At 40.0% G+C, this 72,089-nt stretch overlaps 1 protein-coding gene across 1 annotated transcript; it reads right to left on the bottom strand.

Moving 5' to 3' along the window:
- Positions 1 to 16,912: 16,912 nt before the first annotated feature.
- KCNK5 (potassium two pore domain channel subfamily K member 5) lies at positions 16,913 to 52,154 on the bottom strand. Its single transcript, XM_027745819.2, has 5 exons — positions 51,789 to 52,154; positions 25,677 to 25,788; positions 24,246 to 24,412; positions 22,971 to 23,139; positions 16,913 to 22,135 (listed from the first exon to the last, which is right to left on the bottom strand). Exons 1-5 carry the CDS (start codon positions 51,972 to 51,974, stop codon positions 21,321 to 21,323), a joined length of 1,449 nt encoding a protein of 482 aa, XP_027601620.1. The 5' UTR covers positions 51,975 to 52,154; the 3' UTR covers positions 16,913 to 21,320.
- Between the last annotated feature and the right edge of the window lie 19,935 nt (positions 52,155 to 72,089).

Raw genomic sequence — 72,089 nt, forward strand, 5'->3', positions numbered from 1 at the left:
AAAAAAAAGTAGTTTTTACCTGTTTGCCAGTGGAATTTGGTTTCTGTTTCTTATACTGAGGCCTCAGGGAGTTGTGGTCCTTGTCACATGCGGCATTTTATGACAGGAAAGTGATGTTTCAGTACCAAAAGTCACCACCACAAAGATCCTGGCAGTGCAGTCACACTTGATATTTACTTAAATCAACTATTTTTTTAATAGAAAATTAGACCCATTTTTGCAGCAAGCTGTTTAGATTTGGGGGCACATCAAATTGAAAGACAAAAGTCAGCTGCAGGTCTATTTAAATGTGTATTTGTTTACTGAACTAAGCATACATTGGAGAAAGCTGGTGAAACAATATTTCTATAGAAAAGTGCAATCTGATTTATGAATTCTCCATACTTCAAAAACTTCAGTGTGCTGCAAAATTAGGTTGAAAACGTGATAGTATTGCAGAATTATCAAAAGGAGATAGAGCTGGAATGAGGACAGCTGCTTACTTAAGCAGCTGTGAAGGAAAAAGATACAGCGTGGGATGAGGATGATAAACAAGTTAGTTGGTTCTTCTTCCTAAAATCCACAGTGTTTCATTTTCAACACAAGGCACTGACACTCACATACCTGCTAAGGTACGCAGACTAGCTTAGAGAGCCATTGGTAGCAAATACCAATGCATCAGCTTATGTTCAGGTTTCCCTTGCAATCACAGTGGCTGGAAACTAACTTTTTAATAAATGAAGGTAGATCTGAACAGATTTTATACCAAAGGTGAATGCCATACTTCAGGGTCACAGAAGTCATGCAGCATGCGCAGGTCTGACATGAGAAGTCTGGCTGATTCCTCTCCAAGCCTTTTGGGAATTACTGCCTTCCACATTGGGAAAGCTGAGCTCAGGATCTAGGAGGAGAGATGGATCACCAGAGCAATGGACCTCAGCAGAGTGTCTGTACATCAGTGGCATGAGGTACTGCAGGTAAAGTAGTTCCTCTCACCCCTCTGGTGAGAGTCCCTGTTTGTAGGGTGTCTGCAGAGCTCTTAGGAAAGACAAATGTGCAGAACCTTTCTTCAGTGCTCAGTCTGTGTCCCCAGACCCAGCTGTGGTCCCAAGTATTGTTACTCTGGGTTAGGGCTTTTCAGCACCCCCTAGACAAGGCACAGCACTGCAGTTCTTTGGTAACACAGCTCCAGTTAATCCCTCACGCAATGTAACGTATATCAGAATAAAACACAGTTCTTTGCTATTACTTTGCCTGCATCAAGAGTTTTGCAGGTGTAGTTACTGTGGCTTCCCCTCCTGTCTTCCTAATAAAGACACAAACCAAATTTTTTTCAGATGAAATCAACTCTTGCTTTTAATTGCCATTCTGCATCTTGTGGGGCTGTTTCCTGAAATATATAAGGTTTGGTTTTGTTCCCCTAGAGAAGCTCAGGAAATTTCAGCTACATTCTGAATTAAATCTGACCTAAAATGTGATGTCAGCTCTCACACACTGAAGTGTGTTAAAAATATGAAAACACGGTATGAATCATGAAGAACCAAGTGACTCTGGTTCTGAGATTATGATTCTAGCCAGAAAAAATGAGAGTCAGCAAACTAAGGACTCAAAATGATGCTTTGGCTTTGATGCATTTTCAAGGTACCTTGAAAAGGAAGAAGAAATAACTAAATGCACCAATTGATTAGAGTATGGCAAGGAGATACAGTATAGTTTATTGCTATTGATAAAATAGCAATAGTATCAATAGCAATAGTACCAACAGTTTATTGCTACAATAGAATGTTCCTTGTTGAATTTCCTGCAATGAAAAAGGAGTCTTTATTTGACGAAACCTAACTACTCCTGTGCACAGTGGAGTGGAACAAATAAACTAGTTATGGAGAAGATAAAGGACATCAGCTTGTTTAGTCTAGCAAAATAAGGACAAGTTAGTGGCATGGGGATACAGTTACTGTAAGTAAATACATTGGGCCATAACACTAGGAAAGGAAGAGAATACTTAAGCTAAAGGATGTTAACTTACTAAAAATAGGTAAGAACTGGTCAGGAACACATCTGTGCAGAAAATCAGATTTCCAGACCCCAGAGGAAGGAGAATTTGGAACAGCCTTCTTCTAGGGTCAAAATCCCTCACTAGTTTTAAAAGGAAACTGGATGTGTTTGTACAAACGGTACCTGTGATGCCCATGGAATATGCCTGATTGCATAGAAGATTCTCTCTGCTCTGACATTTCTATGTTTAGCCCTTTCTTCCAGATGCAGCATTAAACAAAATTCAGAAAGTATGCAGGTGAGATATGCACCTTGGGATGCCTTTGCTGTACAATTACAGGGCAGTAAGTCCACCTCTTGCGCATCTGTCAGTGGGAGTTGAAACACGTCCTTTCTCAAGCTCAGAATTTTTATTAGTCGAACTAAACTAAAACAAATTTTCAACAAGTGAAAAAAGTTACTTGTTTCTCCCCACGTTGTATTTTAGTTATTTGTTTCTCTTTATGCTGTATTTTGTTCTCAAAGGAAAGAAGCCAGGAGTGTACTCCCTTGGTAGGAAATTTATTGTTTTGGAAATTACCTTACTGAGTTGCTCCAAGACGGTATAGTTTTACATCGGTCAATTACAAAGATTAAGTTATTAATATTTTTTATAGGAGCATAAGCAATCCCCCCTAGTATGCTTAGGTAGCAATAAGTGAGAAAAAAAAAATACCTAATTTAATGGGTATTGGTGAATCTGAAGGGCAGAAGAGTAAATGGGGAATCAGGCCTGCCAAATTTTTGCTACCTCAGACTACTGAGGTAAACTGCCTCTTGTGTTTTTCTGCTGCCAGCATGATTCCTCAGGCATCAGCTCCAGTGAGATTATTAGCCTGAACAAGGTATCCCTTCAGCAGAATTAAGTCATAGTCTCCAAACATTCAGACATTATGACTCAGGTCTCATAGAGGCACAAGTTCTATCTTTAAAAGGCCTTTGATTTGTTAAGTATGTGTGTGTCTAATCTGATAAAACTTTAAATGCTGTTTTACCAGTCTTTTGCATAAAAGATCAGGACAGATTAGGATATGTCTAATCCTTAGTGTGAAATTCTGACAATGCTGCAGGCAGTGGGAGCTCTTTGAATGACTTCAATAGACCAGATGCTTCTTTCGCTTTCTTCTTGGGAAGTCTTGCAACTGGTGAATAAAAGTCTTCTTGGTGAATTACAGAGGAGAATTAGTTCTCTTCCTTTGTAATTTAAGAAATTAGTGACCAAAGGATCAGTTTGAAAGAAATTTTTACCTATTACAAAAACTGGGGGAAAATGCAGTTTCTCAACTGTTATTAAATTAAATTATCTAAGATATCATTTCTTAGATCCTATGGAAGCAGGGTACATTTGGAGTTTATTAAGACAAGAAAGCAAGCAATCCAGGATATGTTTCTTTGATAAATAAGATGATATTTTAACTAATTTTTATATGTCTATTGAACTACCTTCCTTTATTGGCCAATGGGCTGCCTCTCCCATGAAAGCTCTGTTAATTAATGCAAGTTCACCGAAAGCCTCAGATCTATTCTGTAGCCAAGCTTGATGGTAATGTGAATATTCACATCCCAAAACAGTGCTTCTCTTCTGCTTCTTCTATCCTGTAGAGGAGACAGTACCAAATAAACATCTCCATACAGTGGGATCTTGAAAGAAATATCTTCAGGTTGAAAAGGGTGGGACACCAGAAGCTGGAGATAAAGATCAATGTAAAGTAAGCAGCCTGAGCACCTGCATTTGTTCACCAGTGGCAGTATGGGACATTTCTGAAGGTCTTCACAAGCAAGAGGAAGATATGGCCTTTGGGGTAACTGGATGAAATATCTCAGATATTTATACTTGTCTTTTTAGTTCAGACAAGCAATCACTTCTAAAGGACACAAAGGCTGTAATGGTTTGATTTTTATAGTAAATCAGTTCCACAAATCCCTGATGATCCAAATGAAAACTAGTGACAGAAAAGAAACAGCTTTTGAAAGTTATGCCAAGGTCTCAATAGCTCTTTGAGGTATATGACCTTACTGTGAGCCACCAGAGCATTAGGGCATCCAAGGGCAAAGCCACATGGGAATGATGTCTTGGATGCAAAGTTAAACATGATGACTGCCAAAACGTGTTCCAAAGACCAGTATCTGCTACTACAAAGATTTATGCAGTTTTAAAGGAGGATGTGGAATGCAAAGTATTTTCACTAGGTGCTGGTAGGATCTGGTGAAGTCCTGGTCACATCTGTCTTAGACATAAATTTGGCTGGGAAGATTATGGGATGGGTTTGTTACTGCGAAGTGAGGTGTCGATAGATAGTTTCAAGGTAAATATATGGGAGTAAGTCATCAGCAGGACAAAGACAACCTCCCAGGTGGAACAGAGGAAAAAAAAACAAGTTGATTTAGTGCTGGGTCAGGATCCAATGGCAATTCTGAGCCTCTCTCTCTGGCTCAGGGTGATGGACCATCACAATGGCAGATTCTGCTGGCAAAGACCAAAGCAGAAAGCTCCTTTTGAAGATCTTGCTACCTTTGAGGTGTTGAGAGATGTTTAGTTGTTTTTGAGCTTCTGAGATTGCAAAAAGCAGAAGTAGAAGAAAAAGGTGGAGGGGAATTCCATCTTAAATGTGGAGGCTGGAGACTGATCAAAATGGATTGCAGAAAAGCATATTAGGAGCTGCCTGAGAGAAACTGAGGAATTGCTAAGGAGAATAGAACACCAATAGCACTGTAATACAGGTTTTGGCAAGGCAAAATGTCTGATCATGGCCCATGGTATGCACATATATGCACAGTAATGTGCACATTGATAATATCTCAAAAAATAATCCAAGTTTTCTAATTGCTGTTTTAAGATATGATTAAAAGAATTTATTTTGATAAATTTGATTTAAACACATACAATTAAAGTACAAATGACATCACAAGTTTTAAATTACAGTTGCCATTTGAACATTTCTTCTCCAATAAAAGAATTGTTCTCTATTTATTTGTACCATTGCTGGAGGTAGGTGTACATCACTAGTTGTAATGATGGACACAGAAACTGAGGGAAGAGAGCAATTATTTTCTGAAAATTATTATTTCTATGTAGTTACATATTTATTTTCAATACTTTGAATTTTTTTTAAAAAATAATGATATTGACCAGCATTAGCTTATTTTAGCGTTAGCCATCTGACTACTGCAAACTTCATTATATTAGCATGTTCTTCTGTGAGTCTTTTCATAGTGTATTTTATCAGGAATCAGAATCTATTGGACTTTACAACTGGTCGGATATGAAAGATCCCTCCAAACCTTACAAGACATGAACTTGTTGTGGATGTCCCATCCCTGGCAGTGTTCAAGGCCAGACTGGATGGGGCATTGAGCAACCTGGTCTAGTGGGAGGTGTCCCTGCCTATGGTAGAGGTGGATTGGAACTAAATAATCTTTAAGGTCCTTTCCAACGCAAACCATTCTATGCTTCTATAAACAGCTCAGCCTGAATACTGAAACTATGGTCTACATTTTCAGTAGCATTTCTGTACTGACTCAATTTATCCAGTAATCTGTTGCCAAGCTAAAGTGTCCACATATCTGCAAGGAATACAATACTTTTTCTACTTTGCCCCAGATTTCTATATACTGTTTTGCAGCTACTACCTCCTTCCGTGAAGCTGACTTTCCAGCAGGTTGCAGTGCAATGTTTCAAGCCTATACTGTGTTCAAACACTGTGTGACCCTTCATAATTGAAAGTGCCACCTGGGATTACCTGCCTGCTTGCACATCCATGGTAAATTTTCTTAGACCACTCTTAAACCTGTTCTCTGAGCTTACAAACCAACTGGAGTGTGTTATAATTAGAAATGAAGGAAAGAAACACTATGAACAGCAATTGGCAAAGCTCCTTCTTATTTTCTAGACTGGTTTGTCCATAAATAACCTGAAATCAGATACCACTTTAATAAATGACAGATTTTTCACTTGCAAACATCAGGACAGAGTGAGCAGAAGGAGTTGCCGTGCCCTGTCTCACCAGGCCATTACTGCTAGAGGAGCTGTAGGAAGCTGCTCAAGCAGCATTCGCACAGGTTTGCTCCCCACCCCACGAGCATGGGCCCACCACTGACTGCATGGAGTCTCTGTGTACCTGCTCCTCCTGCCCCGTGATTTTGACTACCTGAAGACGTGAAACTGCTGCCTGATGTGTTCCTGCGTTTCTACAGGATGCCAGTAGAGGGCAAGGATGACTTTAAGCTTGATGTGAGAAATCGCACATGTTGCCCTGAAGAGCAGAAAAATTGCATGAGTTAAGGGAAAAGGCAAAAATGAATGGTAGTACGGGAAAAAGAGATGCGCCAGGACCGCTTTCTTAGCTCTTTGTCCTGCCCTGTGAGTGCAAGTTTCCGTGCGGCACAGCAAAGCGCCGTGAGCCACGGGGTGAGCCCCACGCTGCAGCGGGAGCACTGCAGGACTCGAGCACAGGGACCTGTCTGTCCTCAGCGGGACAGATGTGCCCGTGCCTGGCTGAGGTGCTGTCATTGCCATCATGCCTAGGAAAGGGACAGGCCTGACTTCTGCACCTGTTGTGAACAGAGGCTGCTCTGTTACACTGGTCCAACTCTCACTTCTTCATCAGCTTTCTCTCTGTCTTTCCGGAACAGCTGTTTAACATGGGCTACAAGAAGACTCTCCCACTGGTATCATGTGGAACCTCGTGGCAGCTGAATATTTCTGACTTCTTTACCAGGAAAGCTTAAAACAAGAGTAAAAAAGGTTTTTTTTGCGCAATTCTTTGGAAATGGAATTAGCTATAATATAAACAATCCTTAAAGGTCTTGCAATCCAAATAACCCAAGACATTAAGACTAAGAAATGTAGGTTTTATTTAGATCCTTTCCCTGAGCTGAACAGAACATGACTTATGGCAATAAGTATTTCAGATAATCTCTAATATACCTTAGTAAAGCAGCTTTTTTTTTTCCTTTTCGCTGCAATGTCTTCTCTACAAGCAAGTCCTAGGTGACTGAGAACATTATTTATTCTTCTACTCCAGAAACAGAAATAGTGTAACATTTTGTAAATTTGAAGGAGTCTGTCTCAAAAGAGAAAAAAAGAAAAAAAAAAAAAAAAAAAAAAGGAAAAAAGAACAAAAGGAAAAAAGGAAAGGAAAGGAAAGGAAAGGAAAGGAAAGGAAAGGAAAGGAAAGGAAAGGAAAGGAAAGGAAAGGAAAGGAAAGGAAAGGTTCGGAAAGGAAAGGAAAGGAAAGGTTCGGAAAGGAAAGGTTCGGAAAGGAAAGGAAAGGAAAGGAAAGGAAAGGAAAGGAAAGGAAAGGAAAGGAAAGGTTCGGAAAGGAAAGGAAAGGAAAGGAAAGGAAAGGAAAGGAAAGGAAAGGAAAGGAAAGGAAAGGAAAGGAAAGGAAAGGAAAGGAAAGGAAAGGAAAGGAAAGGAAAGGAAAGGAAAGGAAAGGAAAGGAAAGGAAAGGAAAGGAAAGGAAAGGCAAGGAAAGGAAAGGAAAGGAAAGGAAAGGAAAGGAAAGGAAAGGAAAGGAAAGGAAAGGAAAGGAAAGGAAAGGAAAGGAAAGGAAAGGAAAGGAAAGGAAAGGAAAGGAAAGGAAAGGAAAGGAAAGGAAAGAAGAAGCCTGAAAAACCCCAATGATAAAAATGGAAGTGAAGTAAATAAGCTTCTTGCTCTTTTTCCTGAGAGAACTCTTTTCATAAAACTCCTCATTCAGAGGTTTTGCCAGTTCTCTCACCCATGAAGTGTTCCTCTGAGATACCAGCTTTTTAGCTGTGACTGTGCAAAGCATCTCTGCTGCTCTGGAGGGCAAAGACTTTCACAGAATTTCTTAGTTCTTTTTTTTCTATCACTTCTATTAAGCAGTGAGGTAAATGAATAGACTTGTTACACAGAAATGAAAGGCCACTGAATTTAGAATCCAGAGGACTACAATCAAGAGATAACCTCTATAACTTTACATGCATGACAACTGATATACTGTACGACCACTTCATCCAGGTAACAGAAATCCATACATGCGGCTGAAAAACAATGGAAGATAAATAAGGAGTGAGAGGAAAAGCTAGGCAAGGAGGACACACTGTTTAAGGAGAAGCTGCTTGAAAAAAAAAATCATTGCTTCTTTCAAGTAGAAAAACAGATGAAATACACTGGCCTAGACATAGTAAACTACCTTAACACCATTATATCCAAACACCCAACACTGGAAAGGAGAGCCAGACAATGAACTAGTAGATCCCATACTGCATCATTCTCCAATGACCTTGACAACTAAGGAAGCTCAGGAAATAGAAATTATATAGAGTCTCCTTGTCTTTTTATTATTTACCTGGGTTCATTCTTTTTTATGTTGGTACATTCTAGCTATGTTAGAGCAGCCAGTTAATCTTGGTAAGTGGAAGAGAGTATGTTATTTCTAAGATGTGCATGAAGTATTGCATCTGACTTACAGCAGAGATTCGTTATGCTGAGTAACCCTAACTACACAATACAGGGATAATTTAGGGAGTGATAAAAACAGATTAGACCTCTTAGAGTGGACACAAACCACAAAAATGTAAAGCTGAAAGGGACTTCAAGACATAACTGAATATGCCCTTCTGTACTGGGGGTCTGTAAATGCAGCAACATTATCCCTGACAGTTGTTTGCATAAACCGTTCTCAAATCCTCCAACAGTTTGAAATCCACAAGTTTATTGCTCTTACAGTTGGAAAGCATTGCTAGCACCAGGCTCTGCCTTGTTTATTGCAATGTTGACAGATTTTTTGTTTTCTCAAGGCCTATGAGGAACAGTTTAGCGTCCCCTTAGCACTCTTCAGCAGTCTTTTATCCATCATAAAACTTACATGTACTAGCTGTTTTGTTTTCTTTTTTAGTCTGAATAAACCCATTTTCAGCCTTTTCTAACGGCTTTCTCAAAAGTCATGCTTTCTTAAAACATTTTCTTGTTGCTGTGATACCGACTACTCTCAGCCTACTTACAGCTTCCTTAAAATCTAATGATCTGAGCCCATGCTAGAGTCCATATTAGCCCCACCATCCTAGAGAGTGGAATAATACCTCCTACCTCTCACACATGCTAGTTTTGCTTATACATCCCAGGATAATACTCATCCTTTTGGAAGCCATCATATGTGTTTGGTGGGGGATCCTTTATTACACCTCCCAGATCCTTTTATGCAGTAGTAATTCTGATGCTATTGCAGATATTTTGATTTTAATTATCTTTAAAGTGTTTGGGATGACTTTCTTGAGGTAAGAGAATGGGATTTTAAGAATTTCCTGATATGGGCTCTATTCTGGTACATGCTGGTTTCTTTTCTCATGAATTCTGTTTTTAGTTTCTTCCTATTTTGCTGCCCAGAGGCCTCTGCACCCAGTACAGCCAAAAATTAAAACTAAGATGAGAACAGGAACTAATTATTTCTACTTGCTAATGGAAATATAAAATGAGTATGAAATTAAACTTAAGAGAGTTACACGTTGTGCATAAGAAAAATTATACTACCTGAGAAAAAAAGCAAACCTGCTAAGGGAGGTGGTGGAAACAGTGCCAGTAGATCTCACCAAAGCTACTACTAGACCTCATTGTCAGCACACAGTCATATGGGTTTGCTTACTGCAAGGAGTTATAGGTTATGGAGGAAAAAGGTCTGCTCACACTCTTTGGCCTTCCAAGGTCGTAAATAGCATTGAACAGCTAAGAGAAAATGAACCTTGCATCAGAGATTCTCTGAGGGAGACCTGCCCAGGTTCTGGTCTGATCCTGAGGGAAACAGTGTCACTGACTCCTTGTGAGAAGATGAGTGAATGCAGAACAGCAATAAGACATAGTTTGGAACAACAGGGAACAGGGTTATTACTCCAGTAATGGTCAGATGCCTTCCTGGAGAGTCTTCTTCATAAGAGAAGATTGTATGCTTCTCATGACGCACATGCACATCACTTTTTGTTTAAATGTCATATAAGGAAGACATTTAGTATGAAGATATAGGCTTAGCTATTTGAGGATCACTGTGATGATTCAATGGAAGAGAGGAAACACTTCTCTCTTGTGAAGTGATGACAATTCCTGCTTCCCCAAAGTCCTTTTCCAGCAGGAGACATATGGCAGCACATGCCCTGCCCTCCTCTCTTGTGGTCTCCTGTTAAGAGAACATGTCACACCCCAATGCACAGCGGTACGTCGGGGCCTTCAGTTCCAACAAGTATTACAAGAGACAATGTTCTAAAGCTCTTGCATCCACCCAAACTCATGTTCTTACCCTTCCCACCTCAAATATTAGCCAGCCCTAAACATAAGCCAAAGCAAAGGTTTGTTTAGCAGGACGTGAACGTAGAAGAATCTTCCTAATCCATAGCTAGCAAGGTTTCTTATTCCCCCTCATGCAGAGCACCTACTGTGTAATGCTCTGGCATGAGCTCCATTGCCCCCTTCTTTACGAAGTTCTAGATGATGACTGTCCTCTCCTAGTCCTGTTTCTCATTCCTAGGGTTTCATTTTTGTGTACAATTACTTTGGTGCTGCCAGACATCCCTGATACTTGAAGACTCCTCTACCTTAGTTCGAGACTAATCAGTCAAGAGCTATGCAAATTATGTAAATACCTCTGATAATTCTGCCTGGGGCCAGTGGCAGATGTTATTCATGGTCTATTCTTCTGTGCCTGTAACCAGCTGATTGTCCCTGTCTAAAATGTTCCCTTTACACTCCCTGGCACCATAACACACTAGAATTCAACTATGGAATGTGGTACCAACTATATCCATGCTATGAGCTTGTGCTCTCATGCATTACTAACTTTCTATAGACTCCTTCATAGCACACGTGACTCCTTCATAATCTCTTGGTGGTGGCTTCTGCACAGATGTGGTGTGAGACCCCGTTCCTGCTCCTGCCCCTCTCATTGGCGTTCTGAGGCCACTTATATTCAAGTGTTATGAAATACACAAAGAGTTTCTGACACTGATCTATGATATTTTTAAAGTTACAGTTTTGGCATTTATTGGGAATAACTGTAACTGGGAAAGTAGCACATATGGATTTCTCTAGTGCTTAAAAAGATTCCACTGTGGGAGTTTTCTGTACCCTAAAGACTCAATATGTAGGTCGTCTAGGTTATATTGGTTGCCATCTGGCTCTCAGTCCCACTCTTTGTTTTCAGTCTCCAGGCCATTATGTCTTTAGTAAATAATCAAACATATTTTGTTCTATTCAATTTCTTTTCTTCTGTTGAATTGTTGATTAGGAGCCAAAGGTTTATTTAAACAGGTGATAACTTTGCTGCTTACTTGGTGCAATGAGAACGTGGTTTTAGGTCACATCTACAAGACAAAGGTAGTCATGTCAAGAGGTCTGAACACACAGCAACAAACTAAACTGTTCCTAAGGCTTTGGGTGCCTTCTGGAGGGTTCCAGACTAGATAGAACTAAGCTTTATTCTCCCAGTTCAGAAGCTGGAACAGTAGGGACAACTGTGATTATAAAGTGGGACCGGGGAGTGTAGAAGTAGTGGTAAAAAGGAACTGGAGTGGGAAGAAGGGGAGGAGGAACAATATGGAGCTGGAAAAGGTGTAACTACAATTCACAATAGGCATAGCCTTTTTCAAAACCTATTTTGAATTCCAGCCTTACTATCAAGCCTCTTAAGAGTATTTCAAGAGGCTTACCTAGTCCACTTTGTTGCCCCACAGTGAAGCTCTACCCTTGCCTTTACCAAACGACATCTGTGCAAATCTTAATCCACAGTAGATATAAATAGCATGGCTGAAAGCGTGCAAAAGCTTGACATTTTTCACAGAAGGAAGCCATGACCGCTCAGCTGGGTGCCTTGGTTCTGTCTCCTTTAGCTGAAGCAGTTCAGACGGACGCTCTTTGAGTGGGAGAAGCCAAATCTATCTTCTGGCTGTCAGCCTGAGATGCCAAGAGGCTGCTGTGTCCTGCCCACAGGCAGCCATGATGTTCCTAGGGAGCCACGGGAACTGGAATGGGACAGATGTTACGTAGCTGAGGAAAGGGAACATTAAGACATATAAACAAGGAGAAAAGCAGCGAGAGCCAGAAGATGTAGACAAAAGGGGTGGAAGTGGCATCCTTCCTTGAAAAATTAGTTGGGTCATAACTGCATAGCTCTGAGTAGAATGTGTGTTTGAAACCAGTCACAGTTCTCCCCATCCTGAGTCTTGTTGTTGTTACTTTGAAGAATGGTGATTTTACAGTAAATAAACTGTGTTAACCCCAAAGTCTTTTCCTCCCTCTCTGTGCCAGAGGAAGCTAAGTTTATCCCAAGAGTTTCCAAAACCACATAGCACTTGTAGGCACAGTAATATGTGGGGTCAGAAGCTTTTAAATAAAAGCCAGATAGAGCTTCAGTCCATCTCCACCTCAGTTTTTATTTTCATTGCATTCTCTGAAAGAAGCCTGTCTCAAGCCCACACATTTTAAAAGGTAGCCAATTCTTTCCTGCAGATTTTGCAGCTTTCAGCTGTTATGCCTCCATTATATTATACTTTGCATCTACTGATAAACATCATAGAATTAAACTCCCACAGAGACATCAATAGCACTTGGCCAGACAGCATCTCCAGAAAACTACTTGAAATTATTTGCCAGAAAACTAATTTCCTAGTGTTTTAGAGCAAATCTCCTCACAAATAACAGGTTCCTCAGCTACTGTAGTTTTGGGTCTCTGATTTCTTCCTGTACTTGATACAAATTTTATCTCTTGAATTTTTTCTCGGTTCAGAACCATCTTCCTTTAATTTTGCCTGAGTGACATGTTGGGGTACTAGAGTTAGGGCTAAATGTCAGGCTCTCTTCTCAGTGTAAAGCAGCTGTAAAGGATGGAGAGCTTGCACCACAAAACTACAGAAAACTTGAAGGTTAAGGTTTTAAAATAGGTATTTGCTTTACTTTCTTGCCTTTATCTGGTCCCTGTCACACATCTCAGAGTGTAGTCTGATATTTGACATTAGTGAATTTCACTTTCTGAAGAAATGCAGCACAGAAAAAAATCTTAAAGCCTGAGCCTTCTTCACTGTATGAAAGAAAGCCCCCATTGCAAGCCTTTCACACTTTAAGCCACCCATTTTCTATCATTTATAAAAAACTAAGAGCCACAAAACCAGCCAAAGAGTGCAGTGTCCCCCTCAGATGTCCAAGGCATGTTTCTTACTCCCGCTTATGCATTCATTTCCCATTCTAATCTGCAATTAAAAAGCAGGCCAATTAGCTTACTACTTTTCCTTCCTTTCCAGCCGTGCCAGAGATGGAGTTGGCAAAAATCCCAGGCTGAGAGGAATAGAATATATCAAAAGAGGTTGTCTGCATCTGAAGTCTTGGTTTGTTCCTTTACTCTTTGCTATCTGCCAACGTACAACCGATAAGCCACAAATATGAAGGTTGCCAGAGAAGGACAACAGAGCTTTAAGAATAAACATTTATCCTCTAGTTTCAGAAGATTGTGACTTCTATTTCAATGTTAATATGGATTTATTTCATGTTGGCATGCACATATTTTGCAGTTCTGCCCAGCAACCAGCAGTATGTAGGAACAAGTGCTCCTCTGCACCCAGTTTATTTTGGTTGGTATGGATAGCGCCCAACCCACAAATAAACACAGGAGAGGATTTTTGTCTCTGATCTTAGCAGCATTAGTAATTATGATACTTCCTTATACACCCAAAAATTTAACTACATAAACAAAAATGTTATCAACAAGTGTCCAAAGCCAAAAGTCCACAGAACAGTGCAAATCTGTCGACAGGCCTTGAACGGGATTTTTTTCGGTTTTGGTCATTCATACAGAGTGTATTAATTCTCCTTACAATTAAAAAGCATATTACTGTGCCACAGACAACTTTTATATTCAAATAAGATTAAAAGTATGTCAAAGTACTTGTTTTTTTCTTGAGTTAATAATGTGTAGTCTAATTTGAAAACACAAGTGCTTTTGTTTAGCATATTTAGGAGAGTAGCCAAAAGAATGTTATTAAAGGTTAGCATGGGAAATTTCAAAGAATGTCTGTGGGAAAAATATTAACTTGTACTTCAGATATTTTGTGTTTTAACTTCCTCACCCCAATTTCAGAATTCTTATTTTCAGGTTTTTTGTACTGCTTTCTTTCTCATTCACAGTCCCACTCCAGTAAGGAGAAAAGGATGTGTTTTCCACAGCTTCCTCCATGTAAGAAACAACATAACCCTCAAAATATGAAGAGTGAGTTATCATCATCTTTCTTTTACTCTTTCCTATGAGCAGCAAGGAGTGACAATAGGGAGAGAACTTCTGGCATCCTATAAAAAAATACCTAAAAATAGAAAACCACAACTCTTTGAATTCACAGTTGTTTCAGTTCAACTTGTAAAATCCAACTGATTATTAAAACATTTCCATCAGAACATTTCTCATATGTCAATATATTTTTCATATATGCACTGATTTTTTTTAACCGGAAGGAGTTCTGGTTATGGGCTGTACTTGGAAGCTTGGCCATCAGAGGAAGCCCTCCCAGCTACAACACGCTACCTGGCTTTCAAGGAGTCTCTCTGTGTGCAGGATAATGCCTCCAGCATCCCAGTCCACATTGACCCTCCCTTTCCAGAGAAGCCCTTCTGATGGGAAATAGCAGATTTCCTTGGTCACTTAGATGAATCTTTGCGGGTGTTACATTTTGGACCTATCAATCACGGTACCTCTCACTGTGCTAGTCTGGCTGTGTAGTCCAAGATAGCCACTGCTTGAATTTTTTTCATCTCAAGACACAAACCATCTGGTTGGACACCTATTGTTTTTCCACAAAATATCACCTCCCCAGAAAAAACTCCCCACCCCTTACGCGTCCTTTTTTCTTGGGAGATGGGATCAAGGTACTAAAAGGCAGCAGTGCAGCCCTTTTTTCCTAAGACTTTGCCAACGTGTTGCAAGTCAGAAGGATTTGTATTAGCTGCATGGAAGAAGGTATTTGCCAATAGGAAAGTGAAAAGCAATTCCTTAGTCATCCCTTCAAGTATCCCACAACAAGTTTTAGTGGAGAGCTAAGGGTCTGCCAGGGAGAGGTAACACCACAGGTTTGCTCTCAGCGAGATAAGTGATTCCTGGCAAGGCTAGGTATGCTCCCACTCACCCATCACTTCCCACTGTTCCTCAGACATGGAGCTGCAAGGAAGCCACAGCACCCAACCACACTGTAAAGCCAGGCAGGGTGTGTGGAGAAGGCCCAGTCTGTGTGCAGGTCAAGGGAGCTCTCTAAGAAACAAAGGGAAGTAAAAATCTGAAGAGTATTGTACTCAGCACAACCTTTTACTTCTAGATATCAGGGTATTAGTTATCTTACCAAGGGGAGGTTGAGGCTAAAAAAAGGTTTTTAAAAAGAAAAATCAAAAACCAAAAAAGCATTCAACTCTTGCTTAAAAAAAAAAATGGAGCACAAGGTACAAGTCATGAATTTAAAAAGAAAAATCTTCCTGCTCAAACTATAGGCAACAGATTTCCACCACCTCTTTGCATAAGGGTCAAGAGAGATATTTTATGGGTTCTTCAGGACCTAGGTCCAGTTACAGGAAATTGCCCTGAAGAGAGTGAAGTAGCATTTTTCTATGTAAAACAGTCCTGAGCAGCAACTCTTCCTGCTCTATCACTGTCTTCATCTCCCACAATTAAAGGTTTGAGTTCTCCATGTCCATGACATGGTTGCTGGTATCATGTTGCACCATGCATTGTAAAGGCCTATGATAAGCATTTAGTGAAAAGATTTCAGGTTTAAGTGTCAGTTGGCCTGTGATTGTATCTATTAAGCTATTGTGTTCAGAGGAACCCACAGCCAGGCATGGACCATAAGAACAGGCATATAACAGATACAGGTTTGTCCTGTTTTCCTACTTCTTGCTACCCTACCCCCTATAAATTAATAACACTGCTAAAATACTGAGGGCAGAGGGTGAACAATAGTCTGTCGGCTCAAACTTGCTGGGAGTCAATGGAAATGTTACTGAGTGCTTACCAGACTCTGTGCTGTGTCCTGCCCTCAGCTCCATGAGGAGACCCCATCTCCCTCTTTGGCTCTTTTTGGCAGCAATCACCAGTCAGGCACCTCTTCCTCCTTCATTGTGCCTCTGTTGTGGGGCTGGAGGAAAGGGTAGAAATCGGCTATCCTTACCCAAATCAAGACAGCATCCACCCTTCCCTCCTGTGCCCATGGGTCTCCCCACTTTCCTAACTCATGCTTCATCGATGTTCAACTCAGTTGCTGAAAGGCTAAGGTTCAGTCTCTTCCTCCTCAGGCTGAGGTTGTCCCACTTTCTTCAGATGGCTCCATTTCTATCATAGGTATTACAAAGTCAAATTTTGCTGCCCGTTAAAGCAGGTATTTAGCTATTTTCCAATGTGTTTTAAGGAAACTGCTGGAGTTGAGGGACTGCAAATACTTCTAGCCTGCAAAATGGTAAGCACTGCTACTAGAAATCTTGTGAAAATTCATAAACAGCTATTCAGATATTTTAATAGCTCTAGCCTAAGATTCAGACCACAGCCATAAATGTCCATTTTATTTTATTGCAATATTGATTAACTCTAACACTTCCCATCTCAGTGCATCTTCTCTACAAGCAGCCCCCTGATAAAACACAGCCCCCAAAATAAACTTCAGTTTATCTTTTAACAGCTGTCCAAAATCCACATCAAATAATATTTTGCTATGCTGTATCTAATTGAAGACTAGATGCCATTGAACTGAACTCATAAATACCCCATATAAGTTCAGACATCTGCTTGCATAAAACAACTAGCTTTTTTGGCTCCTTATCTTCCAGCTCTTTGGACCAGGACCAGTCTCGTTTGTGAGGTGCATTACAAGTGCAGGTAGTTGTAAAAAGAAATCTCAATTACCATTCTTCTCATGACACAGAGGATAAATTGTAAAATTTTTATTGCAAAATATTAAAATAAATTACATTTTACAAAGACTTAGCAAATATTTACATACAGTGTGATCCCAGTGACAATCAGCAACAAAGAACAGACAGACAGGCATATTATGGAGTGATAAGAGTCAGAACTGTACAAACTTCAAAAGCCATATGAAAGACAAGCTGATTTTTAAAAGTTAAGTCCATCACAAATGGAATGAATCCGACAAGGCACAAAAATTACAAGTCTAAAACAGAGTTCTTTTGTTTAGGTCAACAGACTTGTATACTGCTTTTTGCTCTCCTCATCATTGGTGCTTGTCTGTCTCTACACACTCTCCCAGATCAACTGGAGGAAATATAAAATCCCAACATATACAAATGTGTAACCATGGATCTGTAATCAGTCTGGTTTTACTTCTGCATGCTTTGTGATATCCATTGCCAGCAACAGATTCACGAATCATTAGTTCAGAAAAATTTAACACTCCAATTTTGTATTTCCCCAGTGATTTCGTACCAGTGTATCAGATGTGTTAGATTGCCTGATGCAAGACAGGTATCTGAAAACGATGCCCTTCTGGTAAAAAGAGGCTTCAATAACACTATAAAAAACCAAGAAGTGTCACAATGATCACAATGATGTCGTGAAGGATGGGGTCACACAGTCTATAGCACTTAAAAGGTCTTTTGTAAGAACAGACTTCTTACAAAAGAACAGACTTCTGTGGTCACATTTCAGGATTTTTTAATTTTTGAAAAAAAATAAATTTAAATTACTGGCTCATCTTCGCAAAATTAGTAAGTGGATCCATCTTTCATAGGATGTGACTGGAAACACAACCTACTCGTAGGCAACAGGCAGAAAAGAAGAGTTTCCACTGCCATTCATCCCTTCCTTACACGTGCTTTTAAGCTTGTTCTCTTTTTTTTTTTTAAATCCCCCTTTCCTCTCTTTCCAGGAAGAGACCTGTTTCACCTGTAAAACCAACTCCACAGCATCAAGAAAAGTGTTAATATTATTAGTTAGCCAAATGAAATCTTAATGACATCCAAAGAAAATCCTTCCAGATTGACCAAATAATTGAAATAATTACAAGACATAACCAAGTAGCACTAGGAATTCACTCAGAGGCACTTTTCAGGCTGATTAGATCAAAACCCAGCCTGGACACCCCTTCAAGTCACTACACGTTAATCTGAAGGCAGAAAGACATTAACTTAGATCCCCCAGGCAGCTGCTTTTCTCAAGACATGGAAGACAGGCAGGCAAAAAGCTGTCTTGCTTAGCACTTCGGCAGTTCTGAGATGGCACCATAATTTTAAAATCCCTGGGAATGGTTCAACTTTTGGAGAGAGCCAGTGTGAAAGCTATGCACCAACTAAACCCCTCCAAAACACTGAAACAAGTAGGCCTTAATGAGACCAATGGTGTTGGCCCCTGTGTAAAAAGGAATTTTTTCCCAGTGTTACGATTACATTAAGGCACATGGTGGGATATCTTGAGAACAGTTTTGTGAGGTGTGATCATGTTTCCCCAAAAAAGTGGGAATATTGTACTTTGTTTTAATAAATTTAAACTATTACATTAAATCCCATGATACTTATTATGCTGACTTATAGTCTATGCTGACTACACTGGGAAAGGCCAGAGAGCCACATCTAGCTTGATAATATGAAACAGATCCCATCTATTCTCAGCTCTGGCATACAAGTGCACTTCGCTATGGAGAACGGTCTGGGTTCCAGTGTGCAACATCCCCTCCCAATGAAAGCAGCTCAGCCAAGTGTCTGGGTTCTATTATTTCTGTATTAAAGAGAATTTTTTCTTTTTTTTTTTTTTTTAAATGAAGATTGGACTATGCTCTTCCACTTCATGCACTTTCAGCAACTCTTTTCTCTCCTCATTGTCCTGTAGCTTTCTAATTGTTACTAAAACTTTAATCTTTGCATCAATAATGGAAGACAAGCTGGAGGACAGCAAAAGCTATATGGAGTGCTTTCTCATATCCTTTTAAGTTAATATGCACTTTTTAAAACAAAAAATATAAAAAAAAGAGAAGGCTAGACTTGCTACACAAGCATTCTGTGCATCACACATGTAGTCTTACCTACCATTTCTTACAGTTACAAGGTATAGCTGTCAACCACAACCCTTCAGATATATACAAATACTTGAAGGGCTTGGAGTCATTTTAAAACAGTGAGGATGAAGGTAACTTATCAGAAGTAAATAAGAATCTTATTGATATGGCCTCTCCCTATTTCTTGTCAGATACAAGTAAATACATCCAAGCACCCCTGCTCCAAACTGCATTAATGTAATAAAATTTGATTTCAAAAGAGAATTCTCTCTTCAGCAATATTATCATAAATTACAGATTAACTACCACATCCAATTATGTTGATCCCACATTTTTGTAGTATAACAGAGTTGGCCCTAGCCTTGTGTTCACTTTTCTATTTAAAAAAACGTCGTATACGTGGAAAATTCCAGGAAAAAAAAAAAAAAGACTAGTAATGACAGTCCCTCATTTCTCAGTAGATGACTTCAAAACCTCCCATCAAAACACTATCCAACCAAAGTGCCAGTTTCCCACATATCCTCCTTCTTCTGTTGAAGAGGCCAGATGCAGACATTTGCAATTATCAGAAATAGCTAGTAATTCAAGATTAGCATTGCAAGATTCCATAGGCTTTTTTCTTACAGAGCTAAGTTAGTCTGCCAGCATTACACTGAAAATGAGAATGAGACAACTTTTAACTGTTCACTGATTTTTGGAAAATTTCGGACATACTGGAATGACTTAAATACTCTAAACAGAACAGCAGAACATAACATGCTAAGGTTCAAAGGTCTTAGCTATTTTTTGTTCCAAGTATGTTGGATACAACTAAAGTCAGTACCTTTTGCCAACATGTAATCAAGAGCCTCGTTTGGAAGAGTTGTCAGGGTTAATGCACAGATATGAAAAAAGAAAGAAAAATAAAACCATCGTAAAATTTTCTTTGGAGCCAAAACAATTTGGGTATAAATGCTATGAGCAGACATATTTCCTCCTAACGAATAGCCCATCTCCAAGTCAAAAGATAATACTTTCAGAAGCTTAGAGTCAAAGTTCCTTTTAAAAAAAAGGGCCTTATGGCCTGAAGTCACTTGATCACATCTCAGTTTGCCCAAGGTTTGGTATTGCCCAACCTTCTTTAAAGTGGGATAGAATAACCATTGTATATGCACATAGGTCAAACTCTAAAAAAACTCTCAAAGATGCGAAGTGTAATCAACTGTTTGAAAAATCATCTCCCATTCAAGTCTAGTCTGAAGTACCAAGGCAGGGAGGAACATCAAACAACAATACTGACTAACACACTGCACAGATCAGCAGCAGTGCTACAGATCCCTTCTGACAGGCATTAGGGCATTTGGAAAATACCTGTGCCTCCCAAGGTGATTTTTTCCTAATACAAACAGTGTCAATAAAACTTCACCTGTACATAGATACTGTATAAGGTTCATTCAAGTATTTCCTTTAGGAAATGGACAGTGGAAGGACACTTTCAACATTAAAAAAGTTCATTGCATCCTGCTTGTGCTCATACATGCTTTGATCAATAAGTTTTCCAGTCTAACACTAACAGTTCTGGGGTTGATGTGCAGTTTAGCAGCCCAGCTGGTAAGCTTCCTCCTAGATGATTCTTCCTTGTTAGAGGGTGATTCTTCCTTGTTAGAGGGTGATTCTTCCTTGTTAGAGGGCTCCTTCTCAATCCATTCCTTTCGAATTTTTCATTTTAATATTTTATTTATGAAATTAGAATTCACTATAATTCGCGAAGCACTGACATATTCTAGACAGGTGTTTCAGAAGCTTCCTTCTCAGTCTGCCAGCACACCTCAGTTCAGATCTGTGTGTCCTGCTACCCCATCGAAAGTTTCTTGCTAAGTACAGCCAGGCAACCCCTTTGATTTCATTTGTGATCAAAGCAGGATTCAAGTCCAGGTTTTCAGAAGTGAAAGGTTAATGGAGTAACCGAACACATTTGATGCTCAAAACAGTCTCTGTGCCACAGTATAGTTACACTCCCAAACCAATTCCTCAATGAAATGCATGAACCCAGAGCAGGTCCAGTGTATTAACCAGTCTTTTTTTCCTACGTTGTTCAAGAACCATAAAATCCCAAGAAGGAGTGAGACTCCAAATTCAACTGTTATTTTACAAGTTTTTCAGAAAAGCAAAGCTGATGGGCTCAGAAGCCAATTTATGATGGGAAAAGGAAGCTGGAGTTTCTTAGTTTGGGACTTGCTTTTGTTTTCAAAGAGACAGGAGAAGCTGTAAAAACATACTTTTCTCCTTGCTCTGCTATATGTTCTTTATGTACTGACCACTTTCAAAAAACCACTGTCAAACAAGATTCACGTGGCAGCCTTCGCATTGCTTACTGTATTATATTCATTCATCAGTTGTTCATAAGGCACAGAAAGTTCTAGCTCATTATTGGTAAAGGTAGATTCATCTGAGGATGGGAATTTTACCAGTTTTTTTGCAGTTTCGGATTCCTCTGCAAGATTATCATCCATGGAGGATTTTGATGTTTCCTCATCATCTGAGATATCTTCCTCTTCATCATCATCTTCATTCACAAATGTTATATTGGCATTCTCAAATATTAAGGGTCGATAGTCTCTGGAATCCCACACTTCGCCTTCTTCTTCACTAATCCTGTCCAGCTGGTTTACGAACATGGTTCCTTCTAAAGGGCTGTCTCCAATACGTTTATCATGCAGGGGTCTCAGTGCATGACCATTTTGAATGTCCAGGGAAGCCTCATCATACTCAAATGACTCTGTCTTTGTGTAAGTCACCTGAACATCTATACTAGCATTCATTTGTTTGGCATTTTCGACTATAATCATTTTGTCATTGTTTGTTTTCAGGGCCTTCTTCCCAATTTGCTTTATAAGATCATTGTAGGTCTCTTCCTTCTTTGAAAGAAAGCTGAAAATGTTGACATCCTTTGAGGTACCCATTTGAAGGGGTTTTTTAGATCTAGGATGGTTGTCAAATGACTCTTTTCTTTTTTTCCTCCGTTTCTTGATTGCTTTGTGGACTTCCACAAACATACTGACCTTCCAGTTAACAAAGAGCGAAAGCCAAGCTAATCCCAGATAGATCCATAACTCCACAAAATATCTGTAAAGGGCATGATAGTTTGCATCTGGATTTACACCTATAAGGAAGTAAAACCAAAAACATTACTGAAAGAAGACTCACAGCTGATAAACCTTTGAAGTTATGACCCTGAGAATTACTCCCTTCCACATTAATAGAGCCTAGTTGTTTGAACACTGCTCTCAGAGGTAGCAAGTGGGGATCTGAGAGTTTTCTGAATGAAAAAGTTAATCCCATATCTCCCACATCCCTTGGCCACATGTATTCTGACCACTGGACAAACAAAAAAGCCCCGGTAGCATATTTATCCTTTCCTTATAAACTAGAAAAGCGAACATTTTCCTGGTTGAAAATTACAAGTCTTATCCCTGCCACTGTGGTGTGTATATATTTACCTACCTTGGGAAAACGATTCAAATTTTCACTTTTAAGGACCACCTCCAAAGCCCGGGACAAAGCAGTGGATTTTAGACAAAGAAAAGGTTTAGGAGGGAGGCACAAGTATGCTCAGCATTTCCCATTGACTAGTTCTAAACAGCTGCATTGCCCAGTACCTACACATCCTGCTTAGGATACTGGATCCTATCCAAAGGTGCATAACTATCATGATGGATAGGATAGCTCTTTGCCTGACATACAGACCTGGGGCACCTGAAAGACTTACAAACTCTAGAACTTGGCTGCAGACTTAGCCCAGTAAAGGCCTTAGGTATCTACACCAAGACTGAAGAGCCAGATCTAGCCCATTGGACCAGTATCCAACTCTAATTGAATGTTCTATTCAGCAAAATGTTCTGGAAAAGCTTAGAAAATATCTTTTCAAATTAGAGTTTTCAAAAAGAATTGCCACACTACGCATGTAATAATATACTACATAAAATACAATTACTGACCAGCAACAAAATCTCCAAATCCTATGGTGGTGATAGTGATGAATGAGAAATAGAGGCCTTCAATGTAATTCCATCCTTCAGTCACCATAAAGACAAATGGAGGAATAACCAGATGGACCAAGACACCCCAAACAATGAAAATAGCTGTGCACGTAATTTGTGCTTTCCTCTGTAAAGAAAAAAGACAAAAAAAGTCAGTCTCAAAATTTTCTTTTCCCATCTGTGGCACCAAGAATTATCTGACAGTACCGGACATTTCAGATTTTTGTGCTAACCATTTAGCTACCATAATTAAAAGTCACTAAAAGTGACTGAAGTAAACACACCTTCTTTTTTTTTTTCCTTCAGGCAGAACTCCCTATTCTTATAACTACTTGCTCAAAAAGGATTATTTCCTCATAGCTTTCTTTCACACTCATGTAAAGTTTAAGGAGTCCCTGATGTTTTATAAACAGGCATGGCATATGGACATAGTGCTCTAGTCTAAAGAGCAGTCAATACCTCTAACTTTCCTTTTATTCATTCGAATACAGAAGATCAGAAATGTTTTTAAGATGCTTCTCTCCTACTTCTGCGTCCTTCCCTTTGCCACTCACGCAACTTCTGTACAAACCTGCACGTACACATGCATTTCACTACTGTTTCTTGTACTTGCCTCTCAGTTCTTGCTCTGTTCCTAAACCCAGGACCCAAACCAGTCCCACTGTCCTCCAGGCACTATGCCCCCGCGTTGCCTCCCATTTCTGCATAAAGTTAGAACTGGGAACTCACTCAGAATGCAGGAGGGAGAGGAAAAAAAAAAACAAACCTCCACCAAAAAAAACCAACAAAATGCCACAAACAAAAAACCCACAGGCCAGTAACTCAGAACGAAACTGTTATTTTCCAGCTGGTTCACTGCACAGCAGGAAGTACTCATGCTAGCATACAGGCAGGTGGGAACAAAGCAGGACAGCTTAATTCTGTGCCCAAGGGGCTTGATTGAAATGTCTGTGAAATGAAGCCTCACCTACATTTGTCCTAAAGGTTTCTAATGTAAGGAGATACATTTAGTTAGTACTAAAGGTTTCTATGAGACTTCATTTGCCAAAACTTCTTGCAAAACTAACTCATCAGACCCAACCCCCCTTTCAGTTATTTCTATTCAACACCATTTGGGAAAATTCATATTTGAGCAAGTGTTCATTTACAAGATGAGCAGGTAACTTAAGAAATGTAAGCTTAATTCATGCATCAAAACCACATAGTTCAAGGGTAAACAACTAAGAGCTTTACCAGGCTCACTCCTCTTTTCGTCAGAAACTGGCCCAGCCTCTTGGCACGTCCTCCAAAGAACTTCCCCAGAGCACTGATCCACGTCAAGCAGAGAGGAACTCCAAAAAGCCCATAAAATATGCAGAAGAGACGCCCAGAGGGTGTCTTTGGAGAAACATTTCCATAACCTAAAAGAGATAAGTATGTGCTCGGTCTGTTCTTGTTGAAGAGAATTCAAGGCAATTCTACCTAAGCACAAAACATTATTTGGGCTCCTGTTGTATCAGACGCTCCTTATTTCACCTAGCTCCTTATTTCACCTATAAGGTGTTTAGTTTACTCCAGATGCTGATCTTCTGAGTCTAGATGCCTTCCAGTTCTACTCTAGCAAACATATATTCCATTAATGCAAGCTGAGAGGGTTACTGCACTTCAAGTGTTTCCTAGATTTTGTGCATCATTTTCTTGACAAGATGGAATAAATATGAAATAAACCTCACCTTAAAACTTCTAATATGATCCCCCAACCTTAAGCAGCACTGTTAAAAACTTGATTGATTCAATTTTATAGAATAAAAATTCAAAATTCAGTCTGAAGCTAGCTTCCATGTGAAAGATCCACTATAAATTTAACTTGTGACCACCTGGTACCTTGGCAGGGGAAGAGCTTGTGAGTTAAGTGCAAAGAAAGGAAGTGCAAGGTATGTCAACTGAATTTAGTTCTTTGCTGGTCACAGAACCCAACAGGGCATTACAGACTCAGGCTCTAAAATCAGCAGCATATTTTATGAACTTCTGCCAGAGCTTTCTTATTTAGGTGTGTTATTCTTCAACGTTTTGTTATAAGTTATATTATAAGCTGGGTATTGTGAGTTTCAAATAATAAAGAAAACAGTAAGACTTCTATTTGTGTATACATCTAGCCTTGTCTGGCTATTTTGCATTCCTTTTTTTTTTTTTTTTTTGCATTGTAGGTGTAGCAAGAAGAATTCTTTCAGTGCAGAGGGTTTTACAAGCACAAATCAATAGTGATATTTAAAAGACAGCAGTTCTTCTGCTTCACCTTCTTTTAAGAGACGGTTAAAAAGTCTAGATTGTTCTGCAAGCCAGGAACACTGATAATCCAGTAGCTTCAGAGGATTCATCTGTGTAACGGGACTGCTGTACAAAAACCTCATATGCACTTGCTTTAGGCATTAGTTTAATGGAATGCTTTGTTATGCTTTTGTTTTGGGATTTTATGGTTTGGAAATTTGAGTGCATGAATCAATGCAACTGGAATGACACCAGTCACCCCCAACAGCACCTTAAATTCCTTACTTATTGGAAAGGCACACTTTTCTGTATGCCTATGGAGAGAGTGTCAAAAAACTCATTTTTTCCTTATATGAATCTGCAGGTGAACCCGTACTTTAGGCAACAGTTAGCAAAGTTGACATGGTAAATACTTACCGATTGTAGTGATTACAGTAGCAGCAAAGATCACAGCGTTAGGCCAATTCCAGTTGTTGAAAGTATTGTTCCCAGTGATGGCAACGCCCTCTCCAGCAGCATCTGACACAATCTGTAAGGAAACAGTTTACAGTCAATCTTGGAAAATGCTGGCAGCCTAAAAAAGAAATGTTTGTCCCTCTCAGGTTTTCACCCTTTGTTCATACTTTGAAAAATAATCAAGTTTTTTGTGAAGGCAAGTCTAGTGTATTCACTAAAAATAATTTTATGAAATACTAAAAACTTGCTTCACACAAGAAAAAGTAATGCAAGTGCTCTGACATTTAAATAGGGAGTTTTAATTAGATAAACTTTTACTTGATTTATAAGATTAAACCAAATGGATGTCTTCCAGAGACCAAATATACTCTTCCAAACTGAACTAGCATTTAACCTCCAGTGCAGATCTTGAATTTGGTTTAATTTTAGGGACATCTTCAGAACTACTATCCATTTCAAAACACTTGTTACATGCCTCAGCTTGACCTGGGTATGAGCAGGATATCAGAGAATCCTTGGCGAAGGATTCGAATGTTAATTCACCTGCTGTCTCTGGCAAAGTCAAACCATCTACAAGCCAACAGTAAAACCGTACTTTTCAAAGACAGAGAAATTAACACCTTCTCAAAGCATATTATGCAATAGGATTCCAATCATTGTCCTTGAATCAGCCCTTTTCTCATCTCAAGTTTGAATATAGTAGGCCATGATGAATGCAAAGCACTCGTTAATAATGTTTCAGGGAAGTAAGTGAGGTCATTAGCATTTCCACAGGTTCTGCAAGTCAATTTTTTAACAGCTGCTCCGGTCTTCAGGTGCTCAAGAATACTTAACCGCCTTCACCTTTTGTAGGAAGGGACTTGGAAGAACCAGCTTCCCCCCCTTTTCTAAAACTAAACTGTAGAAAACGAATTGATAAAAAAGCAATTACTATTTAGTGCAGAAAGTGAAAGTTTCAGATTCAAACCATGCATCTGGACGATTCTGGCATGCATTTCTACCTCTCCGAGGTAAAAGAAAAGAAACGATTTACCATATTCTCTCCTGGAAATCTCCAGTTATTTAAATCTTTACTCTGCCACATCATGATGCAGTTAAAGCCTTCCCGGGTTACTCTGCTTTTTTCCCTTCAGTGTAAACACTGAACAGAACTCTGAGGCTCCATCCATATACAGGAGGGGTGAAGATACCTCCAAATGTTGATTCATAACATTATCGCACTTTCCCTGTTTCTCTCTCAGTAAGTGTTATACACAAAAACTATCTTGAGCAAACACCTAAAAAATTGGAGGCAATGTACTTTAAAAAAAAACACACAAAAACATGACAGGTGACATTTATCTTAAACTGCCAAGAACTTACAGATGTAACTACAACCAGCTCTTCCTTCCCCCTCACCCCTTCCTTCCTTTCGACTTGATTAAGATCTGATCTTGGACCCAGCAGAGATTCAACACAAAGTTCAATCATTGCTGAAAACATACACAAGTTAACACAGGTTTTAATTATTCTTCAGACTTATTACATATCACCATCCTCCTACTGTAAGAAAAATACCCTCGAATGAATGTATTGTGCATATACAAGATGCAAACAATGTAATTAAAAATGCACTTTCAAAACACAAGCTGTTATAGAAGATAAAAGGAGAAGCATTGAAAGTGAACGACAGTACAGAACTACATTTTTTTTCTCCTGGCAAACTCAAAGTGCATACAGCGTCTTTCCAAAGCCTACAGGCTCGGGATAGAAAAGGACAGAGTTCTCACCAAGGCACTCATTTATCATAACAAAGTGGAGTACAAATGAGAACTAGCTCTAAAACAGGCAAGTTGAGAGCAGGCAACTAAACATAAAATGCCACCCCCCTTCCAAAAAAAAAAACAAAAACAAAAACTTGTGCAGTTACAGTGGATCACAAGAGTTCATCTGAATAGAGACCAATTAAAGTAACATCACTCATTTCTGCTATGGTCTGCAGATGAACTTCCTAAAAGTCCCAAATGACATCCAAAATATCTCACAAACACAATCTGTTACCTATTATCCTCGAAAAGATGGCTTGACTTCTTCCACTGCCTAAACGTTATACCAAACACCAGTTCTCCAGTCATTTTCCATTCCGTAAGCGCAGTTGGATTTTTTGGGGTTTTTTTCAGTTGTTGTTTTCTCACAGAGCAACTGATCTCATAAGAGACACAGTGAAGTATCTGTTTCCATTGTCACAGGGCCATTATCTCACCGCATTACTCCACCTTCGGTCTGATCTAATGAGCTCAGTTTCCCAGCACACACAGTTGTGTTAAAATCTGCCAGCATCTGAGGTCTGGAGGTGTGAAGGGGGCCCAGATCTGAGGGGAAGAAGCTGCTGGACTGAGCAGCACTCAGAGGCCCTGCACACCCAAGCAGCTAACATTTTGGGGGAGAGATGGACAGCTCTCCAAGTTATACAAACTCTCTGTATAGAGAACCACAGATAATTCTCCAGACAAAGCTGCCACCGTCTTCCTGTCCCTATTTACATGCAGCTATCGGCTATTAGCACACAATTATCTATGACCTATAGTCCAGTCTTTTAAGTTACTTTATGCCTGCAATAAGCCTCAACAATAAGCCTCATGCAACCCAGCCGGAGGAACAAAGATGGTCACAAAACATGCATAGTTAGCTTTGGTGTAGTGGGAAGTACATAGCTGCTTTCCAAGCAGCACAACTTTTGCCCATACTGAAATAATTAAATATTTTGGCTCCAACAAACAATGTGAGTGGACACTATACAACGGAACAACAAACATGGGTTTTTTTGCTTGGCAAATCTCCTCAAGCATGCCCAAATGCAAAAGTTGAAAATAGTTTACTAATTCAGAATTTATACATAACTTTAGATCTCACCTCATGAAAGCTCATACTGATAAAGGCAGGACTTTACTTTCTGTTAAATGACTTTCACCTCACAGGAATTAAACCCACTCTTCTCCCTCACTCCCCACTACTTCAATTCTGCATTTTGGCAAAGGAAGAAGGGTAAAAAGTTCTAGAGACTCTGGTGTTACTGTTGAAAGTTAAACAGACTTGTAATCGCAGACAGAGATTTAACACATATGAAACAACTACATCTTCTGATTACATTAACACAAGTAGAAAAGGGGACGTAATTTGAATATAATCAAGCAGACAATATGCTCCATTTGCAAGGTACTTCCCCACTACAACCTCCAGGCACTGCTCCAATAAAGCCTTGTTTCCTGGGTTTGGTGACTTTTTTATCAACCCTCTGATGATCAAATTCACAAGAAATAGTTGTTAAATCCCCTCTACCTTGAGCAAAGGAGAAGAATTTACCTCAGATGCTGTGGGCACGTGCCATTTGAATCCCCTCTGTATGAGTAACAATAGAGCTGAAAAGTTCTTAAAACAAATTTGAAAATAGCAAGGAGAAGCCTTGACTCATATAGGTCACACACCATTAGTGATTTTATCCTAAGAGTTAAGGAGTGCAAGAAAGCTGTGATACAGGTTCTGCATAACAAGTAGGAATAATTTAATATTTGGCATGAAATCTTTGATGTTTTAGTGTAAGGAATAGCTGGGTCTGATAACAATAAACAATAGGAAAGACAAAGGACTTTGGGATACATATGGCCAGATAGATACACCAGACTAAAGACATGAGACAATAAACAGGTTCTATATAAACTAGACCAACAGATCCTGCCCTACAGGCACCCTGTTAGGAAGAACAACCAGATATTGTGCAGTGACAGGTATCTTTTGAAGAGGCTAAAGCCTCCCATGTTGTTCAAAGCATTCCCTAAAGATCTTACATATAAGTCTAATGGCAGTTTTAAGATTCTCCCAGTGGTATGAACAATTCTCTTTTGAAATGCTGTTTCTCTGTAAAGAAAGGAGATGTAATCGAACTATTAAGCCTGAAATGAGAACCAGTGGCTTTCATTCTACCCTCAACAAGATTACCATGTAATGGACAATCACAGCTGGCTGCTACATCCAAAAGCAGGGTCCATTAAAGCAATAACTGATGCATCCTGTCAGAACTCCTAGGCTTTGTCCTCAATTCTGACTCTGAAATAACATAGAGTAATTTTGCTTCTTTTTCAAGTTCTTTTATCAAGAATGTAAAGATTTAATGTGCAGAAAACCACTGAGAATTGCAAATCTACCAAGTCCTTTAGAGACTTTCCTGTAAGGAATAAAAACTTCAGCAGCAATCTCTTTTCACATTAACACCTGAATCTTTTATACAGTTTGAAGAAACCAGGCAGTAGTTATCTAATCACGGGTACATACAATACTGACAACTTAGCCAATCATAATAAAATTGTCCAGGGTAAAAAAGTTTAAATTTATACTATCAGATGAAAGTCATATACTGCTGTTCATCTTTAAGCAGATTTCAGTTTTAACTAAATCTAGTAGCAGCAGGGCAAAACAGATAGGTGAAGTGGTACAAGCAGTTGTATGAACAGTTTATGTTATTTAAAAATACATAAACAATTAAAATCCATGCCATGCAAATTGCACAGCCTTTTACTTGTCCCACGTGGATTTTTGCAGTTACCTAGTTCTTTTGGCTCCAGCCTGAAGTTACAGTAGCAGTTAGCTGTTTATAATAATCATATTTTTAAATGCAATCAAAACATATTTAATTGCTAATACTTATCTTTCCAGTAATAAAAAACTTGAGTCACATGTTAAGACTGCCAGGTCAGAGACACATTAAAAAGTTCCGCTTACCTAGATAATATATTGTTTCAGGATTGATTACATACACATAAAGAGAAAAGAAATCCCCTCAATCAGTACCCCTTTTGAAGGAAAACTGTCAGTGGGTGGTCACAGTTCGACTGACAGAACAACTTTCTCAGACTCATTATGCAGACATGCAGCACAGTGGCCACAGCCAGAAATTTCCTGCCCTGTTGGCATATTGCACTTTGACGTCTGCTTGCATATTCAAAGGAGCAGAAGCTCCTTTGCTCCACAGGCAAAGTCTTTATAGCTAGATCAAGTAATAGATTCAGTCAAACTAGGAATATATTAATCCTGCCTGACAGTCGTCATAGCTCATCTATGGAGTAAGTTTGTATGTCTAGTTGTTAAGCAACAAATTACATATTTAATATAATACTAAATGCCATAATCTATTGTTTTGAGTTGTAGTCAGAGAAAGAGAAAACAAACAAACAAAAAACATAGATATGGAAGGCAACTGGCTTTCACTCTGCACCACAACATCCCAGCTGAATGGAAGATACTGCCCATCAGAGAATGTATTTTCCTCCTTGAAATATCTTGGCAGCTTGGAGTTTGAGTAAGGAAGGGGAAAGCAAAGCCAACTATGCAACTAATGGTTTTACCAATGAGTAGAAAACTTTTTCCCCCCAATTACTTTTCATGTCAAGATATATGAGGTCTATATGTGTAATGTTTTATTAAAATTTCCTGTTTGAGTTCTTCCAAGCCTTTTTTCTCAACCTAAATTCCAAAGACAGATGCAGTATTGCTAAGAAAACCTTGCTATGCCACGATGCTCACTTTGGTAGCCAGAAACACAACGTGGCAGAGTTGCAGGAAGTCAAGAGAATACACATAACGGTTAAATGATTTCATCAAGGCAGCAGAAATATCAGCTATTCCAATGTCATCTTTAGGATGGCTGCTATACACGTGTCTGTGCACAGAGAAATGGAAGCTTATCGCTCCTTGGAGAGGAAAAAAGAAAAATCTTTAGGGATTAGAATATAAAAACCCCCAGAATCCACAATACAAAACAGCAGCACCCTATTTGGACTCCCATTCTTTTGCCAGCCCCTTGTCACCTGGTACATTTAGTATGTAATCTGCTCAAGGCAACAGTTCTCAGGAAACTATGCTAGTAACTATCCTCCCCTACCAGTGAGCTCAGTCACCAGAAAAGCAAACAGTTCTGGTTCCTGCCATCTTTTTCACTCCCATCTCTAGTGTAATGATAGACTTATCCTGACTGCTCACTTGGACTCAGGAGTTCCCAGTTGACTGAATCACACCGGCATATGACCAGGGCCAGCACACAGGGCCAAGAGAACAAGCCTTTGAGGCTGCCTCAGCCACTTGACAGTCTACAGGACTATGTAAACCAGCAGGACTTAGGATAGCTGACCTTTCATTTCCCTCTCAGCATTATCTGTGTTCACAGCCTGAATTTCATGTTTGTCAGGACAAGAACCATGCCAGATGTAAAAAGAAGTCTTTTAGCTGAGTCCTGGATTTCCTACTCCACTTCTCTGGGGAATGGTTTGCGACCTTTTTTGAGAAAGAAAAATAAGACAAGTGAACCACATTGTCTCGGTCTGACAGGCAACACCCTTGTGTCTTGCTAACCTGTGAAAGTTTTACTGTCCTTTACTGACCTACGCGGAGAGTTGAGCTGGAAGGTGGTTGGGGCAAGAGGTGCAGGATATGAGTCAGCAGCACCTGCATTAGAGAAGGATGGAGCGAATTAATGAAATCCACATTAAGTGAGGAGGACAGCAGTTGACTACATAAGTCTGATTCCAGATCAAGTGAATCCCCAGCTGGCCTATACTAAGAGTTGTTAGGTTCCTCAAGACTTGACAATCCTAGAACTTGCGTACAGTCTGTTTTAACAAACAAAATCCTAGGCAGAAACAGCTTATTTCTAACAGCACAATGGGGTCATGGCTAGTAGCCACCCACCACAGGGCCAAAGTTGAAACTGAAGTAAAAAATAAGAAGTGGTAATTGAGGGAATAACGCTAACTTTCACTTCTAAAAGAATAAAAACTCCCCCAGCTTCATGTTTGGTGTTGACAGATGTAAATAACAAACATAACCAAAAGCATACATGAAGATTACCCAAAAAGCTGAAGATCAATATGAGTATACATGATTCCTTCTCCCTTATCTTTGAATTGAAATAGAAAAATTAAAAACAAACCCTGGAAAGCAAGTGTTAGTCCCTGTGTTTACATTCCTACATAGATCAACTACAAATAGTAGGGTACAAGTTTTCCCCTTGCTGTCATAACCAACCACTTAATAAATGCAGTGCAACTGCTATAGCAAGTAAATACATATTTTGCATTTTTCAATCAATAGTTTAGTCTCAAAACACAGTTCCTATCAAAGAACAAACTTTTGAAAAATTCCCACTTGGGGAAAGAAAGTCCTGGCAAAATAAGGATTCACATACATCATGGGATGTTTTTTCCAGCAATAGCAAGATTTAATCCAGAGTGAGATGGTTCCTACTGATACAGCAAATAGAATGTTATCCTGTCACTTTTCCACAGTCTTTGGAAAAAGGAGAACTTAAAGAAGGTCTCCCTTACTCTTTTTTTTAACTGCTTCAACATACCAGTGTTTCTTGTTTGGTTGGGGTTTTTTTTAATCAAGGAATTATAAAAGTTATTTAAATTTGCTAAAAGTGACTTTAAATGATCCACTAGTATCTTACAGCATGCAAAATAAGAAAGGTATATGTAGAGGTCAAATGCACTGTATATACCACAGTTTATCCAAAAGATTATAAAACAAGACTGAACTTGCTCTGCAGAGAAAGCTTAGCTAATCTTGCTGATTCTTCATTTACCCATCCAACTCCTTAGTGTTTCATTCTCTTCATGCAGCAGTGCTTCTCAATGCATAAATGAATTACGGAACCAAGGAACTCTATTGCTTCCCCTTCATTATGCTTCACTTTGGTCTGTGAGCAACTTGGACCTCCACCTAACCTAATTTTTCTTACCTAATTGAGCCTCCAGCACATGCCACTTCATACAAATCTGTCCCTGCATCTAAGCCTGATATTTAAGGAATGCATGTAAATACATGCCTGGTTTTCACTTTGCATAGTTTTGTGATATGACAGGACAGAAAACCAGACATCATTTGTGGCTGTTAATTTAGAACACAGCAATCAGGGTTGTAAAAAATACCCAATAATCCAATAAGGGATTTTTACGTGTTTCTTGGTCTTGATTTCTCAATTATTTTTTTTAAGTAATGGGGAAATTCCTGTTCCTAGACTTCGATGTGCCCAGCACTTTTTTTTTTTAAGCAGCCTTATTAGTTTTATTAGATGGAGAAATCACAGAGTGGGAAACTGGACTTTGAAACCAGATTCCAATGAAAGTAATTAAGTACATGCTATGAAGAAAACTGTAGATTAGAGCTCCAGATCCCTTTTAATTTACTGATTAGCCAGCACAGAACAGGCTGTCTAGTAAGAACACCTGAAGATCACAGCACCAAACACACTTAAGACGATACTACCAAACACAGAGATACACAGAAGTGGTCTTCAGCAGATGGAAAATACTCTTGACTAAATAACTACATTACTGTGCTGTAAAGAAAATCATGTGTACATCCTTCAAAGGACATGACTGAATTTGAAGAGGGCCTAGAAAACATTCACATCTTAATCCTACACAGACACTTTTACACTTTTAAAATATTCACTATTTAGTATAATTCTGAGGCGGCTTCATCTGAGGTTTATTTAGGTGCTCAGAATTGAGAAAGAACACTGACATATCCCAAAGCAAACTGGAACTACTCAACATAAGCTCCAAGATATCTCTGCAAAAGACTTTGTTGGATAAGCCAACGAATTCCTATTTGCACCTGAAGTTCTATTAGGTTAGCTGTTCTTTTTAAAATTCACACTACCCAATCCCAGAATAACCTGCATGCACAAAAAGGATTTAAACAACAACATCCTTGCTATAGGTTAGTGTACGTATTGAGTTTGTGTGGACAGGTAATGGTAAAGAGTGGGGCTACAGTGGTGGCTTCTTTGAGAAGCTGCCAGAAGCTTACCCCATGTCTGATAGATCCAATGCCAGACAGCTCCAGGATGAACCCCCCCACTGGCCAAGGCTGAGCCAATGGTGGCAATGCCTTTGTAAGAATATATTTAAGGGAAAAAAAGTTATTGCACAGAACTAATTGTGGCCAAAAAAGAAAGGAGTGAAAATATGTGAGAGGAATCAAGTATGTAGATACAAAATTCAGTGGACAAGGAGAAGGAGGAGGTGCTCCAGAGGTTCCCCTGCAGCTCATGATGCAGACCATGGCGAAGCAGCTGTGCCCCTGCAGCTCATAGCAGTCAGTGCTAGAGCAGAGATCCACCTGCAGCCTGTGCAGGACCCCATGCGGGCGCACGTGGATGCATGAAAAGAGACTGTGAACCTATGGGAAGCTTATGGTGGAACAGCCTCCTGACAGGGACCAGAGTACCCATGGAGAGAGGAGCCCATGCTACAGCAGCTTTCCTGGTAGGATTTGTGGCCCTGTGGGGGCCCCACACTGGAGCAGGCTGTGCTCGAAGTACTGCACCCTGTGGAAAACTGGCCCAAACTGGAACAGTCATGAAGAACTGTTGCCTGTGGGATGGACTCACGTTGGAGAATTTCGTGCAGGACTATCTCCCGTAGGAGGGACCCCACGCTGGAGCAGGGGAAAAAACTCCTCTCCCTGAGCAGCACCAAAAACAATCTGAGATGAACTGATCGTAACCCCCATTCCCTGTCTCCCTGCACCGCTTGGGGGAGGGGGTAGAACCTGGGAAGGAGGGAGCAGTAGAGGGAAGGTGTTTTTAACATCTAGTAATAAATTTAATTAATATCCCCAAGTTGAGTGTGTTTTGCCCTTGATGGTACTTAGTAAGTGATCTCTCCCTGTCCTTATCTCAACTCATGAACATTTTGCTATATTTTCTCTCCCCTGTCCAGTTGCAGAGGGGAGCAATAGAGCAGCTTTGGTGGGTGCCTGGCACACAGCCAGGGTCAACCCACCACAGTGTACTACTGCGTACAGACTCCATGACCTTCCAAAAATGTGTGTGGGTGAACTTTTTCAAAAGCACTTGTGTTTGGATGGAATTCTATTGTAAATAAATACTGTCACAGCTCCCCTATCTTTATTGGGCTAGTGCCTTAAAAATCTGTCCTGACTTTGAAGAAGAGACCTTCTTTTTAACTGTTACACCAAGTGGAAAAGAGTTGTCCCCCATCTTCTCCCAAGCAGTGATGATAGCACTTTTTCACCCTCTCTCTGACATCACTGTTTTAACACACCACAAATCACACATGTTAAACAATTGAGAAAGTTCTTCAGTGGACGGAGTCTCGAAAGGAACGGAATGACATCTTAAATCTAAGTCTGGGCATTTCAGGTTTTTTTCCTGAGTTTCGTTTTACCCTTTTGCAACTGCGATGTGTGCGTGGGAACAATGCTAAAAACGATAAATTTGTAACAGGGACCAAGCACTGAGCTTAATTAATCCATAACTGCTGTCACTCACAACCCAAGGAAGAGAGGAAATAATCGATTTAACATGAAAGGACAGTCTCACTAAAGACAGCGCTACAGGCACAAGCCTATCTTCTTGCCTCTGTGTTCTCTTACTCTATATGCTTCCTAGTTGGCAAAATGAATAAAGGTAGAGAACACGCATTTGTCACAGACAGAAACATTTGCAATTTCATGCTTTCAAGTGCTCATCTGTTTTCTTGTTTTTTGATTATAATTTAACCAGATTAAGTGATCCTTTGGAAAGGCAATCTGTTAATTAACCCATATAGGGCAGCACAAATCATACTCTGCAAACACAATCTCAATTTATTATCCAGAAATAGGTCTTATCAGACAGAGACAAGAAGAGGGGAAAGGTTTTTACATGCAAATTAGAAAATACATGCTCTACCTTGGTTTTAGCTTGTTATCTGAAGGCCATGCAATAAATCATTAATTTAGAAGAGATGTAAAGAACCATCTTTATACTTGCTTGAACCTGAAAGACTCATAAAAATTTAATTATGCCTAATATTTATGAGAATGGAGGCTTCAGGACACAGTCCAGTGGAAACAATCGGTGAGTTTACTGACAAATTAATTCCACATTATTTTTTGGAAACAGAGAAGGTAAATAATTCTGCCAGCTATTCCCTGCTTGGAAAGATGATCAAAATTAGACAAAGCATGAGCAGGATGAAACAGGATACATACAACTTGAGGATAAAAATCTTGGGGATTCAACAGTGCCGGCATTCAATATATTGAATATTTTTTCTCTCTCACTTTCCCCTGCACACACTCCACGCCCTCCCAATTAAAACCAGACATTCATGTGCTGAACATTTTAGTAATTCATATAGATGTAAATGCTGATCACTTGCTACAGCAAGTCCTTAGGGTTGCTTCTACTTAGAGAAACAGTGTCTTAGTATTGCATTAATGTACTGCAAGATTACCTGCTCAATCAGCACTAGTCACTAGCACCACCACGTTTTCATTTCCTCCAAGGTGAACACAGGCTTCACAAAATGTATTGTTATGTTTGAGTTTTACATGGAAAGATACAGCTGAGTAATAAACCTTACCAAGAGAGAATTCCTGAGGACATGATGCTTCTCAAGATGCAAGTGCACTTTTTTTTTGGTGTACTTGGCATGGAGAGCAAAGGCTGAGAGCTTTAAAGTCAGTAGAAAACATCCTGGGAAATAATTCCCATTGACAAAACTAGCAGATTATCTCCTGTGGGACAAACAAATGGGTGGGGATCAAACTTAACCCTCCTAGCTTCCCAGCTTCTGCAATATCTGAAAATTAACAGAAAAACAGTAGTTCCAGGAAAGGGTTACAGGAAATTCTTGCCGTTGATTTAACAACAAAGTGCCTGCCCATAGAAGAGAACCATCTGACTTAGTTCAACTACATCCTTTGACGAGAGCAGGCTAGCAAAATACAGTTTAAAAGTTATCTAGTTTCTTTAATTTCCTACTTCAGTCTATGATACGAACACAATCTCTCCTTCAATTAACCTGAAATAAGAGGAGAGTTCCAGAACTTCTGCATCTTGAAACTGGGCTTCATTGCCCTTGAGAGCAATATAGGTTTTGTCATCAATTTTATTTAGAGAAGAAAGATAAGCAATTTATATTGAAAAAATAAATAAAGAGTGAGAGAAGACAGCATTGCTCTCTTTTGCACTGTATCAGAAACTAGAGCGCCAGATCACAAATAAAAGTCATTTAAACTAAAACCCAGTTTGGTACAAGAATAAACAAAACATTAAAAAAAAAATATGAGTGAAATTAAGATGCAAATTAAATCAGGTTCTCAACTATGCAGTAATTGTTAGTCAAAGCATTCCGCATGGTAGTGTATATGGAACCTCCCTGCCTAAACCAAGATCCAGATTAACAGTGATTGGTTTAACTTATGTAAATATTTCTGCAATGTGGTGTTAAAGGTAAGATTTTGGATCTCAAACTCTTATTACTATTATAATGCACTGGGGAGCGTATTTTTGTCCTACAGTAAAATCCTCTTAGTAAGAGAGGAGTTCTTCAGACAGATGTACTGAGAAAGGGCAAACACTTTCTCCATTTTCTGTGGCTCTGTTCAAAGACATGGAGGAGCTCTTCCTCAAGAATGAACATGATGCAGAGTATGCAAGAGATAAATGGTAAAGAGTAAAACAGATTACTGGTAAAGAAACAATTCTACTGATAAATAGAATGCCAACACTTTTGCAGCACCAGCTTAATTTATATTTCTTCCTGAAGACTTCTAACAAGTTTAAAAAGGTCTTTAAATAAGGTTTGAGCAATACAGGATACATATAATTTCCTTTACTGAGTATATGAGTGGTTCTACAAAGTGGACACGTTTCCCTACTGACTTTGTGAAGCATTATCTTAAGGCTTCATTTAAAAGAAGGACAAGTCAAGATTAGTGATTTTGTAATGATAATTTGCACTCCTTACTTGTACAAAGTGCTATTCTACTGAAGGTTTACAGATGGGTGTTATGTCTACAGCTACAGACATAACATAAGAGCTATGGAAACAGAACGCTAATCTGAGCAACCTGGTGTAGTGGAAGGTGTCCCTGTCCATGGCAGGGGGGTTGGAAGTAGATGATCTTTAAGGATCCTTCCAACCCAAACCACTTGTTCTTTTGTTTTGTAACAAGCAAAGCAAGAGTTACATTTATCTTTACAGTTTTCTATCGTAAGCCTCTATTTTACAAAACAGTGTTTTAAAAATAGGCAGTTTAAGACATTTTCAGTCAAAACACACATATGTGTTTTCTAAAAAGTCCTCACATTGTGTACATGTGTGTTTGTGGAAACCTGCTGTACTCTGCCCAGATGTGATTTGGATAATGCTTATTGATTTCATGGTCTGCAATAAGTTCCGTGTTTTGCATTTTTCTCCATCCTCATGGAAACTCCCCATTGCTTTCCCAAACTACCTTTCCTGAAAAGAATGCCCCAAGTTTGAAACTTCATTTTTCACACAGTAAATTCAAGAATAAAGCCACAGAAGGATGGTCAGCCCAAACAGGGTTGCAAGCACGTGCCCCTTCTTCTTCACCAAGGCAAGTTTGAGGCCAAGCCAGCATTACTCACGTGACTTGACAGAAAAACTGTGAGTAGTCAGGTCTTTGGAAATATTTGTTGCTCTTTCTATATCATGAAATCATACATGCAATCAGGCCCTTAAGAGAACTTAAAGCTATTATTTGATCAGAAACTGAGCAGTTAATTGTAAGCTTGCTACATGATGAATTTTGAGGGGTTTTGGCAAATTGAACCATTACAATTGAATGATTAAAGCTTTCCCTCTGTACCAACCCTAGTTAACAGCGTGCTTGATTAGTGACCTCCTAGATCACATTTGTAAAAAAAAGAAGAGTAGGGGTAAACTATTGTGATGAGAGAATTAATTAATTCTGCAATAACACCCCAAGTTTTGGAATAGCTTCTATTAGAGAATGAAACACAAAGTCAAGCAGATTTATGCGGTAAGAGTCCATTAAAAAATAATTTGAACAATCTGAGCTCTATTTCTATTCTGCAGAACAAATAGGTGTTACTGTTTCCTCTGGAAAAAAAGTTCTAATCTGTAGGGAAATTAAACTCTTGGAGGCATGTCAATATTTTTACAGCATGCACTGTTTAAGCCATGCTTGTGTATGATGTATAGCATGGACAGTTAATTTTCCTATAAGTCATAATTCATAGGACAAACAATGTGAGGGATATTAATGGAAAGAGATCAACAAGGTTATTTCCTTTTTGTAGCTTTCTGCAGAGTTAAATAATAAGTTAAACTCATAATTCAGCAAATAAGTTAACTGGAACTACTTTTTCATTGCAGAATTGAATGCTGAAGCTTACCTACTAATGATACTTGCAGATCCTCTGCTTGAATCAACTAATGCTGCTCAACTTTATTTCTCCTTTCTATTTATGTGCAATGGGTGTAAATACCAACCGTTTTGAAGAGGCATCTGGCTTTTTGACAGATCATGACTAGAAAATTTAAGTTGATATAGATTTTTCCCCTATTAATTTCAGGACTAGATTCCAGTTTTATGAACTAGTTAATAAACTATTTTGATGAAAAGCATATTCAGCATTCCCTTGCTATTCTGATTAATATAATAATAGAACCGTTTCCTTTTCACTTTCCCAAGTCCACATAGACATGTTTTGAAGACAAATTAACTAAAGGTTACTGCTGCATGAGAACTGCAGCTGTTCTGCAGATGCTGAGTGTCCCAACTTTTCATTGGCCTCCAATTATTCTCATTCAGAAATAAAACCTATTAGACTGTTTCATAGCTACACCTTAATTTTAAGGACTTCTGTCTTATGCTTATAATGCATTTTGCCTTGGATGGAGAAAAAGAAAAAGTATTTCAATAACTTTTATGTTGCATCAGCTGAAATTAAGGCATTGGAATAATCTATAATAGCAGATTAGACTTCCTTCCTATCTGAATACATACACGGTGACTAATGTAGCCAACTCCCCTTTAAAAGGGCTTTGGAAAATGCTGTTGCCCCCATTTCAGAGATAAGAAAGTGGAAGCAGAAGAGTCAAGAGTTTAATCAAGCCCTCACACCAGCTGGTGACCTGTGTTAGGCAGGGTTAAAAACAGACAGTGTTTGCATGAGACTCTTGCAACAGAGGTGGTACCGATTGCATAAGCAGAGGGTAACCCATGCAGCAGACTGAGTTTCCAAAATAAGGTATTTCAGTTTAGTTGCAATTGATTTAAGCAGATTTAGATGGAACCAAAACAATCCCATTGTCAATAAAAACAGTTTATTGAGATGAATTTACTAGATGGAGGGGGTTGGACAGAAAAGCATTGATACTACACAAGAGAAGTAGATGAGGAAGCCGAGTCTAAAATGAAGCTCCCCCTGCTCCTACCCTGCTTTCAGTGTATAAGAATAGTTAATTAGGACACGTCAAAACACAGGTGATCCAAGCTTGACAGCTTTGCTCACAGAGGCCCTAATAAGCTTTTCAACTCAGTGAATGAATAGCAGCATAAAGTAACATTGCATTAAGAAGCATACTGCACTCTCTCCCATTTATAGTCATGCATTAAAATACGCTCCAGATTAAGAAATTTACAGAAAGTCACTGTTTTAGAACAATCTAAAAACTGTTTGTTTCTTAGGCATTAGGAAATGTTGTAGACTCTCGGCTTCACAAGCACTTTTGCCCTGGATTTCAGTATGACTTTAAAGGTCTTGCCCCTCTGAAGACAAGCTAGAAGCTGCTGCCAAAGTGTGCTAGTAGAATCACACATTTCATTTCCTATTTAACAACCTATCTTAAGGGAAAAAAAGTAAAAAAAAAAAAAAAAAGGCAGGTCCTGGTGAAACAACTGTTACTTATCTGACAGTCCAATGAGCTTACATATGCTCAAATAAAAATCTTATTTGTCCCAACAGCATTAAATCAAAAAAATGAAAGTGATCAGACTTGGGTGGAACAGAGTACTACTTGTAACAACATTTTTAATCAAGTAGAATTTTGAACTACAGAACAGGATCAAGAAAAAGACACACTGTTGGCTATTAACTCTTTAAGGTAGTACCTTCATTAACTCATATTGTTAAGCCAAACAAACAACAAGGTTTCCAGGATCAACCAAAAACTTTACAGAACCTCAACCACACTTAGTCTCTTTCCCTGTACCGTTCCATCAGGCAGCAGGAGGAGGAGGTGAGGCAAGGCAAGGCAGGCTTCCAATGTCAATATGTACAGGATGCTTTGTACGAAAAGCAAGGTGATGGGTTTATGTTAAGAGGTGTAACAAGAGGGAAAAATCTGCCACAGAAACGCTATTTGCTTTGAGATTTCTGTTACTATGTATTCAGCTTTATCCAGGGCTTAACCTGAAACAAAATGTTTTATGTTCCTTACTATAAATCTCTTCAACACCAGATTAGCTCGAGTGATCTTTGAGGAGGACTGGGGAAAGAGCGGAGGCTGCTCTGAACAATTGTTTTCAAACAGAGAAACAGTTACTGCAGGTTAGAAATAAGTGCGATCAGTAGCTAAGATAAGTGCGCTAGGAAACTGTCTGATCTACACACTCTCAGACCTGTAATAGTATAGCTTGCCTAGTCTATCTTGTTTCTTCTTCTGGGGGAGTGAATTAGACTGGCAGTAGCATTAGTTTGCTGCTACAAACTGGCTATGAATTTAAACATTTTAATTAAATAAGAAATTTTGAAAAATTTCTTAAACACAGTTGTGTCAGCATACAAACCATATTTCTGCAGGAATAGTATAACATAAAAACCACTCACACAACCATGTCCACTGGAACACAATCTTCTGCTATTTTAATACACTCAGCACTATACTACTAAGTACACAGAATGGGCTTTCTTCCCAAAAGAGCTTCAAACCAACAACCAACAGACAGCAGAGCAGAGACTTCTTCAATAGTCTTTTCCATCCCGTACCACATTTAGTTCTAGGTCAAAACCCAACAGTGAACAAGTAATTGTGTATATCCTGTAGAAAGGCTTTTGAATAAGTGAAAAAGTAAGCTTAGTCAACTGAAAAATCTTTCAACTTTAAGACCGTGCACACTTCCAGATTCATGACATTTCCCATCCGGTCTCCTCTGAACAACAGCATGAGACAAGCTGAAGGCAAAGAGCAGTGTACAGTGTGGCAGGTAATTAACAAATTCTTGCCCTGTCACTTCTCAACTGTCCCATCCCTGAGGACATATGAAAGTCAAACCACTTTGTCATCTTCTTGCCACTGCATTAAAGGGAAGAGGGATCAGCTGGCTAAAGCACTATAGTTGCTGCCTTCTGTTTGTTACACTTTTCCTTCCTAGCCCGGATTTCCTGCAACTGACTTCTCTGACTGTTCAGCAGGCATCTACTACCTTCTCAGAAGCTGAGACAGAGAAAGCACTTGCACATTTCTAAGAAGAGAACCCTCAAGCTTAAAAAGCTGCTCAGCATACAAGATGCTAAGGGAGTCATCAAAACCACAGGAAAGTTGCAGTTACATCAAATAAGTGAGACGGTTTTCCTAAGATGCACAAAATTCATCTGAAAGCACCTGGTCAATGTCTGGTGTGAAACTATTTTATTGCAGTGTTTCTCCACTAGGAAACAAGAAGCAGCCAGCTGTGAGGATGTCTGTCCAAATAACCAACTGTCTAATGGTAGCAGAGCCGAACAAGCATTATTAAAACACATGCAAATAAATCCAAGGTACTCTTAAAATGGGAACTATATTTTGCTTCCATTTAAGACAAAGACATCTATGCTCATTTCATTAATCAAGTTGAGAGCTTTAGGACCTTGCAGACTTTGCAGCAACTTCATGAAAAGTGCAATTATCTTACAGTCACACTCCAGTTAAGACGCTACCTGAAAATCTAGCATTACTGTAACAAATAATGTAGAGACACAATAAAACTGACTGGGTTTACTGCTACAATAGCATCAACTTAAAGGTTTTCACTCTTCCTCTCCCTTTCCTGCCTTCCACCCCAAAAGTTGTAAAAAAGAAAAAAAAAATCAGAAACATGCAAGTATTATTTTAAAAGGGCAAATTAGTAATGACACAGGTGAAAAGCTTTCAGAGTGCACCAATAGAAATAAGAAAGAGTGAAGCATAAACTCCAATGCCGTTAAAAAACCTTTGTGCCAACAAGGCAATTGTTGATTAAGGAACTGCCTTTTGTCATTCTGCAGTCACATACACACCACTTAGACAGGCTAGAAGGTTGAAATTCTAACTTAAGTGGCAAATTATCATAGGTCAACTATCTAACCTGATTTTAACATATTTGCATTACAGTCTGAAGCTGGCTAACAGCAACTTTTACAGCTGAGTGTGTGGTAGGTTGAAGATTCCAGCCAGACTAATGCACGAGAAGCCAAGGGAGAAGTCAGTATGACCAGTAAGTTTGGTTGGACCCCTTCTCTTTACACAGTTGCTTGGCTCCAAACACCTCTCCTGTTTCTAAGGTATCTGGAGGAGACTCATCAACCTTACTCCTCTCGAAGGTGAGAACTAAAATACTTAAGCTGCTGTTTCTCTAGCAAGGGATCACACATGATTCTTCAAAGCTCTTTTTACTCCTTTGGAGTGGGTTGAGAGTAGCAAAGAGGAGCAGCAATACAAGCATTTGGAGGTCACACAGCGAAGTCATCCCTGATTAATGTGATAGGTTAGCCAAGCCACCAAAAATACTGTATCATATCTGTGCTTTCCACCTCAAAACCTTCACAACGCTTTGCAGAATTATCTTCAAGTTCCATTAGCTATCACTCACTGTCAGTTTTGACAATCTTATGATTAACTTTGCAGTCCAAATGAATGTTAACTGTCATCTTTGTTGTTAAAAAGGACCAGAGTTCAGAGACCTGTGATAGGTGCAACTGGGACATTTTGACACCTGCTGCAACTTCAAAGAGGCACATAGTTTTGTTTCTCAGCAGTTGGAACCTGCTTACACAATATTTGCAAGATGCCGGCACAGAACAAAGTCAATTTAGTATTTACCAGTTTGCTCAATCACGATCCTTTTCATTAAGGCAGAAATATTGCTACGAATCAGCCACTTTGTAGGATTACTGATCCCACAACAGGGGTTGAAAAAATAGACCCGTCGTAAGAAACGCTACACATGCACATGTGGTTAGAAAAGAAAATTGATTTCAGATTCAATAGAGGGTACAGAGGCTATGATACACAACCTATTATTAATTTCCTACTCCCTTTTTATCACTTACATTTCTTTCTTTTAAGAAAACAGAGTATGAGGTTTGATTTTAAAACATTTCAGAAGCTATTTTGCACCTAAGAGTGCCCGTGATCCGCTCGAGTTCACACAACACAATGCAGGGAAAAAAAAGAAAAAGAAATAACTTCCTTACTGATTTGACTGTAAGTAGAGCTACGAGGGCAAGGCATGCCTAGGAGGGATCTCTCCTGCCTACAATTCAAATGTTGGTAAGTACATAACTAACACAGTAAAATCTAAGAACTCTTATATAAAGATATGATAAAATAACACCACCATACACAGGAAACAAACAACCAGCCTGAAGTTCCCTGGTGCTTTAAAGAAAAGATCTAGTAATACTCGAATCAGCAATGCTGATGAGGGACCTTAATCAGAACGAAGACAGGAAATAAAATAAGACAAAATTATACCCTCAAGCCTAAACCATCTCTTCAGGAGATAGAGCTAGTAAAAATGCAGAGTGCATCTTGCATGTTAAATTTTAAAGGTTCAATCTGCCTTTAAGTTGGCTCTTCTAAGGATGTCTGTAGCACCACAGATGCTTCAGGTGTGACCACAGTGGCCTTTTAATTTAACTGAAGAATGCAATTCTTCCAGCTGTCCTGTTACCACATGCTGTTACATATTACAGAGCAGACTCAGTTTATGGCATGTACTCATTTTGGAGTGAACAAAACCTAAAGACATACTCCATGAAGAAATTTAACTACATTTTTAGGGGTCTCACAGAAGCCAGGACAAAATAAAACCCCTGTGAATCACAGGCACTATCATCAACAAGTCCATAGCACCAAATTGCAAAAGCATTCTCCTTTGCTCCCCAGCTTATCAGATTATTGACTGCCACTTGTCCTCAGCTTGCTTCTAGTTGTATGTTACTATGTTGACATCTACTTGCAGTACCAGCAAGGAATACAATTGTTCTGAAAGTCAGCAGCATTGAAAGAAAAGCAAAACAAATAATTATGTTTAATTAGTATTAATAGCACAAACAGCAATTTGTTTAAAAAAAGGAAATCTATACAAAGTCATCATTACACTGTACCTTCACTGGCTACAGAAGGTATCTTGCAATAACCACATATACAGTATGAACCAAAGCAGGGGTTCCAAGATATTTTAGGACAACAAGCTCTTGATAACTGACAAATCTGCTTGCATGCCAAAAAACAAACCTAGCAGCAGAACTTAACATGTAAGGTAACACAAACATTCAGTTCTAAGGTAACAGAAGGACAACATACTAGAAACACTCAAGGATTAAGTCTGTAACAGGAAAAAGGAAAAGCCCCATAGCAGGAAAATGATAACTTCTGATCGATTACTATTGCTCCATCAGCAGAGAGAGTTGCAGGCATGCATAGCTTTGTTTAACTACGTTCCAAGAAAGTTCAAACAATTTAATAGATAAACAGGGAAAAAGGGAAAAAAACAAAAAAGAAAACACAACAGAAAAGCATGCCTGCTTACATATGATTTTACGTGTAGAAACGCACAGAGAAAAGCTGTGGGATAATGCAGTTGGACATCAGGAGGAATTTCTTCACAGAAAGGGTTGTTAAGCATTGAAAAGGACTGCCCAGGGAGGCGGTGCAGTCACCATCCCTGAAGACATTCAAGAAATGACAGCATATGGCGCTTAGTGTCATGGTCTGGTTGACATGGTGGTGTTTGGTCAAATGCTGGACTTGATCTCAAAAGTCTTTTCCAGTCTAATTTATTCTGGGATTCTGTGCTGCCTGTCCTCAGTTTTTTTCTCCTAATGCTGCAGTGGCAACATCCATAACTCATACTCTAAGACAACTTAGTCGGCTGTGGACAGTGGTCCTACCTTTTAATATCAGTTCATCCCTGCTTACCTTAGAGGATGCATAGTTCAAGATATAAATTAAAAAAACCTAGCAATAGCTATTTCTCAGGCATAAGCTTTAACTTACACTGTCAAGTTTTTATATGAGAGCTATTAGATGTAGTTGTTAAACAACTTTGCAGTTAAAGATATTTCATTGGCAGTCACTTGTCCTTATCTGACAGATGCTCAGTTTTACTTTGTTCAGCCTACGAAAACAGCTTAGTCTTGAAAGGGGGAAGTCAACTGGCATTCCAGCTAATGAATTCAGTCCCCTATTTATCTACCCCACAATAAATACCCTCCATGGAAAGGATCAGGAAGCTAGAAATCAAACCAATAAATTCAAGTCTAGAATCTCATTTATGCATCTCCTGACGAACAGAGGAAGGGAGGGAATACAAAAAATATGCCCCTATAAGCTTTACATTGAAAAAAATCACTATACAAAGTGTAAGCAAAAGCCATCACTTGTATTGAAATTTGGGCTAACAAAGAGCATTTAAAATATAGTTCAAGTTTTTAAGAAAACTACAGTTTGCAGACACTCTCAAGAGTACTGCACACAGATTTAAATCTTGAGGTAGAAGCTTGAAAGTAAAGCAAGGAGGGAAACAATGTTCAGAATCAGAGATTATTTTTCGTAAAATAAAATCAAATCAGAGATTATTATTTTCATAATAAAACAAGCAAGTTCCAAGAATATACAAATCTAGAAGCAATCTTCAGCATACTCAAACACAAACCAAAATCCTGTAAATGTACCTGAAGGTACTTGTGAATGGATAGGACAATTTGGTTTTAAAAAACAGAGGGGAGAAACTATTATTAATCCACTTAACTGTTACTTCCTTTAACATGAACCATGTGCCATGTATATCCCAGCAGCAGCTATCCTTAAAAGTCTTCCAAATGTTTGTTCACAGCATTGGCCTTTAGGACTAAACATTTCGGTTTCTAAAGTTCTCTCAGGCCTGTTTAGAGCCTTGTATGCTTTTCAAATAAAGACCTCAACTATTTGTTCTCGTACTCGGTATGTTTGCCTGTTTACCCTAAAGAGAACCAGCAGTTTCTCTTTTCATTTTATTGCTGTTTTGAAAGTAACCATTTTCACTCATCTTCAAATTTTTCCCTTTCTTTTCGCCAGCCTTGATGTTAATCAATGGGAAGCATTTAATTTTTTGATGACCATAGCAGGCCAGTAAAAGATTTCCTGGTAAATAAGACGTGGCCCAGGGTTGGCAAACCTTTGCTCATGTGAATACTGACATGAGGGTCGAGAGGGCACCTCCTTGCATGAATAGCTCCTTTATCATTAAGCTGATGTTTCACAATCAGGATGGAGCAATAAAGAGTAAAAGTAAGGAGCTGGAGAAGAGGGAAATGACTGAATCACCTTACATTTTCTTCAGTCTCCAAAACTTAATCCTACAGCAGGGTAAGCAAAGGTGCCATCACTGTGGATCTCTGCTTTGTCCCCCCCCTTCCTAAAGAGTCCCAGGACTCAGGGCCACTGAAACAAATGGCAACGACAAGCCATAGACTTTTATCAACAAAGGCGTTACACTACTTTTAAGATTCTACAATGACAATAAATATGGTGCCATAATATCCACATTAAAAATGTTAATTTTTGCAGATATTCCAGAGGTATGAGACGTTTCTTTTCCAAAGTAATTGTACATGGTGAGGAGAGATTACACAGCTCCTTGTGTCAATACACAGTTGTGCTTGAGTGTCTTTGGAGGCTTAAATAAATTGCCATGTGAAGCATCTCAGCCACATTTTCATTTGATCAATCAGCTTTACCCAGAAGAACATGGGCAGGCAGCAACCAGCCTATACACTGCCCAGAGTGAGTCACCTTTAAAATCAGGGTCTACAAAGCATTGCTCTAAGACTGTTTAAGTACTTTCTTTACCTCTTCTAGTTATGGTAAGTAATATGGTACTCATGACAATTAAAAGCAGATGGGTTCTTCATACAAGAGATTCCTAAAAGCTGTTTTTAAACAATTTTATTTTTAGGCATTTCTCAGGATTGGGGAAAAAGGCTTTCTTTTTAGCATATCCTACAATACTCTGCTTGTAGATTTCTGAAAGCGTGTTAACACATTTCAGCAAACATTTATTGTAGTGTATTTCTACCGTAATACATTGTGAAATTTTTATTACAGAATACAAACTTTAGAAAGTGTTTCACCACATACAGCTCACTTTGTAATCACTTGAACTGTTGGTATAGAGATAGATACTAGTCTGTATGTGAGTTGAGAATCTTTGCTGATGATTTACTTCTCTTTTAAAGTACTTCAGATTAACCATACAGGTCTAGTTTTGTAGTCATTCCACACAGTTTCCATTGCACTTACAGCTAAAATTAGGCTCAAAGGAACACTGAGCTAACCTGGGTGGGGAACAAGGGCAGCAGAGAGACCAGTCTCTGAATAAGTCAGTCCTTGTCACCTTTCAGGCTGCTTCTGGAAACAAAATTGGTATTGTGAGTTCAACTTGAACGTTCCTTGGCATCCTTGCATTTTACTAACAACCATTTAAAATTCTAAAAAAATTGGTGATATTTATTGAAGAAATTTATCCAGTGTGTCTTAAATGGGGATATTAAAAAGAACATCGGCGAAATAACAGCAAAGCTCAATGTGGCTCTGTAGAGTGACATGTGTGTCAGTAGAAATCAAAAGCAGAGTGAAAGAAGTGAAAGAAAACGCTCCAAGATGAAGCCACTTGTAAAAAAAAGAAAAAGGACACAACAGCATAGAAAATTAGTTAAACCGTGCAAAATCCCAACAACAAATTCAGGGAGTTCATGGAAGAGGTTAGAGGAAGAGGCTCAGAGGAACAAGACAGAAGTGGAGACAGGGGGTATTAAATGACCATTTTCAAATCAACAACATTCTGGATTTATCACAAGAGAATAAATTTGAAGATTTAATATGAGAATGATCAGGATTTGTGAAAGAGCACAGACGTTAGTAATGTTTTAAAGATTCAGCGGAACCCAACAGAAGCAGCATTGATAGTGGCTGCGAAAGGACAAAGACTATTTCTGATATGCTTTACATCTTACTCAGTACAGAATCCTGATGCCCTTACATGATTTCTCCCATCACAGTTAGCTTCAGCTAGGTTAGATTTCACCACGCCATTTTTCTCTGTCAGAAATGCCACTCCACCCCTTCCCATCACTTCTCAAATAGAAGTTGAATAAGAACAGGAGCAAAACTACAACTCTGAAAGAAAGCAGGCAGTTAAGTTTCCAGTAACCAGTGAAATAAAGACAAAGTAAGACTTACATTTTAGCTAAACTGAGGTTAGGACAGCAACAGAATATCTATGAGGGATCAGACCAGCAAGACTGGACATGGAAAGTAGGATATGATTGGAAGTAGTACAGAGGCAAAACTCAAACCACATGAATATGAGACTATCACCAGGAGCTAACATGTACTGAAGAGGGAAGGCCCTCAACATTTTTTCATTGTCATCTTGTACTTTAAGAAGAATCTTTCTTCCACTTCAGGATTAATTATGATAGGGATCATGGAAAAAAAAAAAAAAAAAAGAACTTACGATTCCCTCATACCAACATGAATTTCCTCCTAAACTGAGGCAGAACGTAGATTTTGCATTATGTCTGCAGCAAGTTAAGCATGTTAGCCTTCATGTACATCCAATCCAAATGAGGTTTTTCTCTTGAGGACTTTAAAACAGGTTTGAGGTATAACCTAGAGTAAGATTTCATTAAGATTCCAGAACAGCAAAAGCATACTCAAAATGAATAGTGCATCTTTCATTTTCTAACATCCCCTAATAGTTTCAAGCCTCCATCCACCTGTTCCACTTTATACCACAAATACACACTTAACAGGGTCCTAAGATGGTAACAATAAGGACACAACCACCAGAAAGCTCTGCTATCTGAAGCAGACAGAAGGCAGCCACCAACTGAACAAAGAGAACTTAAACCACAAACTTGTAGGATCAGGAGCCCATACTCTTCTAAGCTTACACTGTATCTATTACACCAAGAGAACCAATGAGCCACTTTCGAATTCTTTCATATTTTAGCATTTTAACAGACTTTTAGTGGATTTGAAAATAAAATAATTTTTTAAAAACAATCCAAAACACAATGAGCAGAAGATTTACTCGGTATAAACATTTCTGAAATAAATGATTCATTCTCACCAGTGGAGCCCCACATATCCGGGCAGCTTGTTTTACATGGTTCACCTTTGCTTGCCACCACGTTTTAATAGATACTATATCCATACAAAGGCACTAATCAAGTTTACATTGCTCTCGGAATTTATACACGCTATCGATTAATAATTAGTTTTGAAGAGACATTCTGCCAGGTGAGCGAGACAGGACGATTATCAACTCCTCACGGGTTAGAAAGAAGTCAGTCTCGGAAAGTGTATGAGCGCAAGAGTTGCGAGCATCCCTCCGTGCGAGCCCTGCACTCTTTCCCCCAGTTACCCCGACTGACCTCCGGGACCCACAGGCACCTCTTCAGCATTTAAGTAAGGGAAGGGGAAAAAAAAAAAAAAAGAAAAGGAGAAGGAAATCAGACCAAACATAAGAGGATCGAGACACATGGCTTCGGCTTCACCTTCCCTTCCCCGCAACACACCATCCATTGAGGCAGAAGGAGCCACCCCGGGTGCTACAACAAGAGCCGCATTCACGGGCGCGGGTTGAGCGGCGGGCAGGCTGGCGGGAGCGCGCTCCGGGCGGGCACCCCGGGCCGGCCAGCCAGCTCCGAAAACAACCCTCTGCTCCTTCAGCACTCGGGGGGACAGAGGAGGAAACGCAGACCCATTTATTGGCTCTTTCATTAAGAAGTTAGGAACGATCAAGAGGTTTTCCTACGCTCCCGTTCGAGGGACAGTTTTTCGGCACCGGGCTTTGTGAAGGCACAGACGCGGTCGGGCTCTGCCGGGAGCCGGCTGATTTCCCTGCCCGCCCGCGGGCGCGGGATTTTCCGCTCCGGGTCGCCCGGCAGCACCTGCTGCTGTCGCCGCCCGGCACCCCCAGCCCTGGGCCCGGCTCCCGCCCCGGCGGCACCCGCTGTACCTGCAGGATCTTGTCCAGCCCCTCCTGGCCCAGGCAAGGGAACTGCTTGAGCAGCTCCGTCTTCTGCCGCTTGTAGTCGTCGGTAGCCGAGCGCCAGTGGGGCTCCTCCAGCACCTCAAAGATCGCGGCCCCGATGGACAGGTAGAAGATGATGGCCGAGGTCAGCAAGGGGCCCCTGTCCACCATGGTGCCAACGGGAGGGACGGAGGGCGGGCGGAGCGCGGCGGACGGGCGGGCCGGGGCGGCTGCCCCGCGCTGCGGCCGTGGGTGCCCGAAGCAGCACTGTCCTTCCCGTGACAGCTCTGCCTGCCCGCGCTGTCCGCCGTGCCTCCTCTCCCGGCTTCTACCGCGTTCCCTTAGTCTTCCACACTCCCCTCCCACTCTCTTCTCCTCCCGCCTCCGCTTCGCTCCACTCCCCCCGGCTGTCTCCTTCCCCCAGTTCTCTCCCCTCCCTCCCTCCCTCAGCAGCGATTTGAATCTGGTGCTCTCCCGCTTCCTCTCCCCTCCCGCCCGCGCATGCGGGGCCGCCGCCGGGGGAAAGGCCGGCGGGGCGCCCCGGGCACTCCCGGAGCCGGCTCGTGGCGAAGGACGGGCGGTCCCCGCGGAGCGGGAGAGCGGCAGTGGGGTCTGGCCAGCGCCCGCCCTCCAGGGGCCGCCCAGGGGAAGGGGAGCTTGAGCCGCGACCTCCCCGCTTCCCGCCCTGCCCGCACGGCCGCCGGGAGCCCGTGGGGGGGCCGAGAGGCGAGCCTGGCCCCGGCCATGTGCCCCCGGAGCATGGCTGATCCCTGCGCCCGGAGCCCTGCGTTGCCCTCCGTGTTTTCCCTTTAGTTAGGGGAAGAAGGGGTAGCGTCGCTCAGTTTTATTTTGCTTTTTCCCTCGTGCTGGCAGGTTCAGCGTAATTTCTCGTTTTCGACGCCGGCAGGCTGTGAAACGAGGGCTGTGAAACGAGGGCTGTGGCTTTCCCGGATGCGTGGAAGCGTGGGGGAAAGGTGAGCAGCAGATCTGAGGAGAAAATAAGAAGTCTGTCGGCAGGTTTCACCCCTCCCCTGAGACGTCGTCCAGACGTGTGCATTACAGATTCTTCAGAGCAGACACTGCATCTCCCTTCTTCGTGCATTTTGTACCTTTAATAAATGTTCCTGTGCATGCTCTCTGTGTGTTTGGGAGTGAGGGAGAGGTAGCGGGTAGTAATTTTCCATGAGATGGTCAAAACCCCTTCCAGGCTGAAGAAAACAGCTCTCCCTGTTTGTGAAGCAGCTCACGCTACTCCGTGTTCACACTTCCAGGCAGGAGGAAGGCAACCCGAGTGCTTTAAATGAATAGGGCTGGAAATGGGGTTAAATGGGACAGGGAGAGGATATAGCAATGTGTCATGCACCCTGGCAAAGTGCTTCTGGTGCGGACACAGTTCATCTTACATGGATCATCTTACAAACACTGTTTTTGTGCAAGTAACTTGTTTTATTACTTTTCTAGCCACCCCAACAGGAAGTAAACAGTCAAGAAATAGAGTCGTTCATATCAGTTGCATCAACACTAAGGATTTTGGGTTGTATAGGTACATCAGTTGGAGTACACAATCCAAAAGGCCAGCTGAAATTTCTCCTGCAGATGTAGTTGAAATGGGAGGAGGGGGAATGGAGGAGAATGGGAAAAGGAAAGGAAACAAGTAGAAAATAGTGTCATAAGGAAACTACACTAACCTTTTGTTATTAAGGCAAAAATGGGGGATGCTTCATGAAGTTGTAAGGCAGAATTTTGAATTCAAAGGAAAAGAAGAACCTCATGATGCACAATTACCCCATGAAAATTATTCCCAGGTTATCACTTGGCCCAAGATCTTTGCAAAATTTGAAAAGCCATTGGCCACATAATAATGTGAGCATCCATCATTGCTTCACTCACTAATTTAAAAGTAAAGTTTAAAATCCTAAGGTATATAAATACTTATGGCAAGTGACTGAAAGTGTTGAAGAACTCTTTCAGTAGGCAAACTATGATACAATTTTCCTTTTCGTGCTCTTGCACCTTCTTCTGAGTCACCTGCAAATGATTAGGTTAGTCCAACAGCAGCATCGGTAGCCTGACACGATACAGCAATACTACACTTGTGTGTTCCTGACCCTGAACATCTGTGCTTCGTAATGGGAAGGTATTTGATTATATTTTGAAACTGTACTCTTCTCCATCTGTCTTTAGGTCTCTAAAGGCACATTTATACATTGAAACACTATCTTAAAGGCACAAGGAATAACACGAATGACCCTGAACCCACTGCAGTTATAGAGCACAGACAAGCAAAAACACTTTCAGGCATTTTATAGAAAGTTTGTTTGCAATTTTGATTCAACGTTTCTACTTTCCACTCTAACCTCCCAATCACTGATTGCATAATTAGTGCTCTCAGTTAGCTGAGTCAGTGTTTAAAAACAAACAGACCTGTAAATCACATATCATTTTTCCCTGTGTTGAAATGCTATTGCACTTGTTAGACTCTCTCCTTGTGTTTCACTGAGTTTCAAAGAGATGAGCCTGGTAAGGAACAATATCCAGAAGAATAGTTTATTCCCCAAGGAACCATAATCAACTAGTCTTACAAGTAGGGGTGATCCACTGAGTATCAGTAAACTTCTTGCATTTAGATATTTCACTTTGATTCCGTTGTCTTTTGCAGAACAAATTACAAGGTATAATTTCATGCTGCTGGCCAAAGGAGTGTGGCAAGAAGGAATGTTTTCTGTAGCTGGCCTGTCTTTGCACCTCCTGATCCTCATGCTTCTCCTGACCTCATAAAAGATCCCATATCCTTTTATTCATGGCCCTTTTCTCCTCTTTATTTCCCTTGGATTAAACAGTACCCTATTGTTAACCCACAGCACCTGCCACATAGGCCCCACAGCTTTTCATGCTAGGCTAAGTTAATGAATAGGCTGGGGTTATTCACTCACAGGCTTTTAAATCTCATTAAAAGTCAAGAGAGAACCAGCAGATAGCACTGTGGTGAGCAATGCCACAAGTATCAATCATTTATACTATTTGCATAGGTCGTTATTTCAGGCTGTCCAGTCCAAAAGGAAATCTCTATCATCCAAGATGTATGTCTAAGACACATTTGCTGTACAGATGTTTCCTAGAACAGCCTGAAATGAATTAATAAATGTCAGAATATGTTTTAGATGGAGCAACTAAAAGACATTATTTGGGCAAAGCAAACCTGTCATGTAGTGGCAGAGACTGCAGGTTGTACTGAGTATGAAATATGAGCCTCTCTTCAAGCCTCTATCATTTTTCACTTAGGAGTCTGGTTTTGCCTCGTTGATGACTGTTTTCAGTGCCTGTCAACTCTGCATCTTTTCTTTATCTGTTGAAATTTGGACACCTCAACATTGCCTTCAAGTGTTATACATCTAGCCATGGAAGGTTGAACTAAGTTCAGGAGTGTACTATCGTGACTACCTTAAGCCGTTTGGCTTCTTTGGTGCAGTCCAGTGTGCACAGATAGGGTAAGGCTGGTCTGCAGATGATGCAGAATTTTATATGAGACATTTGTTGAAAGTTAAAAAATTCTCCATGGGATTGTTCATACCTTTTGGCTTAAGTATTTACACAAAGCAATTTTATGCCCTGAATGTAGAGTAACACATAGTAAATCATATTAAAAAATAATAAAAACCTTTACCAAAACAATCTGCATACCACTGCAACAGACTTCTTCACTCATAGGCAGATAATGAGTGAACAAACACCACATGACAGATGTTAGTCATGTTGCTTAATGAATAACTGGTGATGAGTACAATACCTGTGTGGAATGGCTGTAATAAGTTCAACGAGAAATATGCATTTGGATCATCAGTTTTGCACTGAGATACCTGCAGTGCTCAAGAGAAATGTCTTCATCAGGAAGAAGCCAATGTATTTCAACATTTTTTCTGCATGTATTTCCTTGACTGCCTTGTTCCTCAGCCATCCATAGAAGTCACTGGATGATGAAACATGCTTTCCTTCAAAATACTTTAAAAAGAAATACTTTGGCCTTCTCTTTCTGCTCCACCATGGCCTCTGTGGTTGTGCCAAACGTTTTATGACAGTCTTTCACACTGACATTCATGTCAGTGATCTAAGCAGTTCAGCATACAGCTCTTCAAAAAACCCCAACTTGTACGATGTCAGTCCTGGACTGGGTTTTACCATCATGATACCCAGAGCACATTCCTGCTCTAGACAGTATGCTCAAGGATAGCTGAGCACCATGGTAACAGTCAGTGAACATGCAACAATCTGTTATTTTGTTATGTAAAACATCACTGTCAAGTCTTATTTTTGTGTCATTAAGAAGGAGTTAAATTTTATTTGTATATAGTAATATGGATGAATGCCTGCACATTGCTCTGAGATTTGTTTAAATTAACTTTTATCAATCTGGTGTCATGCAGTGCCCGCAGTGCATACCTTCTCCAGTGTTACTGCCTGAGTGTGATAGGGGTAGATTACAGGGGAGAATTCAAGGAGCTGTTAGTCTCCCCCGTCTCCCAGCTAGGTTACACAGCTCCATATCTGTGTGCCAGATTGAGCAATGAAGGACCTTGTGTGTGGCTGGGCAGCTCCCAAATCCACATCAGGCTCCCTTCCATGCACGGTGTGTAGCACTCACGTTTTGTTAGTCAACATGCCTGAAGAGCTGGTCCCACCTACCTCTCTTCCCTTTATAGAAACAAAGTCAGCACATTAATTTTGGCAGAGGAAAAGCAGAGGGGAGGTTGATGGCTTTTTTTTTTCCTCCTGGGTGAATAGAGCCTTGTGGATAACAAATGAAGACAGCTATACACCCAAAAAACATTGAAAAGGATCATATTCTTATCATCTGTTCTCCTGTTCCAAACCCTGCAGCAACAGCTTGTGAGGTGAGATTGGGTCTTATCATGGGAAAAAAAAAAAAGATTAAGTAAGTGAGAGAGTTGGCTACAAGCAGTTAAAGGAGTATGGATTTTTCAGATTTTTTTTTTTCTATAGATATTAGTTGCTTTTGTGCTTGGTGTCCTGGAATGGAGAAGGTCCATGGCCCATGCTGTTTCTATGCATGTGCCTCTTCCTTCTATGCTTAAAGGAGTTTTGGAAGAAAACAAGAGTTCCTGACATAGTCTACCTCCACAGGCCCTTTGCCTGTCATGTGGTCCTTTGTGGTCCCTCCTCCATCATGTGTGGAATTGGGAAAGAAGATAGCAAAGACTAAGCCCTAACACCCACAGCTGTCCTGCAAGGGAAGGGCTTGCAAGCTGTTAGTAGCTTTTAACTTATACTTTCTACCCTCCTAGGCCATCATCAGGAGAGATATTAAGAGGGTTTGGAGGAACTTGTATTTCAGTGTTTGTTGCCTTCCAAGAGTGCCTCTCACGTGCCAAAACCCAGTGTAGAAGTAGCAAGCAAATCCAGGTCACTCACAGATATGACTCTAGGGAGGCAACTTGGCACAAAAATGACTGAGTTAGAACACCAGAAAAAAATCCACCTGGTCTAGTGCTTCAGTTAACAGCAAGACTCATGGTGACCACCATGCTCTTGACAGTGACTTTACAGGGATGTATATGTGTATGGTCACAGTAAATTGCAAGATAACCCATGACTGAGGTGGTAAAACAAGTCAGATGCTGGAGGTTTTCCTCGTATTGCGCAGCGCCTCAGCAGTGCTCTGTTCATCATTCTGTTTCAGAACTGGAACAAAGTCCTGGGAAGCTGAGGCAGTAGTGAGTGAATGGGAGCATATTCAAATTGCTGCTCTCCTCCTTCCTTCCATGGGAAGTCCTGGTAACTCAGGTCAGACTCACAATGGTGCCAATAATGAGGTGTAGGAGAGGCCTGACAGGAAGCAGAGTTAAGAGAAGGCAGGGAGCATAAGAATAGACAACCCCTAACTATACCTGTGCATCTGCAAAAATCTCTGAAGCATTTAGGTAGGGACAGAGAGAGAAGAATATGGGGAATGGAACACTGACCCCATCAAGATAAAGGGATGTGGTGCTCTCTAAGGGCATCCAAACAGAGGTGAACATCCCTAACTTCTTTGTTCATTCCAGAGGACCATCTGAGGCCAAATGACCCCAGTGCCAACGTGGGTTATAGAAACTATAACTATAGCAGCCTGTTAGAGGTTTCACAACTCATTTCCTTTTGCCAAAGAGAGGCAAAAAAGGGGGGAAGAGGAAATAAAAACTAAATGGGCTAGTTAATTTATTTTTTAAGATCAAATCAATATCCAGATGGGTGAACTCTGCAGATGGCATTGCTTCAGTCAAGATAGAAAATTCAGTGCTTTCCTTGCATGTGTTTTTTTGCAAGATTTCTTTGGAACAAGGAATTGTATGCAAACAATGGGACAAATCTGCAAATGCTCACTCATCTCAGCAGCCAAGAACTCTCACTGACTGGGGATACTTGCAAAAATAAAGATTCTCCAGGCTGAGGAGCCTGGCTCTTAGGTCTGCTTTATCTTCTATGCTTGCTTCACTCCCTACTCTCACCCCCAATCTTTTGCAATTCAGTGACAATCAGAGTTAATAAAGGTGTGTCTGTGATCCTATAAAGCAATTTGCATCATCATCTTTTGTGATGAAATTTTCACAGGGGAAGGAGGAGCCAGTAGCATTTTGTCCAAGTAAAGGTTGCCCTGGCAATATACCAAGAAGCCTGAAGCCCTTAATTTTCGCAAGAGATTTGATTACCGCAGCCCGTGTCTGAGTGCAGAGATGTGTCCTGCAGAAACTACGCTCCCCCACCCCTTCACTCCCCCTTGTCCAAGATAAGTCTCAAATTAGTCTGAAGCTTACAGTCTTGCATTATTGCCACTGTGTCACAAGCATATGGACAGGCTTGGGCTGCCTTGCTGAAATTATTGTGCTAGGTCTACAACAGACCACATGGCTCCTGCCTCTGCCCTACCAAAAACATCATTTTCCATAGCTGAGTTGAAGAAGCTGTGCTGCTTTCACTAAACAGAAGTGGCCAGAACCTGCCAATTGACGTTAACTGTGTTGTATGTTATTTCAGTATGTGTCTATTATAAACAGATGACAATGCAACTTCCATTTTGACTAAAGGAACCGATAATCAACACAGAGCTATTAATACATGACAAATAAGTAATCTCTAAGCCAGATCAATAAATGAACTGTCAGAAACATCTTTCTTCTGCTGTTCTGTGCAAATACAGCAGCCTTGCTTAATAAAGAAGGCCTTATTTAGTTCTGGCCTTGTCTCAACACTAGGCTTTTACAAGTACTTGGGACAAGATCATTAAACCTGCATGTATCAACTAAAGGCATGCCCCTCAAATATCCTTCTAATACTGGGAAAGGCCCTAGTTACACAATTATACATTAACTAACAAATATTTATTCTCAGCCGTGGGAAGTGAGTTATTTTGCCGCTCTATTTTGGAATGTTCAGATGCCTTGTATGACATTTAGAGAGATTAAATTCCTTTGTCCCCCTTTTAGCTGAACTGCTTGTAGGGCATGCTGCAACACTGGCACCCAAATCTGCTTGGAGAACCATGTGGAAAGATTAAAATTGGAGTATCTATTACCATGATGTGTGGAAATCTGACACATATTAACAGAGCAGTGTAGGAAGGACATTACTGAGGCTCATAGGTAAAGCAGAGAGGGGATTTTGATATCTATCATTAACATAGGACAGTGGGAAAAGCTGATGTGGTGCCTCACTGGCAAGATCCAGCGGGCAGGTTTCTACTGCCAGCACCTGGGCACTGGAAGAAAGGGTGGGATGGAGCCTGCAGGAAAGGTTGCTCAGGCTGACTGCCAAGGGAGGCCTTCACTGATTGTGTTGTAGGCAACAGGACCACATGATGAACAGATACTGCAGCTATCATTTTCATTTTCCAGAAAAAGTTGGCTTTCTTATCTGGGATGACTAAACTAAAACGTCTTTTCTCCATTTAGTCTTGATGCAAACTCATATCTGTTTCTGAACAGAGATCCCAAGTTTTAAGATCCAGTTCAAATATGAATGTTTTCTTTCCTTATGGTCTCCACTTTGTGGAGAATACCTCTGAGTCTGGCAGTTTTCCATATCAGAAATCTAACATTGTTTATTTAGATTGTGGTTTAGACATAAAGCCTGAATTCAGTCCTGTGTGGATAGAAGGATTTAATGTCTTCAAAGAGTGGCGTGGAGAGAAAAAGAAAGGGAGAGGAAAATTGCCCTGAATAATATAGATAGAATCTGGCAGTGCTAAGGGTGCAGATCAAAAACCTCTTGGTTTTTTCCATGTGAGACTTTTGCAGTTCAACAAATGCTTTTCACAACAGTTGAGTACCCCACCTCAGGACCAGGGTGAGGGGTAAGGAAGAGCTCACACTAGCAGCTTGACAGCTTGCCAATGCATACAGAAGCAATATGCACCATTCAGTCAGTCCCTGCAATGAATTATGTTTTCATCTGTACCTTGCAGAGTGAATAGAAAATAACTATAACACTGTCCAATCTGTTCCCCCAGATGCACTTCTTTTCCAAAGAATACACTGTACCATGCAGTAACGAGGGCGTTCAAATAACAATGGAAAGAATGACTCTGATATTCTCCTGAACTAATTTCAAAGCTGCATATCCAGTTCTCTGCCTTTTTTGGTCAGTCTCTTTACACCATTTATGCGTGGTTTTAAACAGACTGGGTAGGAGAAAAGATTCCAGCGCACCTGATCCAACTTTTAAACTTAGCTCCACAGAAAGGCAGACATTATGCATTCATAGAGTAAAAAGTCAGTCGAATTTTCCCTGCTTCCAGTACATTTATATTTCTTAAAACTATGCAAATGCTATGTTTTAGGTGAAGTAGGTAAGTGTGAGAGGTTACACATAAACTGGAACGCAGAGCACAAAAAGTCATATCCTTCTGTAACACTGAGTGTTATCTCACATATGGGAGGCCACTTCCAGGCAATATATCAGAACTCACAAATCCTCCTTTAGGCACCTGTAAAAGACCACTGAAACCAACATAGGCCACCTGCAACATGCAAAGCCCTCGCTAAAACAGTCACAGTCACAAAGCTGAGCTCTGAAATCCTCTCTATGAAAAAGGCCTCAAAACTAGAAAGATTTATTATTCTTCTGGGAGCAGTTTTAGGCACATAACTTATTCCCATTGAGCTCTGACAGTTTCTCGTATTCTGGTTCTTCTCACAGTATCTTCTCTACAGCTAGCCCTGCAGCCAGCTTGTTTTCTAGCTGGACAAGCTGCTTCTTAGGTAATATCAGCACTTGTTGGGCCAACAGGGAATCAGATACATATATAGGATAACAGTAGTAATACTGGTATATTCTTTATTCCTTGCATTGACTTTTTCTCTAAAGGACTGTGCACAGCACAATACTGAGTGAATTTCAGCCCTGTGTGTAGGGCCAGGATATGGTTTCTACAACACCTGAGTTCTACTTAATGCTCAGGTTGACTCTAAGTGGGAGATAACTCTTGTTACAGTTCTGCACATGGGCAAATCTTGCTTAAAGAAAACAAAAGATTATTTGGGAGGAGTGAGGATATTTTTTTTTCTTTTCATTCTGAAAAGGACCACCAAAGCCTTTCTGCCCACTGAACTATAAGGACAAAGAATGAAGGTTGCCACTACTATGGCAAGGAAAAGGTTTTACACCATCACTCTGTCCTGAGTGAGTTGTCCATCTTCATACATTGTTCATGTATGAACATTCAGTGAATTTCTGTTCAGAAATGTTCCTGCCTGAGTGTCTGCTACATGCAGTGATAGTTAATAGAACATTGTATCATAGATAGTGCCTGGCACACAGCATTGATCTGCCTTTCCAACCTGCTGTGAAAATTGCAACCAGCTGAGTACAGTGGCTGTGATGACATGAGTGAAGGCTCCCAAGTACACCTGCTGAACCAAATATGTTTCTCCAAAAACAATGTCTTGCAATAAGACAAGGGAAAACCAACAAGCCTCTGACTGAAAAACAGACAGTCCATTAATTCTTTCAGAAATTCCATTTTTGTAGGGGATGGATACAAGCCCTCCATAACTCTAAAATCCTCCAAGTCTTAGAGACAGACAGGTCTCATTCTAACCATTGTCCCAGATGTATTTCATGCTCAATACAAAACAAGTCTGGCTCAATCCTTTGCAGACCTCTGAACTGTCAAAGCCTGGAACTGTGAGGCTCCTAAGTAATTGCATCACATGGGAAGGAAGGAGGTCAAAAGGAATCATCTCTTGAGAATGCATGCCCACATCTCAGCTCCTAATCCTGATCTGACACTGGGCATGTCAGATCACGCACGGAGGAGATGCACAGGGCATGCCACTGCTGGCAGGCGCGTGCTGCTTAACAAGGTTGCTTTGAATGCTGGCCCCTGCAGGTTCTCCTCCACCTGCTCCAGCCCGGGGGCGGAGTGCTTCCTCTCTGCAGCCACAGTGCTGGCAACAGCTCTTACTTTGGGGGATGCTACTGGCAGGGATGGGTGCAGGAGGATGGTGCTACCAGCAGTGGAGGAGCAGCAGCAGAGTGAATCTCACTCAGACTGCCTCAAGGCTTAGCAGGGCTCCTCTCGGCATCTACCAATGGATCATGTCACTGCCTTCACAGCCACAGAAATATTGACCAAGGTTTACTTATTCTTTTAGAAACAGAGAAATTTCATACAGTGAACTGTGTATTTAATGGATGTTATTTGGCTTGCCAAATGGCTGTAACCTGTCAGCCTTCAGTTTTGTCCTACCAGGTCAGCCCAAGGCCTTCTCCATTCTCCTAAAAATGCGATGTCCTGTACCTTATTGCTGAAAGATTGGTTTGTGCATGCTTGGGTAGAGAGATTCTTTTAATGATAGTTTTTACATACAGGTTTCTAAGTTCCTTGTAGCTTCATTACAAAGCACATATTGTCTCCTTTTCTCCAGAAAAATATTGAAATTGTCAAGGGATCAGCATATGTTAAAGAACTAAAAAAATAATTATAGAAAGGAGGCCAGAGAATGCACAAGTTCTTTGGGTTCCTGTGTTCTGGAACCAAAGTTCTGAAAAGCACTTCTATTCAAACACAGAAACTGCGATTCTCTGAACTCTCAGAAGGGTGTCAGCAATTGCAGAAGTTTGGAAGAGGAGAGGAAATCTCATGGCGCCAGCTGAAGGAAGGAGAGGCAGTTAGATGAACACTGTCCCTTCAACCAGCAAGAAAAAGAGGAACCATCAGCTCTGTTTCTAAACCACTAGCTCTCTTTTCTGAGCTAGCAGGATGCTCCTCCCAGCCCTGCTTCAATTTAAATTTTTATTTCAGAGAAGTAAATGCAAATGCCCCAGGTGAGCACTAATTTGTATCACAGAAAATGAATGGAACCCATGAAGTCAGGAAAAAAATTACTTGAAAAAGGGCTGAGTTTCATTGCTCTCACTTCTCTTTGAGCTTGCTGAAGTTCAGATACATTCAGAACTGGAGTTTTGAAGTAGACCTATCTCTGTTGTCAGCTTACTTAACCTCTGTTGTTATGGGTTGTTTATTACAAAATAGTGTGTGCAAGATATTAGTCTAGATAAAAATTTAGAAAAATGAGATGTGAGTGCAGTGGCCATAATAATTTCATTGTTTAAAATGCTTTAAATAATATGCTTAAGAAAGCTGAGGACAAGTACATATGAAGATATACTGCTTAAAACACTAAACTTTAACCTTGTAGTTCTGCACATTTGTACAGATAACGACGTCATAAACTCAAGCACTCTTAAATTCAAACTGGCTGGATTCGTCAGGAGCTGTATACCTGTGGACAGAATATATTTCAGCAAGTTGGAAGTAGTACAAAATGATCATGGACTGAAAAGGCTTTTACTCTGTTCTGAGTTGCAAAAGGAGTAGGATTTGGCCCAAAAATATACTATCAGAAGCTCTTTGAATTAATGTAGTAACAGAATATGGTGTTTTTATTCCTTTTACCTAATGGTCTCAAATTAATTGGTAAGCATTATTTAGCACTACCTATGGCTCTCAGTTGTGGGAATGCATTTTTGCAGGCAGCTCTGATATGGTTGTGTGATTTACCCTAATTCACAAAACTTAAAAGAAAAGAACCCAAACCCAAAACCTAGTAAAACAAAAGGAGTCAGGGAAGGGGAAGCAAGAAAAGGCCCGGGATTCAACTGAGTTTGGAACATGAGAGTTTTGCCTCCTATTCCTGCTGATCAAGATTCTCTGTCACCATCATTCTCACTAATTTACCTGACCAAGAGGATGTCACGTTACACATTGTCAAGGCTCTACATAATGTTATTTTTGATATTTTTTATTTGCCTTCATTTTGAATGCTTACCAGGTTCCCTCAGGGAGGGATATTAATGTCTCCCCTCAGAGAAGCCCAAATTGTATTATTGTGCTCAAGGAATAGTTTCTGAACCCAGTTGCTCCTTAGATATTAGAATAAGCTGTATCTGTCAAGCCATCCCTTTTTTGACTTTCCCAAGCATTAGATGTTTGTGCAGTGTTTTACGTACATATAATTACAATGATGCAATTGAAATATGCTTTAAAAGGTAGTTTTATAATAAGTCTCTGTCTTGTTGCTACTCAAGTGAGGTTACTTCAGTTTCTGGCTTATCACAAAACCCAAGAAATGTGTGGGTCTTTTCATATGGGAAAAAAAATTCATACTGGGAAATTTGTAACTAAGATGATGTTGAGAAATGTGCACCCATTAAAGGCTGTGACTAGCAAGGTAAATGATAGCAGACCTGTGATTACTGAGAGAAAGATGCTCTCACAGTTTCCCCACCCAGTAAAGGCTGGGTCCAAATGTTTGTTGTCAGTTGCTAGACAGCCCATAACTTGACATAATGAAGCACTGATGTCAGGGCTTCAAGGCTAATACTGAGCTAAAATCTTGCCAGCATTTTTAGTTAACCTCTTTTTATTACAGATTGATGGCACAAAGCAAACTTAAGTCGATGTTTACCTCTACTGTTAAAAGCAAGGAGAAGAGGAGAGGACAGTTGGTGGCTCCAAGGGAGCTTGATAGCCAAAGACTAATGTCCTTGTAAATCTGATAAATAACAGATAGTCCAAATTTTTGTAAGAGCTCCAAGGTTTCCTGTGGGATTCCTTTAGATAAGAATTTGAAGGGCACTGGTTACTTCTGAAGGTACATTACCCTCTCAAGGTCCAGCATATGGGGAGAAATAACGTTAAAACAGAGAGAAGGAACATATGGGGAGAAACAGCTTAAAAGAAAACTGAAACCAACTTGTCCCTTTTTTGCATAGAGTTGGACTGTCTACACTCTCATAGAAGAAGCACGCAGTCAGTGGATGCATAAAGAAAGAGGAACAATTAATCAGGACAGTGGTGAGCAGAAACATAAAATACAAGGAACTGAAAACCAAACAAGCCCTGCCATATATAACCTCCTGAGTCAGGGTTGTGCCCTAAATGCACAATACTATCTAAAATAGTGCATATTGTATTTAAGTATCTAAACACATGCTTACTACATACTTGTAAAATATATTCCAGATCCAGCATAATATCATTTTAGTTGTACAGTATGTTCTTTTAATAAGGAGGAGATGCCAATCCTGAACCTGCAGTCAGAGGTGCTTGTCTTAGAGAAGGTTCCTGGAACCATCTCAGCTCAGGTTTAAAGGTTGCTCAAATGTTTAGGCTCAAACTAAACAAGTTAAGTATGTTCTTGACAGATTATTTTCTCCCTTTCACAGGTCTCCCCTGAGGCATATTAGTCATAAACTCAGCAGAATGCCTACAGTGCATCCACACAATTTGAGGTAAATGTTAAAATAATCCCCCACCTAAGCACACAACTCTGGTAACTGTTCAATCAGTTATGCAACTTGCATGTGTAAATGAATTTTGCATTCACAGATGGATTCATGTGTGTACTATGGATAGTTAAAAGTGGAATCTGAAAACAGTTCTATAGTATTCATTTCCCCTAATGGGATTTTATCACATTAAATTATAAATCTATGTTTTTATTTCTCTCTCTCTCTCTCTCTCTATATATATATGTATATAAAGATGCACAGAGCATATCTGTCTGTGTTCAGTGTTCACTTCTGGAGCTACAAGGGTGCTTAGCCAATTGAAAATGTGATGGTGGAGCTCTGTACAAAGTTGTCTTTGCTTGTCATATTTTGGGGAAGTGAGTGGGACAGCAAGACTGGGAGCTCTCTCAAACAGTAGTGGCCTATGAGAATCATGTTCTCTGGGTGTTTGGATTTCAGTTTGTAGATCATTGCAACTCTTGCTCTATTTTTTGGAATGCAAATTTTCAGGTTATGCAATGTGCTATTTAAATTCTGTATTTTCAGTACTCAGAAAGGAAGTGTGTCACCAGTCCCACTGGCCACTTATTGGCACCAAGTTGTTGTTAACAAAGGCTTGTATGAGCGCTGGGTTTCTGGCACTGACCTTTTTTAATAGTTTTTTTTCTTTAGAGAACAGACAAACACACAGTTCTGACCTTAGCAGATGAATGTAGAAAAATAAGGTGGCTTAAGGTTTGAGACTGACAGCTCTCCATCAGTATTATCCGTTTCTGTAGTATAATAAACAATGAAAGTATTTTTGCATTATCAGTTCAAGATGACGTTGGGTGGTTAAAATGATCAATACTTCACCCAACCTTAGAGAATTCAAATCTCATTGATTTCTCATGAAAACAGAAATATCTTCCAGATATTCATATTTTAAAAATACAACAGGTCTCACTCACATGTTTACAAAACTGTTTCCCAACACGATTTTTAGTTTCTAAATGGCTGAGAATTCCAAGAAAGGTCATTTTAGAAGTTATCCTACATTTCACGTTTAGGGATCAGATTAAAGTTTGGGTAGTGGTAATGGCACATCTAGGCTTTTCAGATTTCTCAAAGAAACCACAGAGCTAATATTAGGAGCCATGAACATGACTTGGCCTATAGGCCTATAGGCATAGCTTTATATTATAGGTTTATATATTTGAATATTCCCTGTTAGATAAAAGAACATTAATCAATAGAATATGTTAGGAATTGATCAAAACTCTTGACTAATCCTCCAGGGGCATCTCCCTCATACTGATCTTCTGGATTAAATGAAATATGTTTACCTCAAATTCTATCACCACAATGCCTTTTAAAGTCTTAATCTCAAAGATTCTCAACAGATTTTGGGAAACACCACCGCCCCCGCAAAAAAAAAAAAACAAACACAAAAAAACCCCAAACCACAAAACAAAACAAAACAAAACAAAACAAAAAAACAAAAAACAAAAAAACACAAAACAATAAAACCTGCAATATTCTTCTTTAAGTCATAGCACAAAAAAGATTTCAACATTTTTTCCTTTTAGAAAAAAGAGCAAAAGGATACCTCTGAATTTCTCAATTCTCTACATTGTTTTTATTTTTTAGGAAAAAATTATTAATAGAAATGTAAGAATTATAACATTTTAGAAAAAGTATCATACCAGTGAGCAGACACTGCTATAGGATGTTAACCAACTGGAAAAATAAAGCTGCTTATCTGAAGTGATGGGAACTCTTTTCTGCCTACTTAAAACTCAGTTTCTAGTTTGCAAATTTCCAATTCCAACGCCTCATAAAGAATTAGGAGGCAAAAACTGTCTTTGCTAAAGAATTTATGTTTCTTTCTTTCCTATTCTGTCATATTATTTAATCAGAGACTGATGACATTAATCAAATAAAAATAAAAAGCTCCCTATAAAACATTCAAATACCCAGAGAGTCCTGTCAGTAAACTAGTCTTAAAAAGTGATATGATGCTGAAGCAAATAGCATCATTAACATGTGTGAGATAATTTTTATCTACTCAAACCTCAAAGGCAGAGAAAAATGAGATTCTTTGTGAAGGTTACTTTTAATATTTTGTTGTCATTTTTCCTTGCAAATGAATTTTTAGACAATCTCCAAACACTAGCAGCTTACTCTGAGTCCAGCCATTAGGTCTTGAATGCAACCAGGAGCTTGAGCTTCCAGGCCCACAGCTCTATGTCAGAGCCACACTGCTGACTTGATGGTTCAGATTTATCAGTCCTGCTTTGCCATATGGCTTGTTTCAAAACCGGTGGTCTAAATGTTTCCTTGATTCCTGTTTCTGAGCGCCTTGCTGGAGTGAGAGTCTGCATAAAATTAGGTCTCTCTCTGCTGGGAAGAACTTCAGGACACCCAGAAGAGTTGGGTGATCATATTATACCACATCAGAATTCTCATCTAAATGCATAAGACCCAATCATTATTTAATTTAGGGTGCAGTATGACATTATAGCAATGACAAGGTAGAGGTTGATGTCACTGAAAGAAGTGTTCACGCTTCTCAGAGCAGCTCCTTGGGTGAAGTTATGCTCACATAGCTATAAAGGTATTAGGCAAGTAAGTCTTATATTTGTATTGGAACTGATGTTAACCGGATATAATCTGAGAGGACATAGCATTCTCTATGTTGATTTAGCTGTAGTTAATTGTCTACTGACTTAAACTAAATCCTTAAACCTATTCTAACTTCCTATATATCAGGGTGCATTCTGTCTAATCATTATGATTTTCTTTTCTGTAAAGCAATTTAGAAGTCCAAGACTCCTTTTAGAAATTACTTGCATGTCCAGGAGCCTCAGACTTTTTGCAAGACACTAAAACTTAAGCTTATCTTGAAAATTGTATCAGTGGTCTTAAGATGGCAAGAGTCTGCACCTGTGTTGTGCGGCATAAAGCCCTAGATTAGAAAACAAGTCCAAAGTAAATATTTAATTGAGGATAAACAATTAACAGTTCAGAAAGTTCAAAGAGAGAGCTCATACTTCTGACCAGGACTGTTTAAACTTGCCCAGCTGCAGGTTAGGAGCAGTGGTCACTTCGAGGTCACCTTCACACTCAGAAGCAACAGGAACTTCAAAATTTAAGCCATGTCAAATCTCCAGGTATAAGATCTGTGGAGAGCCGTGAACTCCAAGCTAGCTATACTTTTTCCATGCCTGAGGATTTGTCATGTCTCATTTAATAAGATATCCAATCATGAAAGCCAGTGGTGATCATAAGCTCTTAAACTGTCAGTTATCTGGTATTTGAATCTTACTGAGAGGAAAGAGCAGGGCGTGGAAGAGGGAAAGATGGCATGCAAAGAGTAACTGAAGTCAAATAGTGAATTGAAAACATGCAGGCTGAAAAGCCAGCTGCTAAACTGTCCTATAATATGGAGACTCATAAAAAGTTAGGAATGAGGATATATCTTCTGGCAGTGCCAATATGCTGAGTAAGCAAAATGTTAGCGTGTTATCTTAAATGTTAGCAAAATGTTATCTTAAGACATCTTCATGATCTTAATTTTCCTTCCCTGCCTCATACATCAATCTAATAATTTAATATAACCAAGGAGATTTAATACTTTAATGTACTTGAATCTCCCTTGGACATGGTGGCACCAGTTCCAAATCTGAGACACAAAGGTACATCATCATATATTGTTGGCTAAACTCGCCAACAAGACCTCGCCTTGTAATGTGAGTAACAAAAGTTTTAGCATTAATCCTATCTTTCAAGAGACAAGTATTTTCCATGAGGAGGGAAGATGATTTGAAGAGAAAAACATCTAAATATCTACATAAGAGACTCATAGAACAGCCTCTTTCTGTGTCTTGCTAGTGGCATAGAGCCAAATGTGTCAGGGCTTATTGATGGATCTCATGGCCTGACCACATCAGCCTTTTATATTTGCACCATGAAGTTTTGACATTCTGTTGGAAGCTCTGGGACAGTTGGGCAATGCTGCTCCAGTCAGTGTTCCTCTCCAGTGCACTGCCTTGAAAATATTAACAACAACAAGCCTCTTCCCTTTCAACAAAAAGGACTATCATGCAATAAAATGATGAAGATGAAGGTACAGAAGGGCCTTAATGTAGATGGAAACAAAGACTAACCTGAGTGTAAAGCAGTGTGAAAAGTAGAGGAGTGACTTTTTTTATAGATTAAAATGGAAGTTAGGCCTCCAAAACAGAGATTTTTGGTGTTTCTTGTGCATGTTGTAATCTCCAATCTCACTTGCCCAGTAAGTGTGCCCTCAGGAATGAGATGACAGGGTAGGCAGCTCCCCAGTGTCCCTAAGATTACAAAGTCCTGCTGTACTCAGGTTCTAAACCACAGTCAGCATCTCTCCCTTGTCCCACTGCAACTGTTCTTCTGGCTGCAGGTATTCTTTACCTTTCCTTTTATCTTCAGATTGTTGATGTACATCAGCTACCCCAAGGTTAAAAAAAAATAAAATAGAAAAAGCAGAGTTCAGCACTGAAGACAAGCCCTAAGGAGATACTGACAAGCAATCTGTCCAGGGGGGGTAATTTCCAGGTGGATCTACCGCAGAAACCACATTCCTGAAACTAGTAAATGAAAGCATGGTAGCTGATACAGCTTAAATTTGTGACTCAGGCAAATCTATGTTTACTGAGATAGGATTAATGCTGATACCAGCCAGAACTGCAGTCACTTAGTGCCAGCAGTAAGGGTTCTGGGATTGTCCATCTAAAATTACTACTTGCTCTACTGGCTGCCATGAATACACCCTTGATTTCTTCATTTATTTAAAAAGTGACAAAACAAACATTCCCAATACAATCTGGGCTTTCATTTGCAGGAGGGCTTCGCTGGTTCAGGCAGGTTATGGTAATTTGTCTGTTGACATTCTTGTGATAGACAAAATGCCTATTATAAATAGGTTTGTTGCTTCTCCTACTCTAGTGGCCTCTCCAAAAGTATGGTCTGATTCTGGCTTTAACAGTTCTCTCTGCGGATACAGTGCTCCCATATGCAGTGCAGCTCCAAACACTTAGAGAAAATTAATTAGACATACTACTAAGTAGAATAGGGAATTTTAGAAGGTTAAGTCTTATCGTAGCTCAGTGGAAGACATGGGAGACAAATGTCCTTCCATGGCTGGTGAATTCAAAGCCTATGATACTTTTACATCCCATTCACCAAGGAAAAAAAAGATACAAATAATCCACAGGTCTTCAGGTGGCCTTGGCAATTTCTTTTTAAAGTGATTTTCTTTAAACCAGATCATCTTGAAGGGAACTTATAAAATGGATGGGGACAAACTTTTTAAGTAGGGCCTGTTGAAATTGGACAAGGGGTTCTGGTTTTAAACTGAAGGAGGGTCGATCTAGATTAGATATAAGGAAGAAGTTATTTACCATGATGGTGGTGAAACATTGGAACAGGTTACCTGGAGAGAGACAGTAGAGGCCCGGTCCCTGGAAACATTCAAGGTCCAGTTGGACAGGGATCTGAGCAACCTGATCTCATTGAAGATGTCCCCCTTATTGCAGGAGGGCTGGACTAGATGACCTTTAAAGATCCCTCCCAACTCAAACTATGATCTCACTAACCAGATCACATTGCAGACATACAAATATTAGATCTAGCACAAGGAAGAAGGAAGGAATATGAGGCTGGGAAGGAGAAAAAGGAGAAGTTAAGATTAAGGCTGCCCAAACTTAAATTAGCTCAAGGTGGTTGGAACCCTACCTAGAATTTCAGTATATGCCTTTGAAGACATGCATTTGCTTTGAGACCAGTGCAGAATTACTGAAATCATACATGCTTGTTGAGCTGATCTATCTGCAATTTTAGTAACTGTATCAGAGAAGTCAAACCTCATTCATTTCCCAGGGTCCCAACATCCTTCAAGTTACATCCATCATGAATGCACACTTTACTCAAAAACCTTTTACATGTTTAGCTATAAATAGTTTCAGAATCAAAGCTTACAGCAACAAGATGACACATGTGACAAAAAGGGGCTGAGAAATTCCATCCATCTCCCTGACCCCTCAGTTTACCAGTGGGAATTAAAAATGGAGAGGCACCCTGCTGTGCCAGACACCAAACAAGATGCCCAGCGACTGCTGTAGGACCATGGTGAGAAACTTTGTAAAGGCTGCTGCAAATCAAGGATTGAGAACAGAAAAGCATGATAAATAATCAAAATCTTTCACAGAAAGAGTGAGTGATATTTTCATAGATCAGAGGCAAGTAAGAGCTACATGAGAAAAGTATGTAATACCGCAAGTGGTCTGGAAAAGGGAGACTAGGAACTAACCTAAAAGAACAGGAGAGCATCTTTGATTTTACAGCTCAGTACTTAAACTAGCCTGGAGCAGATGGATTTCCATCTGTCTGACCACAGTCTCAGGTGGGCTTGAACCAACTGGACATTCAATCTGATTTCTCAAGGAAATTCCTGTATCCTTCTAATGGAACAAGGCTCTTCAT

This window comes from Pipra filicauda, unplaced genomic scaffold, assembly GCF_003945595.2.
Source record: "Pipra filicauda isolate LSUMZ 115617 unplaced genomic scaffold, ASM394559v2 scaffold405_size854913_pilon, whole genome shotgun sequence".
In the NCBI taxonomy this organism is placed as follows: domain Eukaryota; kingdom Metazoa; phylum Chordata; class Aves; order Passeriformes; family Pipridae; genus Pipra; species Pipra filicauda.

Coding starts and splice junctions, on each gene's coding strand:
- KCNK5 (XM_027745819.2), bottom strand. CDS start 51,974: ATGGTGGACAGGGGCCCCTTGCTGACCTCGGCCATCATCTTCTACCTG. Junction 25,789..51,788: donor GGCTGGACAAGATCCTGCAG/GTACAGCGGGTG, acceptor GTTTCCTTACAG/ATTGTGTCAGATGCTGCTGG. Junction 23,140..24,245: donor CGAAAAGAGGAGTGAGCCTG/GTAAAGCTCTTA, acceptor TTTTCTTTACAG/AGGAAAGCACAAATTACGTG.